The sequence below is a fragment of the Ambystoma mexicanum genome, chromosome 2p, assembly GCF_040938575.1.
Source record: "Ambystoma mexicanum isolate Mex_15411 chromosome 2p, UKY_AmexF1_1, whole genome shotgun sequence".
Classification (NCBI taxonomy): Eukaryota; Metazoa; Chordata; class Amphibia; order Caudata; family Ambystomatidae; genus Ambystoma; species Ambystoma mexicanum.
Genome location: NC_090923.1, coordinates 1,043,032,456 through 1,043,104,544, shown reverse-complemented (window position 1 = coordinate 1,043,104,544; position 72,089 = coordinate 1,043,032,456). Strand labels below are relative to the sequence as shown.

At 48.1% G+C, this 72,089-nt stretch overlaps 1 protein-coding gene across 2 annotated transcripts; it reads left to right on the top strand.

Annotated features, from left to right (window-relative positions):
• The first annotated feature begins 28,241 nt into the window (after nt 1-28,241).
• LOC138565992 (uncharacterized) lies at nt 28,242-56,122 on the top strand. Of its 2 annotated transcripts, XM_069643067.1 has the most exons (3): nt 28,242-30,085; nt 30,439-30,768; nt 30,902-31,338. In XM_069643067.1, the coding sequence occupies exon 1, from the start codon at nt 28,334-28,336 to the stop codon at nt 29,453-29,455; it is 1,122 nt and encodes a 373-aa protein (XP_069499168.1). In that variant the 5' UTR covers nt 28,242-28,333; the 3' UTR covers nt 29,456-30,085; nt 30,439-30,768; nt 30,902-31,338. The 2 variants fall into 2 exon arrangements, with proteins under 2 accessions (XP_069499168.1, XP_069499169.1); XM_069643068.1 differs by lacking the exons at nt 30,439-30,768; nt 30,902-31,338 and adding an exon at nt 55,691-56,122.
• Nucleotides 56,123-72,089: the final 15,967 nt, after the last annotated feature.

The following is a 72,089-nucleotide window of genomic DNA, read 5'->3' as shown; positions in this document are numbered from 1 at the left end:
AGGTGACCATTAACAAGGCCCCATTGTTCCAGCCATGCAGGTGATGCTGGCTATCCCCTGAAGAGTTGGCTCCTTACCCCTCTACGGAACCCACAGAACAGGCACAAAGAGGAATAGAACCTTGCACAGAATCGTACCCGCGTCGTGATTGAGCAGGCATTTGGCCTTCTGAAGACACGGCTCTGGTGCCTAAGCTGGCAGGTGAGGCTCTCCTGTACGGCCATGACAAAGTGCCGAAGATAACCATGGCATGTGTCATGCAGCACAATATGTGTATCAGACGGAATGTGCCTATGCCCCCTGACATTGACATGCAACCACCTCATGAAGATGATTTTGATGGGGGTGAGGATGGGGGAAATGGGCCTGCAGGACATGCAAGAGGTGATAGCCAGGAGGGACACGATGTGCGTCAGCATCTGATATATCAAATATTCTGAGAGACAAGGGTCAACTCTTTTGGATGGAGATGGGTATTGTTGCCCTGCTGTATGTGATGAGGCGCACAATGGGCCCTGTCCCCAATAAAGTACACATACACAATGATGAAGACCAAGCCTGTGTTTCAACTTGTCAACAGTGTATTATGATTAATTCGTGAACAAAAAGTGCATGGCCCCATGGCCCCAACTGTGCAAACGCCCTTTCCCCCCTCCCCCCACAACACTCCCAAAAACACCCTTTCCCCTCTCCTCCCGCAACACTCCCAAATACACCCCAAAAACACCCTTTCCCTCTCCCCCACAACACTCCCAAAAACACCCTTTCCCCTTTCCCCCACAACACCCCCATGTGTGGCTTGTAGTGCGTAGGTGTCCTGCTGCACATGTGGCAGCTAGTTCTTGCTGGCCTTACTTCTCATGGCCTCCACCGCCATTGGGAGGTTGGGATGGCGTACGCCTCATGGTGCGCAAGGAGCGGCGGCGGGGTCTTGTCTGACGTGAACTCGCAGAGGAGGAGGTGCCCGGTTGAGCCTGTGGTGGGGGGGGGTATTGTCGCTCCATAGCGTCCGCTATGCGTGTGAGGACCTGCCTCAGTTGGGCCATCTCCTCGCACAGCCTGTTTGTGCAGGCCTCCATGCCCTCTCTTGTCTGCATTCGACCTAACCTCCTCCCTCAGACGGGCTGCCTCTTCCACATGCTGGCCAACCAGCGCTGTAACTTCCACCTGCCTCTGGCTGATGGTTGACAGGTCATGGCGACTGCGTCCAGCTCTTGGGGTGGCTGCTGCGCCCTGGTCCATGCCTCGGCCATCAGGTGAGGACACCTGAGGGCTCCAGCGCCCTTCCACAGTGTCGTTGGCAGATTGTCCATGGCTACTTGATTGCGATGGTGGCCGTGGGCTCGGCTCAATGGATTGTAGGGGGCTGAGAGTCTGCCTTTGCGTTTCAAGGTCAATGGTCTCCTCCACATCTGACAGCGGTGCGGTGGCTGCTGCCTCACCAGTGGAACTGGTAGCAGCAGAGAGCGGGCCCTCCGTGCTTGTTTCCAATGACAGGGGAACACTGCCGTGGGTGCAGCAATTGTAGCAGCCGTGGCTTCAGGCCGTGTGGACTAGCGCTCTTGCTGCTTTTACCCCTCTGCTGGTGCTCACTCCTCCCTGTGCCCCTTGAGGTGGTGGCGGTGTCCCCTGTCTCCTGTGTCCTGGCCTTTTTCTTGGCTGGGGGAGCATGTGTCACAGTGCCCTGTTCACTGTCTGTCTGTGATCTGTGGGGGACAAAAATAGGGAATATCATCGGTGATGGTTCTACGTGCCTTATGCAGAATGATTACGTCATGCCGCTCTATGCATTGGGACCACTTTAGTTGGGAATCCGGTAATGGGGATGTCGGGTGGGTCATGCATGAATGGGTCTGTGTTGCACGTGTATGTGGTGATGCGTGCATGTGTGTGTGTTGGGGTGTGACACATTGGCAGGGTTGTGTGCATGTATGTTTGTGGCTGGATCCATGGGCTGATTCTGGACTCAGATTTGGGGGCCCCTCAACCTTCACAGTGCATTGTTTAATGTGTACACTCGCCTCCATCTGATGAAGTGGGCGCACCACGCTCCATGTCTCCGACTCCCTCGATGGATTCCACGCCAATTGTGCTGGCGCAGGTCTCCTCCCACTCCCGGAGTTTGATTGGTGAATCGGCGCCACCTCCTGTGGCCATAGCCAGGTTGCGATTTGCAGCAAGTATGCTGCGGATCCGGAGCCGTAGATCGTCCCACCGCTTTCTGCAGTCCTTGACAGTGCGGGTGGTGGTGCCCATCGCACTGACTTTGTGGGCCATCTCTGCCCAGATGGCCTTTTTCTTCACGAGGGTGTAACACTCACCTGATTCCCACAGAGGCGCAGATCTTGACTGGGTTGTTACCGTGTCTTCAATTGTAAAGCGCAGGACTCGGCTGGTTCCCTGGGCTGGACCTCTTCTCACGGTATGCCTGACTTGAAGAGTGAGGTGTCTGCAGGCAGAAGAACAAGAGGTTAATGAACGGTGGTTGGACGGACTTCTCTTCCTCACTCTCTCTTTCCTTGAGGCCCAAAGGATAGGTGTGCTCACCTTAAGTAGGTGAATGCTGGGCTCTCCATCCTGCGACTGGCGCAGGGGCACGGGTACCAGTTACTCCACTGGTGATATTGTAAACCTCTTACTTGCAGAGGACAACTTTGAGCGCGAGGCCATCGTTAACTGCACGATCGGTTCCTTATATGTATCTGAACACCTTTAATGAAGTCCTTTTCTCTTACAGGCTTTGGATGCGGTAGGCGTTGTTTAATGGACACCAAAGTTCGTGCAAGCGCGTAAGTAGGAAGATGGCACGCGTGAAGGCACGTAAGTAGAATGGCGGCTGATGGTTTTAAAAGCGCTCCTTACTGTCTTTCTTTATTTGCAGGTGCGGGTATGCAGCGCTTGTTGGAATCCGGAGCGTGCGTCGCACAGGTAAGCAGATCAAAATATGCAAAATGACTGATCAATGTTCTTTGCCTTTACAGGGATCGATGGACTGCCAAGGAATGCGGCGTGAGGATTGGAAGATGCCGATGGATCGGGTTAGTAAAAATGCTGGCTTTTGGCTTTAAGTTGGCTTTTGCTAACTTGTTGTTTTTTTTGTGCTGGCAGGTGCGGCTGAAGACAGGATCCCAGGAAGGTAAGAGTTTGTTCCCACAGGTGCTGGAGCTGGAGTTTTCACTGGAAGACTGGAACTGGCTCGGTGAGCGCCCTGCTGCTGATGCAGAATAACGCAAAGCACGTTGCATCAATCGTGCGTGGTTTAAATAGTGTGCAGGAGTGCTTAGGCGTCTTCTTCCACTGCCTCGCCTAGGTAAGGAAAGAGTTCCAGTTTCCAGAAGAGTCCCAGTGTTCCTGATCCAAGGAGTGGAGCCTGCCCCACCCAGGTAAGAAAGTAGTCCCTGTCAGAAGAGGATGTGGACGTCATCTTGTTGGTGAGTATGCAGCATGGTCTGCTGTAGGTAGGTCCACCCAAGCACTTTTACACATCTTATGAGCTCGACGCTTCCAGTGCCGGGACCGATGATCTTTATGAGCCTGGCGCCACCGGCGCCAGGACAAGGTCCAAAAGGTCCCAATAGGGGCCGGCTGGTGCCCGGAATGAAGGTTATGAGCCTGCTTCCAAGGATGTTGGGCAGGTCCTGCATTCTTGGAAGTAGTGATCATGACAGCACCCCCCCCTCAAGGCCCCTCCCAAGCTTGTCTTCTCCGGGGGTTTTGGTTTGTTGGGGAAAGTTCGATGAAACCTTTTGATCAGCCGAGGTGCGTGGACATGTTCTGAAGGTTCCCAAGACCTTTCCTGGGGACCGTAACCTTTCCAGTCTATCAGATAGTATAGCTTCGAGTTGGAAATCTTGGAGTCCAGGATATTTTTAACTTTGTATTCAAGTTCCCCATTAACTTGAATAGGTTCTGGAGATCTGGTCAGTCGGGTCTCAGGTTGCATAGGTTTTAGGAGGGATACATGGAAAACTGGATGTATCTTCATGTGGGAAGGTAGGCCCAATTTAACTGCCACTGGATTTATTATGGCTGTGATAGGATAGGGTCCCAGGTATTTCGGGTTGAAGGTGCGTGGTCCTTTTAATGGTAAATGTTTAGTGGACAACCAGTCTTGGTCTCCCACTAGATATTGGGGGGCCTCTTTTCGATGTTGGTCTGCTCCTTTTTTGTATTGCTCCTTAGCCCGTTGAAGATGAGTAGTGGCTTCCTTAAAGGCTTGAGTGATAGCAGAATGTAGATGGTCTACGGCGGGCGTTCCAATATCCTGGGGTGGATCAAGGTTGGAGGTTCGAGGATGGATTCCATATAAGAGGAAAAAAGGGGTCTTTCCGGTTCCAGAATGGATTGAATTATTATAAGCGTACTCGGCGATCCAAAGGATGTCCTTCCAAGTGCCTTCTGACTGCTGAAGCATGCAGCGTAAATACTGTTCCAGAGTTTGGTTAGTCCTCTCGGTCTGTCCGTCGGTCTGTGGGTGGTGGCTGGTTGAAAGCCTTACGTCAATTTGAGCTAGTCGACAGCAATTTTGCCAAAAGTGGGAGATAAACTGACTTCCTCTATCAGAGACCAACACTGAGGGGAAGCCGTGCAACCGAACGATGTTTTCGAGGAATTCTTGGGCCAGAACTGAAACTGATGGAAGACCTTTCAGTGGGATGAAGTGAGCCATCTTGGAGAATAGATCCACAACTACTAAAATTGTGTTATATCCGGAGCACAGAGGTAAGTCAGTGATAAAATCCATGGAGAGGGTATGCCAGGGACATGGTGGAATGTCTAATGGATGTAAGAGGCCTGCTGGTCTTTCCTTCAGACTCTTATTTTGGGCGCACACACCACAGGAAATTACGAAGTCTCTAATGTCCTTCCTCCAAGACGGCCACCAGAAGTGTCTTTTGATTTTCTCAGAGGTTTTGGCAATACCGGGATGCCCTTCCATTAAGGAATCATGATAACAAGAGATTACCTGTTTTTGTAACTCTGCACAAGGTAGATATAGTCGTCCTTGGAAGTACAGTAGGTTCTTATTCACTGTGAAGCTTTCTCCCTTAAGTGGCCAGTTCTGTAAATCTGCCGGAGTTACGAGTTGTTTGACTTTTGCTTCAACATCTTCAATGGATTGCGCGACAACCAGACCTAGAATTCTTTGTTCGGGAATTATAGGTACGGGTTCAGGATTGACCATGTGTTCATCAACTCCCATCCGGGAAAGGGCATCAGCTTTGCCGTTCTTGTTGCCTGGTCGATAAGTGATCACAAAGTCAAACTCAGCGAAAAATAGTGCCCAGCGGAGTTGTCTCGAGGATTGAGCTTTGGCGGTCTTTAGATACTGTAAATTGCGGTGATCTGTGATTACTGTGACTGTGTGTTTGGCTCCCAGAAGGTAATGCCGCCAGGCCTTGAAGGCGGACTTAATAGCCAAAAGTTCTTTATCTGTGATGGTGTAGTTGATTTCGGGAGCCGAGAACTTGCGGGACCAAAACGCCACAGGGTGTAACTGGTTAGTTTCTGGATCTCTCTGCGATAGCACTGCCCCCATTGCAAGACTGGAGGCGTCAGTATCAACGATGTAAGGAAGCTCCGGGCGGGGATGTTTTAAAACCGGTGCGGAGGTAAACTTGGCTTTTAGTTCCTGAAAAGCTTGCTCCGCTTCTGCAGACCACTCGAAACGTTTGTTCTTTCTTAAAAGGGCTGTAATGGGCTGGACTACTCGGGAAAAGTCTGGAATAAATCTGCGGTAGAAGTAGGGGAAACCCAACATGCTTTGGACTCCTTTTACAGAAGTTGGTGAAGGCCACTTGATGATTGCGTCAACTTTTCTTGAATCCATGTGGACTCCGTTGGGTGATAGAATAAATCGCAAAAATTCGACCTCGGTAACATGGAAAACGCACTTTTCCAGCTTGGCAAAAAGTTTATGTTGGCGAAGCCTTTCAAGAACTGCTCTGACGTGTTTCCGATGGTCTGCCTCAGAGGATGAGTATACAAGGATGTCGTCAATGTAAACAACTACACACACGTCTATAAGTTCCCTAAAGACGTCATTCATGAAGTACTGAAAGGCGGCCGGTTCGTTGCATAAGCCAAAGGGCATTACTTGATATTCAAACATCCCATACTTGGTGCGAAAGGCCGTCTTCCATTCATCGCCCTCTTTAATTCATACCAAGTGGTAAGCTCCTCTGAGATCTAACTTCGTATAGATACAGGCGCCTTTAACTTGGTCAAGGAGTTCAGGGATCAACGGCAGAGGATATCTGTTCTTTACGGTGATCTGGTTCAGGGCACGGTAATCTATACAGGTTCTAAGGTCCCCTTCCTTTTTCGGGACGAAGAACAGAGCTGAAGAGGCTGGGGACTTTGAAGGACGGATGAACCTGTTAGCCAGGTACTGGTCCAAATACTGTCTCAGGTGAAGATTTTCTGGCTCGGTAAGGGCATAAATTCTACTGCAAGGAGGAGTGGATCCGAGTATCAGATCTATTTGACAGTCGTAAGACCTGTGAGGAGGTAGAGAGTTAGCTTGATCTTTCTGGAAGACGTCTTGGAATTCCCTGTAGTCTGGAGGTAGTTGGGGATCCTCGGAAGTAGTTGCTGCCAGCTTAATGTCGAGCCGAGGATAACAAGTGGGGACACACTCCGGAAACCGAATTGTCTTTGCTCGCCAATCAATTTGGGGATTGTGTTTCTCTAACCAAGGAATTCCCAGGATAACTTGAAACTGAGGGGCCTTGATCACATCAAACACGATCACCTCACGATGTCCATCTTGGCTTAACAACGTCACTTCCGAGGTGGTATGAGTTACTGGTCCGGAAGCTATTTCCGTGCCATCCACTGTGGTAATAACGTCTTTAATTGCCTAGGGACAAAGAGGCAAATTCACCCTGGATGCCATTTCGCGGTCCACATAATTACCGATTGCTCCGCTGTCAATGTATGCTTTAATAGCATGCAAACGATCCGGTCGCTCTGGGCTTATGAGGACCATTGACACTATGAAATGCGAGGTCAAAGAACTGGTTTTTACGCTTGGCAAGCGGACCTCTACACTTGTCGGGCGAGGTCGTTTCCCGGCTCTGGCTTTTCGGTACCTTTATCGGAAGCACCCACTGTCTTCTTCGAAGGTTTCACTGGGCATTCTTGAAGGAAATGTCCTGAGTTTCCGCAATAGAGGCACAATTGCAGTTGTCTTCTTCTGTCTCGTTCCTTTTGGGTTAATGGTCCTTTTACGACCCCTATTTGCATGGGTTCTACGGTATCACCTCCTTTGGTGGAACTCTGTGGTCTTGAAAAAACTCGAGCTTCGAACCTGGTACGATCTGCTTTCCTATTCTGCAATCTGTGGTCCAGTTGAACCACCAAGTCAATATATTCAGAACAGTCTTGTGGAGGATTCACTACCTGGGCTAGAACATCTTTGAGTTCTCCACGCAAACCTCTGTAGAAAAGCGTAATCCTCTTATCCTCGGGCCATCTGGTTTCAACTACTAGTCTGTTGAATGACGCAATATAAGCCAGGAGATCCTGATTACCCTGTCGTAATGAAAGGAGTTCATTATCCAAGGCCTGCCCCTGTGAGTGTCTTGCAAACAGTCTCTCCATACTGGTCTGGAAGGCCTAGAAATTACGGAGAATTGGGTCATCCTGTGTTACCAGGGGAATTGACCAGTCTGCAGCACTGCCACTAAGATATGAAAGCACGAAAGCTACCTTAGTCTGGTCTGTTGGAAAAGCAGCTGGTCTACACAGAAAGTGCAAGCGGCACTGATTGATGAACACTGCAAACTTTTTTGGATCACCTGAGAAGCGTTCGGGCGGAGCCAAAGGCACATTTCCGTGTAGATTAATTTGTACCGGATTAGGTGAGGTTGCTGAAGTATAACTGCCCCCCGAAGCAGGCAGGGGTGTTTGACCCGCTTGCGTTTGTAACAGCTGTCTAGCGAGATCATCTGTTCGCTCTTTGGATATAATTAACTCTCTCCTCAGAGCATTTGTTTCCTGACGGGCTGCCTGTACTTCTGCTCTTAATTCCCCTAATAACTGGGCTAGTTGGTCAGTGTCTGAGGTTCCCATTGCGCCCGGGTGGGAGATTTGCGGTGGGCTTCGCATTCTGTAACGCTCACCTGATTCCCACGGAGGCGCAGATCTTGACTGGGTTGTTACCGTGTCTTCAATTGTAAAGCGCAGGACTCGGCTGGTTCCCTGGGCTGGACCTCTTCTCACGGTATGCCTGACTTGAAGAGTGAGGTGTCTGCAGGCAGAAGAACAAGGGGTTAATGAACGGTGGTTGGACGGACTTCTCTTCCTCACTCTCTCTTTCCTTGAGGCCCAAAGGATAGGTGTGCTCACCTTAAGTAGGTGAATGCTGGGCTCTCCATCCTGCGACTGGTGCAGGGGCGCGGGTACCAGTTACTCCACTGGTGATATTGTAAACCTCTTACTTGCAGAGGACAACTTTGAGCGCAAGGCCGTCGTTAACTGAACGATCGGTTCCTTATATGTATCTGAACACCTTTAATGAAGTCCTTTTCTCTTACAGGCTTTGGATGCGGTAGGCGTTGTTTAATGGACGCCAAAGTACGTGCAAGCGCGTAAGTAGGTGGATGGCGCGCGTGAAGGCACGTAAGTTGAATGGCTGCTGATGGTTTTAAATGCACTCTTTAATGTCTCTTTTTCTCTTGCAGGTTTTGGATGCGGTAGGTGTTGGTTCATGGACGCCAAAGTTCGTGCAAGCGCGTAAGTAGGAAGATGGCACGCGTGAAGGCACATAAGTAGAATGGCGGCTGATGGTTTTAAAAGCGCTCCTTACTGTCTTTCTTTATTTGCAGGTGCGGGTATGCAGCGCTTGTTGGAATCCGGAGCGTGTGTCGCACAGGTAAGCAGATCAAAATATGCAAAATGACTGATCAATGTTCTTTGCCTTTACAGGGATCGATGGACTGCCAAGGAATGCGGCGTGAGGATTGGAAGATGCCGATGGATCGGGTTAGTAAAAATGCTGGCTTTTGGCTTTAAGTTGGCTTTTGCTAACCTGTTGTTTTTTTTGTGCTGGCAGGTGCGGCTATAGACAGGATCCCAGGAAGGTAAGAGTTTGTTCCCACAGGTGCTGGAGCTGGAGTTTTCACTGGAAGACTGGAGCTGACTCGGTGAGCGTCCTGCTGCTGATGCAGAATAACGCGAAGCACGTTGCATCAATCGGGCGTGGTTTAAATAGTGTGCAGGAGTGCTTAGGCGTCTTCTTCCACTGCCTCGCCTAGGTAAGGAAAGAGTTCCAGTTTCCAGAAGAGTCCCAGTGTTCCTGATCCAAGGAGTGGAGCCTGCCCCACCCAGGTAAGAAAGTAGTCCCTGTCAGAAGAGGATGTGGACGTCATCTTGTTGGTGAGTATGCAGCATGGTCTGCTGTAGGAAGGTCCACCCAAGCACTTTTACACATCTTATGAGCCCGACGCTTCCAGTGCCGGGACCGATGATCTTTATGAGCCTGGCGCCACAGGTGCCAGGGCAAGGTCCAAAAGGTCCCAATAGGGGCCGGCTGGTGCCCGGAATGAAGGTTATGAGCCTGCTTCCAAGGATGTTGGGCAGGTCCTGCATTCTTGGAAGTAGTGATCATGACAGCGGGTCTCACGCCGCATGTCATTGGCGAATACAACATTGGCATTTGCGGCAAGGGTCTCGGTTAATATGATCAGCTCCTCGCTGGTGAATTTTTCTTTGCGCTGCCGATCCGCGCCTTTCTTGATGGCCTTTGGCATCGTCAGGGTATCCGGAATGATTTGGTGTTGGAGTCGTGTGGAAACAGGTCCTGGGTGCTGAGGATGGCAATGGATTGTGTTTTTAAAGATGGCCGCCGTGCTCTTTCCCGTTCCTGTGTGATGACGCTATTTCCGGTTCCGCATGTAGCAGGAGGTCGGAAGTGCTATCAGCGCTTTCGTCGATGCCGGTAAGGGACTTTTTGGGGTCTTTTGCGGCATGGCAGTAGGGTCATTACCGGCATGGTGCTGTGCTCGTGTCCGCGTACTCGTAATGCCACGCTATTAGCGGCATCATGCCAAGCCAGACACGTTAATAGCGCCATGCCAGTAATGGCGGGATTTTACTGGATAACGTGTAATGATGTCCTTAGTCAACTTGCGTTGCTGCATCTGTACAATTATAAAACGGCTTGCATTTTCTGCAGTGCTCTTGACACATGCAATCTTCATTCCGCATATGAAAGTTTACTCGATTCTTGACTTCGTCATCAGATTCTATAAGTTCTATACATCTTCTTCTTTGACCACTCTTCTCAGTGCCTCACGCTCATTTCTTGTGACATCACCAGTTTCCTTTTCTCTCATCTTCATATTCCTTTGGGGATCTCCTTCAAGAGATTGTCATCTTTACGGTGCTACATCACATAGGGTCTTCTCAATGGATACCTTTTCTCGAAGACTCTTCATGGAATAGGCACAATCACTGGTGTCGTGCATGTCACGATTTCCGGTTTCCAACATATAGGCAGAATGGGGGCGGGACTTCCTGCAGAGGTAGTCAGCTGCTCCTCTACACTATGCATGATGTGACTAACAGAAGAAAGAGGAGACATAAGGGTGGGGTGCTTAAGCCCCATCATGGTTGTTGGGTGAGCAATGCATGGCGGCATGGTGGTTAATATACCACATTCTCCCTTGATAGTCTTCCCTTCTCCCGCGGAGGGGGTCTCCCCTCATGGGATCTTCCCGCTGAGTACCACCCCCAGGGGGACTATCAGGTAGCAGCCCCCACCTCCCTAGCGCCATGGGAAAAGTCCTCCTCCCAGGGAAAAGTCTTGACCCCTAGGGGTTCATCACATACCTTTCCCCTAAAGTTAAAGGATCCCTCGTCGGTTCTGGCTCTGGTAGAATATAGATTCTTCGGGCAAGTTTTGGCCATTTGACCCCTTCTGATGGTGGCTTCCCCTTCTAAACTAAGTAAAGGGTGGGGCTTCTGGTGGTTCCAGGGGGAATGACTTTATTGGTGTTGAAACATTTCTTCCCTGCACCCTACAATTTGGGCCATCCATTGTTGCAAATACGGCACAGTGCTGCCTAAAACCAATTGAGTTGGTATATTGGCTTTGCTCCCCGGCTCGATGCTCCCGGGGAGAAGTGATGACCCCAAGAGATTTGTCACACTAGGGAATTTATGACGCTACCAATGATAATGGGGCCAGTAACACTGTATATAAAGAAATTCCCTAACAGAAATCTCTGTAGGATGTACATGGTTAACTTGATGCACACAAGAGGAGTAATAGACCCTGGACAAATAGAGGGTGCAAGATGTTGCAAATCTAGGCTTTGCATGAAGTCTAGGTCGCTTGAGACAACCACTCACTAGGTTCTAGATTGTATGGCCCTAGTAAAGAAACAACAAGACTAATTTTCAAAATGTGTACATAAATCAAAATTTATTTTGACAGAGGCCTTTTGGGAAAGATGTTTGAGAGGCGACCAGATCTCATTAATGTTGGCACTATGCACTTTCTTAAGTCTAATTTTTAAGGGATTAAAGAGTAAATGACTTATGACATCAAAGTATTCTAATATACATTATGCTAGTTATAGACTGTGTTCCGACTCCCTCGATGGATTCCACGCCAATTGTGCTGGCGCAGGTCTCCTCCCACTCCCGGAGTTTGATTGGTGAATCGGCGCCACCTCCTGTGGCCATAGCCAGGTTGCGATTTGCAGCAAGTATGCTGCGGATCCGGAGCCGTAGATCGTCCCACCGCTTTCTGCAGTCCTTGACAGTGCGGGTGGTGGTGCCCACCGCACTGACTTTGTGGGCCATCTCTGCCCAGATGGCCTTTTTCTTCACGAGGGTGTAACGCTCACCTGATTCCCACAGAGGCGCAGATCTTGACTGGGTTGTTACCGTGTCTTCAATTGTAAAGCGCAGGACTCGGCTGGTTCCCTGGGCTGGACCTCTTCTCACGGTATGCCTGACTTGAAGAGTGAGGTGTCTGCAGGCAGAAGAACAAGAGGTTAATGAACGGTGGTTGGACGGACTTCTCTTCCTCACTCTCTCTTTCCTTGAGGCCCAAAGGATAGGTGTGCTCACCTTAAGTAGGTGAATGCTGGGCTCTCCATCCTGCGACTGGCGCAGGGGCGCGGGTACCAGTTACTCCACTGGTGATATTGTAAACCTCTTACTTGCAGAGGACAACTTTGAGCGCGAGGCCGTCGTTAACTGCACGATCGGTTCCTTATATGTATCTGAACACCTTTAATGAAGTCCTTTTCTCTTACAGGCTTTGGATGCGGTAGGCGTTGTTTAATGGACGCCAAAGTACGTGCAAGCGCGTAAGTAGGTGGATGGCGCGCGTGAAGGCACGTAAGTTGAATGGCTGCTGATGGTTTTAAATGCACTCTTTAATGTCTCTTTTTCTCTTGCAGGTTTTGGATGCGGTAGGCGTTGGTTCATGGACGCCAAAGTTCGTGCAAGCACGTAAGTAGGAAGATGGCACGCGTGAAGGCACGTAAGTAGAATGGCGGCTGATGGTTTTAAAAGCGCTCCTTACTGTCTTTCTTTATTTGCAGGTGCGGGTATGCAGCGCTTGTTGGAATCCGGAGCGTGCGTCGCACAGGTAAGCAGATCAAAATATGCAAAATGACTGATCAATGTTCTTTGCCTTTACAGGGATCGATGGACTGCCAAGGAATGCGGCGTGAGGATTGGAAGTTGCCGATCGATCGGGTTAGTAAAAATGCTGGCTTTTGGCTTTAAGTTGGCTTTTGCTAACCTGTTGTTTTTTTTGTGCTGGCAGGTGCGGCTGAAGACAGGATCCCAGGAAGGTAAGAGTTTGTTCCCACAGGTGCTGGAGCTGGAGTTTTCACTGGAAGACTGGAGCTGGCTCGGTGAGCGTCCTGCTGCTGATGCAGAATAACGCGAAGCACGTTGCATCAATCGGGCGTGGTTTAAATAGTGTGCAGGAGTGCTTAGGCGTCTTCTTCCACTGCCTCGCCTAGGTAAGGAAAGAGTTCCAGTTTCCAGAAGAGTCCCAGTGTTCCTGATCCAAGGAGTGGAGCCTGCCCCACCCAGGTAAGAAAGTAGTCCCTGTCAGAAGAGGATGTGGACGTCATCTTGTTGGTGAGTATGCAGCATGGTCTGCTGTAGGTAGGTCCACCCAAGCACTTTTACACATCTTATGAGCCCGACGCTTCCAGTGCCGGGACCGATGATCTTTATGAGCCTGGCGCCACCGGCGCCAGGACAAGGTCCAAAAGGTCCCAATAGGGGCCGGCTGGTGCCCGGAATGAAGGTTATGAGCCTGCTTCCAAGGATGTTGGGCAGGTCCTGCATTCTTGGAAGTAGTGATCATGACAGCACCCCCCCCTCAAGGCCCCTCCCAAGCTTGTCTTCTCGGGGGTTTTGGTTTGTTGGGGAAAGTTCGATGAAACCTTTTGATCAGCCGAGGTGCGTGGACATGTTCTGAAGGTTCCCAAGACCTTTCCTGGGGACGTAACCTTTCCAGTCTATCAGATAGTATAGCTTCGAGTTGGAAATCTTGGAGTCCAGGATATTTTTAACTTCGTATTCAAGTTTCCCATTAACTTGAATAGGTTCTGGAGATCTGGTTAGTCGGGTCTCAGGTTGCATAGGTTTTAGGAGGGATACATGGAAAACTGGATGTATCTTCATGTGGGAAGGTAGGCCCAATTTAACTGCCACTGGATTTATTATGGCTGTGATAGGATAGGGTCCCAGGTATTTCGGGTTGAAGGTGCGTGGTGCTTTTAATGGTAAATGTTTAGTGGACAACCAGACTTGGTCTCCCACTAGATATTGGGGGCCTTTTTTCGATGTTGGTCTGCTCCTTTTTTGTATTGCTCCTTAGCCCGTTGAAGATGAGTAGTGGCTTCCTTAAAGGCTTGAGTGATAGCAGAATGTAGATGGTCTACGGCGGGCGTTCCGAGATCCTGGGGTGGATCAAGGTTGGAGGTTCGAGGATGGATTCCATATAAGAGGAAAAAAGGGGTCTTTCCGGTTCCAGAATGGATTGAATTATTATAAGCGTACTCGGCGATCCAAAGGATGTCCTTCCAAGTGCCTTCTGACTGCTGCAGCATGCAGCGTAAATACTGTTCCAGAGTTTGGTTAGTCCTCTCGGTCTGTCCGTCGGTCTGGGGGTGGTGGCTGGTTTAAAGCCTTACGTCAATTTGAGCTAGTCGACAGCAATTTCGCCAAAAGTGGGAGATAAACTGACTTCCTCTATCAGAGACCAACACTGAGGGGAAGCCGTGCAACCGAACGATGTTTTCGAGGAATTCTCGGGCCAGAACTGAAACTGATGGAAGACCTTTCAGTGGGATGAAGTGAGCCATCTTGGAGAATAGATCCACAACTACTAAAATTGTGTTATATCCGGAGCACAGAGGTAAGTCAGTGATAAAATCCATGGAGAGGGTATGCCAGGGACATGGTGGAATGTCTAATGGATGTAAGAGGCCTGCTGGTCTTTCCTTCAGACTCTTATTTTGGGCGCACACACCACAGGAAATTACGAAGTCTCTAATGTCCTTCCTCCAAGACGGCCACCAGAAGTGTCTTTTGATTTTCTCTGAGGTTTTGGCAATACCGGGATGCCCTTCCATTAAGGAATCATGATAACAAGAGATTACCTGTTTTTGTAACTCTGCACAAGGTAGATATAGTCGTCCTTGGAAGTACAGTAGGTTCTTATTCACCGTGAAGCTTTCTCCTTTAAGTGGCCGGTTCTGTAAATCTGCCGGAGTTACGAGTTGTTTGACTTTTGCTTCAACATCTTCAATGGATTGCGCGACAACCAGACCTAGAATTCTTTGTTCGGGAATTATAGGTACGGGTTCAGGATTGACCATGTGTTCATCAACTCCCATCCGGGAAAGGGCATCAGCTTTGCCGTTCTTGTTGCCTGGTCGATAAGTGATCACAAAGTCAAACTCAGCGAAAAATAGTGCCCAGCGGAGTTGTCTCGAGGATTGAGCTTTGGCGGTCTTTAGATACTGTAAATTGCAGTGATCTGTGATTACTGTGACTGTGTGTTTGGCTCCCAGAAGGTAATGCCGCCAGGCCTTGAAGGCGGACTTAATAGCCAAAAGTTCTTTATCTGTGATGGTGTAGTTGATTTCGGGAGCCGAGAACTTGCGGGACCAAAACGCCACAGGGTGTAACTGGTTAGTTTCTGGATCTCTCTGCGATAGCACTGCCCCCATTGCAAGACTGGAGGCGTCAGTATCAACGATGTAAGGAAGCTCCGGGCGGGGATGTTTTAAGACCGGTGCGGAGGTAAACTTGGCTTTTAGTTCCTGAAAAGCTTGCTCCGCTTCTGCAGACCACTCGAAACGTTTGTTCTTTCTAAAAAGGGCTGTAATGGGCTGGACTACTCAGGAAAAGTCTGGAATAAATCTGCGGTAGAAGTTGGCGAAACCCAACATGCTTTGGACTCCTTTTACAGAAGTTGGTGAAGGCCACTTGATGATTGCGTCAACTTTTCTTGAATCCATGTGGACTCCGTTGGGTGATAGAATAAATCGCAAAAATTCGACCTCGGTAACATGGAAAACGCACTTTTCCAGCTTGGCAAAAAGTTTATGTTGGCGAAGCCTTTCAAGAACTGCTCTGATGTGTTTCCGATGGTCTGCCTCAGAGGATGAGTATACAAGGATGTCGTCAATGTAAACAACTACACACACGTCTATAAGTTCCCTAAAGACGTCATTCATGAAGTACTGAAAGGCGGCCGGTGCGTTGCATAAGCCAAAGGGCATTACTTGATATTCAAACAGCCCATACTTGGTGCGAAAGGCCGTCTTCCATTCATCGCCCTCTTTAATTCGTACCAAGTGGTAAACTCCTCTGAGATCTAACTTCGTATAGATACAGGCGCCTTTAACTTGGTCAAGGAGTTCAGGGATCAACGGCAGAGGATATCTGTTCTTTACGGTGATCTGGTTCAGGGCACGGTAATCTATACAGGTTCTAAGGTCCCCTTCCTTTTTCGAGACGAAGAACAGAGCTGAAGAGGCTGGGGACTTTGAAGGACGGATGAACCCGTTAGCCAGGTACTGGTCCAAATACTGTCTCAGGTGAAGATTTTCTGGCTCGCTAAGGGCATAAATTCTACTGCAAGGAGGAGTGGATCCGGGTATCAGATCTATTTGACAGTCGTAAGACCTGTGAGGAGGTAGAGAGTTAGCTTGATCTTTCTGGAAGACGTCTTGGAATTCCCTGTAGTCTGGAGGTAGTTGGGGATCCTCGGAAGTAGTTGCTGCCAGCTTAATGTCGAGCCGAGGATAACAAGTGGGGACACACTCCGGAAACCAAATTGTCTTTGCTCGCCAATCAATTTGGGGATTGTGTTTCTCTAACCAAGGAATTCCCAGGATAACTTGAAACTGAGGGGCCTTGATCACATCAAACACGATCACCTCACGATGTCCATCTTGGCTTAACAACGTCACTTCCGAGGTGGTATGAGTTACTGGTCTGAAAGCTATTTCCGTGCCATCCACTGTGGTAATAACGTCTTTAATTGCCTAGGGACAAAGCGGCAAATTCATCCTGGATGCCATTTCGCGGTCCACATAATTACCGATTGCTCCGCTGTCAATGTATGCTTTAATAGCATGCAAACGATTTGGTCGCTCTGGGCTTATGAGGACCATTGACACTATGAAATGCGAGGTCAAAGAACTGGTTTTTACGCTCGGCAAGCGGACCTCTACACTTGTCGGGCGAGGTCGTTTCCCGGCTCTGGCTTTTCGGTACCTTTATTGGAAGCACCCACTGTCTTCTTCGAAGGTTTCACTGGGCATTCTCGAAGGAAATGTCCTGAGTTTCCGCAATAGAGGCACAATTGCAGTTGTCTTCTTCTGTCTTGTTCCTTTTGGGTTAATGGTCCTTTTACGACCCCTATTTGCATAGGTTCTACGGTATCAACTCTTTTGGTGGAACTCTGTGGTCTTGAAAAAACTCGAGCTTCGAACCTGGTACGATCTGCTTTCCTATTCTGTAATCTGTGGTCCAGTTGAACCACCAAGTCAATATATTCAGAACAGTCTTGTGGAGGATTCACTACCTGGGCTAGAACATCTTTGAGTTCTCCACGCAAACCTCTGTAGAAAAGCGTAATCCTCTTATCCTCGGGCCATCTGGTTTCAACTACTAGTCTGTTGAATGACGCAATTTAAGCCAGGAGATCCTGATTACCCTGTCGTAATGAAAGGAGTTCATTATCCAAGGCCTGCCCCTGTGAGTGTCTTGCAAACAGTCTCTCCATACTGGTCTGGAAGGCCTAGAAATTACGGAGAATTGGGTCGTCCTGTGTTACCAGAGGAATTGACCAGTCTGCAGCACTGCCACTAAGATATGAAAGCACGAAAGCTACCTTAGTCTGGTCTGTTGGAAAAGCAGCTGGTCTACACAGAAAGTGCAAGCGGCACTGATTGATGAACACTGCAAACTTTTTTGGATCACCTGAGAAGCGTTCGGGCGGAGCCAAAGGCACATTTCCGGGTAGATTAATTTGTACCGGATTAGGTGAGGTTGCTGAAGTATAACTTCCCACCGAAGCAGGCAGGGGTGTTTGACCCGCTTGCGTTTGTAACAGCTGTGTAGCGAGATCATCTGTTCGCTCTTTGGATATAATCTCTCCTCAGAGCATTTGTTTCCTGACGGGCTGCCTGTACTTCTGCTCTTAATTCCCCTAATAACTGGGCTAGTTGGTCAGTGTCTGAGGTTCCCATTGCGCCCGGGTGGGAGATTTGCGGTGGGCTTCGCGTTCTGTAACGCTCACCTGATTCCCACGGAGGCGCAGATCTTGACTGGGTTGTTACCGTGTCTTCAATTGTAAAGCGCAGGACTCGGCTGGTTCCCTGGGCTAGACCTCTTCTCACGGTATGCCTGACTTGAAGAGTGAGGTGTCTGCAGGCAGAAGAACAAGAGGTTAATGAACGGTGGTTGGACGGACTTCTCTTCCTCACTCTCTCTTTCCTTGAGGCCCAAAGGATAGGTGTGCTCACCTTAAGTAGGTGAATGCTGGGCTCTCCATCCTGCGACTGGTGCAGGGGCGCGGGTACCAGTTACTCCACTGGTGATATTGTAAACCTCTTACTTGCAGAGGACAACTTTGAGCGCAAGGCCGTCGGTAACTGCACGATCGGTTCCTTATATGTATCTAAACACGTTTAATGAAGTCCTTTTCTCTTACAGGCTTTGGATGCGGTAGGCGTTGTTAAATGGACGCCAAAGTACGTGCAAGCGCGTAAGTAGGTGGATGGCGCGCGTGAAGGCACGTAAGTTGAATGGCTGCTGATGGTTTTAAATGCACTCTTTAATGTCTCTTTTTCTCTTGCAGGTTTTGGATGCGGTAGGCGTTGGTTCATGGACGCCAAAGTTCGTGCAAGCGCGTAAGTAGGAAGATGGCACGCGTGAAGGTACGTAAGTAGAATGGCGGCTGATGGTTTTAAAAGCGCTCCTTACTGTCTTTCTTTATTTGCAGGTGCGGGTATGCAGCGCTTGTTGGAATCCGGAGCATGCGTCGCACAGGTAAGCAGATCAAAATATGCAAAATGACTGATCAATGTTCTTTGCCTTTACAGGGATCGATGGACTGCCAAGGAATGCGGCGTGAGGATTGGAAGATGCCGATCGATCGGGTTAGTAAAAATGCTGGCTTTTGGCTTTAAGTTGGCTTTTGCTAACCTGTTGTTTTTTTTGTGCTGGCAGGTGCGGCTGAAGACAGGATCCCAGGAAGGTAAGAGTTTGTTCCCACAGGTGCTGGAGCTGGAGTTTTCACTGGAAGACTGGAGCTGACTCGGTGAGCGTCCTGCTGCTGATGCAGAATAACGCGAAGCACGTTGCATCAATCGGGCGTGGTTTAAATAGTGTGCAGGAGTGCTTAGGCGTCTTCTTCCACTGCCTCGCCTAGGTAAGGAAAGAGTTCCAGTTTCCAGAAGAGTCCCAGTGTTCCTGATCCAAGGAGTGGAGCCTGCCCCACCCAGGTAAGAAAGTAGTCCCTGTCAGAAGAGGATGTGGACGTCATCTTGTTGGTGAGTATGCAGCATGTTCTGCTGTAGGTAGGTCCACCCAAGCACTTTTACACATCTTATGAGCCTGACGCTTCCAGTGCTGGGACCGATGATCTTTATGAGCCTGGCGCCACAGGCGCCAGGACAAGGTCCAAAAGGTCCCAATAGGGCCCGGCTGGTGCCCGGAATGAAGGTTATGAGCCTGCTTCCAAGGATGTTGGGCAGGTCCTGCATTCTTGGAAGTAGTGATCATGACAGCGGGTCTCACGCTGCATGTCATTGGGGAATACAACATTGGCATTTGCGGCAAGGGTCTCGGTTAATATGATCAGCTCCTCGCTGGTGAATTTTTCTTTGCGCTGCCGATCCGCGCCTTTCTTGATGGCCTTTGGCATCGTCAGGGTATCCGGAATGATTTGGTGTTGGAGTCGTGTGGAAACAGGTCCTGGGTGCTGAGGATGGCAATGGATTGTGTTTTTAAAGATGGCCGCCGTGCTCTTTCCCGTTCCTGTGTGATGACGCTATTTCCGGTTCCGCATGTAGCGGGAGGTCGGAAGTGCTATCAGCGCTTTCGTCGATGCCGGTAAGGGACTTTTTGGGGTCTTTTGCGGCATGGCAGTAGGGTCATTACCGGCATGGCGCTGTGCTCGTGTCCGCGTACTCGTAATGCCACGCTATTAGCGGCATCATGCCAAGCCAGACACGTTAATAGCACCATGCCAGTAATGGCCGGATTTTACCGGATAACGTGTAATGAGGCCCTTAGTCAACTTGCGTTGCTGCATCTGTACAATTATAAAACGGCTTGCATTTTCTGCAGTGCTCTTGACACATGCAATCTTCATTCCGCATATGAAAGTTTACTCGATTCTTGACTTCGTCATCAGATTCTATAAGGTCTATACATCTTCTTCTTTGACCACTCTTCTCAATGCCTCACGCTCATTTCTTGTGACATCACCAGTTTCCTTTTCTCTCATCTTCATATTCCTTTGGGGATCTCCTCCAAGAGATTGTCATCTTTACGGTGATACATCACATAGGGTCTTCTCAATGGATACCTTTTCTCGAAGACTCTTCATGGAATAGGCACAATCACTGGTGTCGTGCATGTCACGATTTCCGGTTTCCAACATATAGGCAGAATGGGGGCGGGACTTCCTGCAGAGGTAGTCAGCTGCTCCTCTACACTATGCATGATGTGACTAACAGAAGAAAGAAGAGACATAAGTGTGGGGTGCTTGAGCCCTATCATGGTTGTTGGGTGAGCAATGCATGGCGGCATGGTGGTTAATATACCACATTCTCCCTTGATAGTTTTCCCTTCTCCCGCGGAGGGGGTCTCCCCTCATGGGATCTTCCCGCTGAGTACCACCCCCAGGGGGACTATCAGGTAGCAGCCCCACCTCCCTAGCGCCATGGGAAAAGTCCTCCTCCCAGGGAAAAGTCTTGACCCCTAGGGGTTCATCACATACCTTTCCCCTAAAGTTAAAGGATCCCTCGTCGGTTCTGGCTCTGGTAGAAAATTGATTCTTCGGGCAAGTTTTGGCCATTTGACCCCTTCTGATGGTGGCTTCCCCTTCTAAACTAAGTAAAGGGTGGGGCTTCTGGTGGTTCCAGGGGGAATGACTTTATTGGTGTTGAAACATTTCTTCCCTGCACCCTACAATTTGGGCCATCCATTGTTGCAAATACGGCACAGTGCTGCCTAAAACCAATTGAGTTGGTATATTGGCTTTGCTCCCCGGCTCGATGCTCCCGGGGAGAAGTGATGACCCCAAGAGATTTGTCACACTAGGGAATTTATGACGCTACCAATGATAATGGGGCCAGTAACACTGTATATAAAGAAATTCCCTAACAGAAATCTCTGTAGGATGTACATGGTTAACTTGATGCACACAAGAGGAGTAATAGACCCTGGACAAATAGAGGGTGCAAGATGTTGCAAATCTAGGCTTTGCATGAAGTCTAGGTCGCTTGAGACAACCACTCACTAGGTTCTAGATTGTATGGCCCTAGAAAAGAAACAACAAGACTAATTTTCAAAATGTGTACATAAATCAAAATTTATTTTGACAGAGGCCTTTTGGGAAAGATGTTTGAGAGGCGACCAGATCTCATTAGTGTTGGCACTATGCACTTTCTTAAGTCTAATTTTTAAGGGATTAAAGAGTAAATGAGTTATGACATCAAAGTATTCTAATATACATTATGCTAGTTATAGACTGTGTTCTTAACATATGAATTTGATTTTAAGTGATTGTAATTGTATTAGTAGAAACTGAATTGTATATTGTACTATATGAATTTATTTTACTACACTGTATGTATGAGCTTGTTTTTATATTTTGTATAATTGCTGACCGTTACATGTTAACCAAATAGCACACAAAAAACAAATGCATAAAATACTGTGCTGTCCTTTCTTTCAGTTCCAAATGACAGGATAAGTAACTCTCTCTCTTTCCTCTCTTACAGTTGTCATGAGATCAACCTTAGATGAATGTGCTCCCCTCTATGACTGGAATACATAGAAATAGAATGCAGCGTTATGTGCAAGAACCTCTCAAGCATTACCCATCATACACACAACCCGCAGCTACATCTAAATATCGGTAACTCTAACCCTCAGCCCTTCACCCAGGCTGTACTCTGTTGATTGGGCATCAACGACCCAACTTAGAAAAATACGAAGAACTCGATACCAGAGACCTACCTCACGAAACACAGCTCTTTGCATACACTACTCACCTCAGAGCCTACCTCAGTCTAATTGTGCTGCAATGATAAGCTTGCAGTGCCAGTTCAGAGCCTCCTTCCACACCCACTTTACATCTGCAAGTCCCCACATCCAGGCAATTTGCATGCAAGGAACCATGACAAAAGGCCCAATTCATATCTCAAGCTTACTATTGGCGCACTACTCAGCAGCCGCAAGGCCTTCATCCAGATCTTGCCCTCCATTCGGTCCCAATTCAAAACTTGAGACTGTGGGACTGTATCCAGACCATATAACAATGTTGGAATCACCTTCAATGTATAGTACCGTATTAATGGGCACAGTGAGAATTTGCAGTATGTGCTCTAGATCTTTCTCATTTGGGCTACCAGACGGGTCAATTTGAATTCCATGTCTGACTCCAAGGCTTCAAGGTGCTATTTGAACGCACCTTGAAGCCATCCTTTACCAATGGAACTGTCTGATCTCGGAGTGACCACTTAAAACTAGGCGTGATCTTTCTTGTTTTTTTTAACAAAAGTATTTGGGATTTAAACAGGTTTACCTGTAGGTCATTTACCTCTGCATAATCCCCAAAAGCAGTCAATAAGCGCTGCAAAGCCACAGGTGTATAGTCCAGCATGACGACATCGTCTGCATGGGTTGACGGCCAATCTTCGGACTAGCCAAGGAGTGCTTGATTAAGGTGTCCGCAAAGTAAAGATTAAAGAGGCATAGGGCAGCGATAACTCCCTGTTGAACTCCTCTTTTAGTAGCCACTTCTCTCAACAAATCACCTTGGCCGTTTAATCTTACCCTCAGATTTGTTCCCTCATGCAGGCTGACTAATATCACTAACATGGCTAGCAGGTTTTTTGGAATGCCCCACGAGGCAAGTTTAGTCCACAATCTCCTCCTGTTGATGGTGACGAAAGCCCTAGAGAGGTCCAGCCAAGCCCCATAAAGTACAGGGCCCAACTTCTCTCAGACACAATCGACATCACTAGCCCATTTAGTGATGTTGATAATCCTCTCCTAAAACCTAATCACAACCTAGATAAGATGTTTTTTCTTCTTTCTGAATTCTCCAGACCCCTCAAGACCGCTGCAGTAAATATTTTTCTGTCCAAATCCAGAAGGGCGATCGGGCGGTAATTGGCAGGATCCGCCCGATCTCCCCTCTTGGACCTGTTCTCTTTTGGGGATTTTTTTCCTGAGAGATTTCTATTCCCAAATTGTTCAATTCTGCAGACACTGCCATTAAAGCATCTTCACCAGTGGTCGAAGTGTACGAAAAGAAGTAGTGAAACTATGTTCCCTGCTGGCCCGCCTACAATCTCCACAAACCCCATTGCTGTGCCCCCTCCCACAGACGATCCAAACCCCCAAACAAATACACCGGCAATTTAAAGGAATGTTCCGTGCATTGCACTGAAGTGCAAGCTCCAACTTCTTCTTACACTTTTATTTAAAACGAAACCATTCCAGAACGGTTTCTTTTTAAAATAAAAGTATAGGAACAGTGAAACTTAAAAATAAAAAGTATAGGAGCACCGCACCCGACCACTCCGACCTCTGATCTGCACCCACTCTGGCTTTCAGCCCCAACTCCGCAATATAGGTGCAGCTCTGATGGGGTAAGCAAACGTATTCAATATCGTCTTTTGAGAAGAGATCCAAATCCGGGATCTTCTTTAATGTGAGCAAAATTGTACTCCGATTTAGGGCTTCACGTCTCTGCTTCTTCCTACTTTCTGCCTCCAGACCGTCGGAATCGCAAACGGTTGTAGAACCACTGGGGCCCGAGGCCCCTTGCCTTTCACTGCACACGCCCCATCTGTTGGTCCATTTTCCCCCGGGACTTGTGTTTTTTTCTCCCCCTCTTTCATTTCCAACTGATATGCTGGGCCCTTTATTTTACTCACTCGGGCACTATCGCGAGTGGGCTTCACAACACCTCTCCTCTCTCCAGATCTCGGGGCTTCTATTCCTTCAGTTATTATCTCCGGTGTACCTCCCAACAACAATGTCTCTCCTTGACAGAAGATCGGTGCCCATTTTACTCCATCTGTCTCATTTGATGTTTGCATTCCGCTTGTCACTTTACCAGGTCTTTCGCATGAAATTTACACACCCCCATCTTGATATTTTTTACATTTATAAAAGATTGGTTCCCACAGCGCTCTTTCACTATTTTCCGTCTGGGTACCAATAGATGTTATGCGTAGCGACTGGGGATCACTCGCGGGCACCACTCCCCCCTGTACTTCTTCAACCTCAACTGGCCCTTTTTTTTGGCCCCGGACTCTGTTATTATACCTACCAGTCTTAAATAAACTTCTTAATACTTTTGCCGGTTTTTGCCCCCTTTTTTGCTGGAAGTGTAAGGTCCGATATCAATCTTGACATGGCTGAATTTTCTGTATTTTTGGGCCTCTTTGATTTTTTGATTTCCGCTGCTGTTTTGGAGCACATTGAATATTTTCCTCATTCTTCAACTTCTTTTTCCTTATTTGCTTTCTGCGCTCCTTTTAACAGGGTTTTGCACTTGCCACCTCTTCCGGGGCCTCTATTTCGAGCATCTCTGTCAGATGTACAGTCAAGGGGCATTGCTCCTCCAAATCATTGGCCACTTGCGCCAAATTTCTTCTGAATTCCTCCAGGATGGATTATAATAATGGCGTGTCATCCAGTGCCTCCAAGTAACCCCCCTGAATGAGGTTGATGAGGTGGCTATTGGCCCCCGCCTCAGAGTCATCATCTTGTTAGCTGACAATCCCTTGATTTTTTCCATCCCTTCGCCAAGCTTCATTCTGACCCAAGGATTCAGTCACTAGATTCCCAATATCTGTATCTTGTTTTATTAGGTCTCTCTTCAACTCCTTAATCGAGTCCAGCACCACAGTATTTATTACCGATTTTAGCCCCACCAAGATTGATTCACATTCTCCCATATCCTTTGATAGTTCCAATAAAATCCCGTAATGTGTCTGGACTTCACTTTTCAAAAGTTCAAAGACATTCAATAAAGATGCTAATACAAAATGTAGTGCTGACAATGGTGCTTCCGAGTGCGGCTTAGTGGGACTGAGATTATCTGTCTGAAAACAGTCCACACTTTTTTCCTGTTGGAAATATTGGGGCGGCATTGCCGGGGGATTGGGACTCTACTTTTGAGTCTCCCCCGTCGTCTACTCAGAGCCTCCACACTGGGTCCGCAATGCATTTCCCGGGGGATTCTCCCACTTCCAACCCTCCACCTGGATTTGCACATTGTTTTCAAGCACTCCACATCTCCCGTACTCCACCGTTTCCTAGTCTGTAGGCAATCGTTTATTTTTCTCCTTATATTTGTTGTCGTTACTGTGAAGTCTAAATCCCTTGCCCACACCGCTTTGACCCCTGCTATTACATGCAGTGAATTAAACACCTCCAATGAGCCATTTTGCTGGTATGAGCCCTAAACTCTTGACTGAGACTGATTTCCTTGGAGGAGTATTATCCTGTGCTCTGAACCTTCTAGCGACTCTGTCACGCTGTATTGCCGTGACCAATCTGTTTCCTCCCCCACTATAGGGTCAAATTCCGGGGCTCTCAGGTCATCCACCAATGCCCCACTTCAAAGTTAATATACTTTTGGAGTGCTGTGAGTACTCTGCAAGCTGCAACATCTTTCCTAACTCCACAGCTGCACTATACTTAAGATGCTACCACTATGCTCATCTCATAGGAGAAAAAGGATTTGAATCTTACTTGACAAAAGAGTTTTATGACGTTTACCACCACAGGAGAGCAAATAAAATTTCCTTTTCGTACTGAGTTGCAGAGGGCGCTGAGGACCACCGCATGCTCTGCGCTAGGACTGGCCTTTTGTGTAAGTCTTCTGTGTGTTGGCCCCTCCTCCACAATAAACAGCAAAGAGTTTCTGAAAAAGTTCAACATAACGCCACAGCCACCGCAGACCAGTCTGTCTCGACCACTCTGCAGATACATTTTAAGCACTTATTTATGCAAGTGCTCAACAAAACATAGTATTAGGATGTTTACCAAAAGTACCCCTAAGGTTGTCAGGATAAAGTCTTGTGCGAAGTAAATTATTGGTTTGTATCCCCAAGTGTCTGATTCTAAGTGGGAGTATGTTCCAAAGGGGGTTTCTAACAAATGGATTAAAACGAATATGGCATTCCCCTCTTGAACCAACAGTGAACCTCGGTATAGTTTTACAGTTCCCAAAGTTAAATGGAATGGCCCACAGCCCATGGTAACAAAAGTACAATGTTTTTCCCAGGGTTCTACAACCATTCTTGTTTCCTCGGGGGCAGTGTCTCTTCCCTGCCATGTGTCCCTGAGTGGAGGGTGATCTGGTTTCTCAGCCTTTATTTCCTTTCTTGGGAGGAAAACCTGCTGAAGATCCCATGGCTCTCAGGCAGATTGATGTTTAAGGGGTTTGCCAGATCTCAGTCTCCTATTTCTCTTGTCAGTGGTTCTCCCTGGATCGTGGAGCTGGATCTTCCTATCCGTTGGGCCATTAGGGCATCCTTTGCCATGGTGCGTGGTTGACTTTGGTAGGGATCCATGTTGGCACATGTCCCTAGTCGCACTTTCCCCCCCACTACTCCTAAATTCTCTTTCCTGCTCCTGCTAACTAGAGGGGAGTTGCTCTCTCGCCTTCAGATGGTTTTGGTCTATCCCCTTCTTTAACTGTTTACCTTTCTTACTCTCCTGATGGTATTTCACATTTTTTGTTAATTAATGGTTAACTCTCTTTTGATGATGTTTCAGTCTTCTCTTCCCAACAACTCTTTCCCTCTCAATGGTATCTCCTGTTCTCAATGTAATTCTCTCCAATGATTTTTCCGTCCTCTTTCTTGTCATCCAACTCTACACTATTCTCCTATGACACTTTTCCAGTACTCTCTCTTGTCTATACATTTTCTCTCTTCTGTGTAAGGTCTCTTTCCCTACTTAGCTGGCGATGCCTCTCCCTTCCCTCTCCTGGGGGGTGGTTACCCTTTTCAATCTGTAATAATTCCATATCTTCTTCCTCTCCAAATTCCCATCTGTTTTTCTCTCGATACTCTCCTGGTCTGCACGCTTATATTCTCCAGTCCAATCCCTCTTTCTCTCATTTCCCATTGGTACCCCGGGCTTCACTCTCCAAGATACTGATTCTGCTCCCAGATAGTCACTTCCTTTCTTGCTTCATAGTTTCCTCCTGTTCCACTTTCCCTCTCTCTTCCCAGTTGTCACCACTGGCTTCACTTTCCAAGATTGTACTATTCTCATTTGCACTGCCACTATTCCACCATATGTCCTCTCTAAACAAGATGTCCCCTTCCTTAAAGTTCCACGTTTCTCTTAACTCACCACACAACAGAGCTTACTGCTCCTTCCTGCACTCGATTGTGGCCCTTCATTCTGCTGATGGACTGATGGACCCTCTCTTGTCCATGTCTCCACAGGTAAGCTGCTCTCCTATGATCAGCTCTCAGGGTTATCGTCTTCTGACCAGGTCTCCTTCCTTGGGCTCTCCCAAGATCTGCTTCCATCTCGAAGCTCCTCCCGGGGATGACAATGGTTGGCTGAACTGGCTGTTTTACAGCCTGATTGCTCTAGGGTTATGGACTTCACCTGTGTGGTGTGGGATGGGCTGCTCCTTGATCGATGCATGCGATTGGGGCCAGGTGATCTATTAGGGGGCTAGCCGTCATTTTGGATTTGAAACTGTGTTCAATGATGTGTTGGTTCTTGCACCCCACTCCCGAAGCTGCCTTCTTTTCTTAGTGTCCCACGGTAAGTCCCACGGTAAGTACAGCATGTGTGTTTTCTATTGAAGAATCCCCTGGTAAGACTGGGGAAATAGTTCTTGCTTTATTTTGTTTTGCTGATTTTTTACGATAAAGAAGTTCCAAAAATGTATCTCCTGCAAGGGCTGCCAGAGCAGGAAAACACATTTTGATACAATGTTCCCTTGTGTGGGAGATGTGCGTTTGTTTTCTTTTGTTCACTACAAGGGGAAGGTGGTAAGTTGTATTTCTGTGGGTCGTGCAGGGGTATTCTAGGGAGGAACTGTGAAGAAAGTTAAACATTTCTGTGATGAATCACCCACAGTGATCGATACATTTAGCTTTTACTCAATTGAAGACAGACCAGAATGTGTGTCTCTGTAACAACCATTAAAGATAGAGCAAGGCGAGTATGGACGGAAGTAGGAACTGTGACGAATCTGGGCAATTCATCCCTTCTTCCCAGGGGATAGCCATTCCTTTTGAGGCTAGGGAGGTGAGCCCGCTAAGCAAGACCCTCGCTACGGGTCTGGGAAAGTGGGACCTCAGTGAGAGTGACTCACCTCTACGGGACAAGGACTGCCATTCCTACCAGGAACTCCCTACAAAGAACACTGTCTACCTACATGGGAATAGAAAATTCCGATATTGCTGTGGCTTGGCATACCCAACATGCTAACATTACTCCCAGATATTTGGCAATGCTGTGTTCTTTGTGATGTCAACAGCTGATGCAGAGCAGCACGCCAGTGGAAATACGGCAGCGAGAATAAAGCAACAAGTAAATTGGAATGGAGGAAGAAGAATCCTACGCAGAGCTGAGCCTCGGGCATGAAAACGTCCTGGAGGGGCAGAGCTGCATTACACTGCACATTGCCCTGACTAAAAATTTTTTTCAATTCCAGGGTTCTTTCTTTCAACAGATTGAGGGTACAGCCATGGGTGCTGCCATGGCCCCGAATTTAGCCAATCTTTATGTCGAGTATTTTGAAAAGGCAGTAATATACCCAGCCACCAACCCTTTCAGCAATCATTTGAGGAAGTGGCTGAGGTATATAGATGATATACTGATCATATGGGATGGCTCAAGAGAAGAGGCAGATTGTTTTGTGACATGGCTTAACCAACAAAATCGGTTTCTGAAATTCACTGGGTCTATATGTGATTGTGAGACTCATTTTCTAGACATCACCATTTTCCATCACAATGGTTCTTTAAAAGTGAAGCCTTATAACAAGACTACTGATAAGAACTCTTTATTGCACTTCAATAGCCACCATGCTAAACATTTAAAGAACAATTTGCCATTTGGACAATTTTTGAGGCTGAAGCGCAATAGTAGTCTTAAAGATGATTTTGCCCGAAGTGCGGATGTATTGACCAACAAGTTGTTGGCCAAAGGCTATCCGCCTAGAGTTATAAGAAATGCCTCAAAAAGAGCTTACAATAACAATCGTGAGGCACTTTTGGAGAAAAGTAGTAGGCCAATTAAAAAGATTGGCACTGTATTTGTTAATACTTTCTCAAATTTGTCCTACAAAATCAAAAATATTGTGATGAAAACTTGGAAGAAAATATATCGTGGTAAAGAAGTGTTGCCTCCCCTAGTGGCTTTTAGAAAAAGCCAGAATTTACGAAATATTTTGATCAGAAATGATGTGACAGAAATGCAGATACCACAAGTTAGGCAAACTAGACTGTGGGGTTTGCCTGAAGTAAAAGGACATTTTCCATGTGGGAATTGCAGCATGTGTGGACAAACAAAAGAAACTAGATTATTGCAAATTCTACCTGATGTTAAGTGGGTCTTCACTGAAATGACGAATTTTAACACAGCTAATGTTGTATATTTGATCACCTGTCCATGTGGCCTACATTATGTGGGAAAAACAAATAGGCAATGTAAAGTTTGAATGGTGGAACATTGCAGCTGTATCAAGAATCAAGTGATAACTGCCCCTCTTGTGAAACATTTTATTGAAAAGAAACATGGTTTCAATGACTTCACATGGCTGATTTTGAAAAAGGTGCATGGAAATACCAAAATTGAAACAGATCGAAAATTATTGTATTTAGAGCAAAAAATAATTTTCAAATTACAAAGCAATGTGCTAGGGCTCAATGAAAGCATTGATTGGCATTTGGTTAGCCAAATATAATTTTGGACATTGTGTGATGCATATACCATGTGGGCACCCAATTTTGGTAAACAATTTGGTTTTTAGTTCAATTGATGAAGCTAGTGCAATTTACATCTTTTTGATGCGCTGAGTGTCCACTAAACTCCTCTACACCAGTTGATCCTGGGTCTGTTCCAATATGGCCCCCTTGGTTATTGTACTCCTGATTAACTTCGAGAAGTTGAGTCCTTTTTTTGTGTTGCTGCACAACCATAGACGCTTTAACAGAGTCCTTTCTTTGTGTTGCTGCGCAACCATAGATGCTTTGAGATTGTGCAGCAGCCATGGCTCCTCTGAATCGAGTGCTGGCCGAGTATGTTTGAATGCTGCAAGTGGAGTGAATAAACCCCTCTGGGTGTATAGGTGAGCACGCTACCAGCTTTTCGCCTTTGGATGTGACTCTGTGCATGATATTGTCTCCATGTCGGGACACCTTTTGCATTATTTGGTGGTTGGGGCATTTTATTTTACACTTATTTTACACATGTTGTGTGGCTATCCATTTTCCGCGTTTCTTTGACGTTGTGGAGGTTGGACAGCATGGACGCTGAGTAGTTGTCTTTACACATTAGATAATGCATGGTCTCCTCACATGTGTGAAATATAAGCACCCCCTTCTGTTTGCCCTCTAGTGCATGTTGACGGCATGTTGTTAGCTGAGGTTTTGGTAATGCCAGATAAATGGTGTTTACTGTTATGTTTCCATTGCTTTCCAGATTGACTCTGTACTTTATTGCTTGATCGTATGGATGTTTCCATTTCAACTTGTTCATTACTGAATTGTGAATTGCAGTCTTGATCCCTACATTTGTGGAGGTAATTTACTTTGTTATTTGGAGCCTTGATTTTATGTGCAATGGTATTGAAGCCAGTGTGATTTCTGGATATAACAGAGCATGTGGTCTCTGTTTATTGGTTTTGTCTTACTTAGGTGTGGCGATACTCTAGCGGACTGTGACGCTTTGTTGAAGTATTGATTTCTCATTTGGAGGGAAACCAGCAAATTTGTCATTCTGTGACGTGCTTTGAAGTTTCACCATTTAAAGGTAAATCTGCGGGTACCCTTTGGGACCCTTGTGAGTGTGGCATAATCCCTGTGCCATGCCACCATTTACATTTTGTAGTACTTCCTTCCCTTTTTGGAACTCATTAGGTTTCTCCTTTCCTTTATTTTTACAGGCTTGGAGTTTGTTTTCCTTTTACCCTCTTGGGTGCCTGAATCTACCCTTTCAACACGGTGTGGAAGAGATTAGTGGATGCTTTTAAATTTATCCCCTGAAGAATGTTCGCCTGAACTGGGCAGTTAAGAACAGAAACATGTTGGGATGCTTGTTGTTTTAGTGACACATTGAGATTTTTTTGTGTGTTATGTGATATCTTTTGTGTCGTATAAATAAGTTATTTGATGTTTTACATTTGTTTTATATTTGTTTTTTAATGTTTAGTACACTGTGTTAGGTGAGGGTAGTGTTTTTTGTTTAAATTCAGTTTAAATTATTTGAATAATAAACTTGTTATACATTTGTGTAAATCAGTTATAGCAGACGGTCCATTTTTTCAGGACTAGTGATGCTGGAAAACCTTATAGAGTTTTTGTGTGAGGGGGTTGGAGGCAAGTAAACAACACGTATCATCTTGCTCTTTTTTGTATTACATATTACACTGCAAAGCCAGCAGTAGCGGGAAGAAAGAGCAGACCGAGAGAGATGCTGGAAGGCTGACATTGCAAAGGGTAACAACACTGAAATGGAGATAGGGAAGGGGACGATAGAGAGACCATCTCACCTTGTGGGACGACCACACAGCAGCCCTGGTGGGCCTGGGTCCCGGTAACCGACAAAGAGACCAGACCGCAATGGAGAAACGAAATCCCTGATCTCCATAGGAGAAGTGTAACAATTGACGGGCAGGCAAAGGGAAGCAAGTGCTCCTGAGAAGGAAAAGCCTGGGAGAGGGACGGCCGGCTACGTCCCTGAGTTAAGCAAATCCAAAAGCCAAAAGGGCTTAACTAAAGGGAGCGAGACAATAAGCTGGAGAAGCCGAAAGGGTTATGTGAGCCCGATTAACTTGATTGATGGACATGGGCAGATGCCCAAGAGCGACCATGCTGAGTGAGCAAATCAGTGGTCTAGAAGGCTCTGGGGAGCCCTAGAAAAATAAGTAACACCTTTTAACACTTGGAAAATAGGGAGCATGGACGGTTCAATTACTCAATTGGAAATCAAGAACAATTGGAAAGACAATGGGCCTCATTACAATTGTGGCGGTCCGGAAACAACGGTGCTGCTAGTTCCGTACCAGCACCTTTTTCTGGACCGGCACAGTGTGAGTCAGGATGCCAGTATCACCTGCACCATAAGTGATCCGCCGCAGGCGGCAACACTGCTGCCAGTATATGCAGAGTGCCGCTGCTGCCGTGCCTGTCATACCAGCATGGCGTAACAAAGTGTACATTACGAGCAGCACGGACACGCAATTACCAGCATGTACATGCCAGTATGAACGTGAAATCGATTTCCCGGAAACACTGGCGTCACGGACCAGGCGCTTAGTAGACTCCTGCATGTAGAAACATGCCACAGGTGCAAATAATCAGCACAGGTGGTACAAAGGAGTAGCGCTACAGCAGAAAAGGACCACTCCCACACTCCACACCCCTTACAACACCACAATGCTAGCAGTAGCAGTACTGGAGCTGGAGACCATGCTTGCAGGACTATTACTTGAAGAGGCGGGCAGGCAGAGGATCAGTGGAGGCATATGAGGAGGAATGAGGGCCATCATAGCCCAGCAAAACCCCATTGCCCAGCCTGTTTCACCACACCGACATCCACCAATCCCTCGTTTAAGGGCCACTCCATTAAACCTGAGCGAAATGCAGATCCACACCCTGTACCAGCTAGACCGGGACACTATCATCTTTCAACTTGAATTTGATTGATTTTGACTTTAGAAATGAACATACAAGTGGGTGTCTATTATGCATTCATAGTTACATCAGAACACTATTCCGACCCACTCTAACAATGCTTTAACAACATCAACGTGTTCTGTTCCAATGAAAGGAAATTTAATGTCCTGCCCCCTCCCCTTTCCCCAGCTTGTGAGTCTTCCTTGTCCGTGGCATTGTTGTGGTGAACCACGGTAGGTTGCGTGACGTTCATTGGTGGTCATCCTTAGATTTGTGAAGCTCTAGTTAGGTCTGTGACAGGCATGGGAAATTGGCAATGAATCATATGGTGCTCAACTCCTGATAGCGCAGACTGGGTGCTACTTTCTTTGTTGTGTCGAGTCATCTGTGACTGAGCCTGTGATGTAGTGCTCGGTAAAGTCGCACCAAGCTTCTTCATGTCGTGCGGCCTTGTCATGAAGTGCTGCCGTTATTTTCTCCATTGTGTAGATGTTTGTGGCAATCTGTATCCAGTCCTTTTTATCCGGAAGGCATGGGGATTTCCATTTTATAACCAGGCCCGCCCTTGCCGCCAGTAGCAGGGGAGAGACTAGTCCTTTTACCCTACTCAGTTCGTCATCCTCTTCTTCGAGGCCAAAAAGGATCATGAGAGGGGATAATTCTCTCTCTATGCCGCCAATTTGCTTAATCCATCCCAGAACTTCTTGCCAATAGATGCGGACCTTGGGGCATGTCCACCACATGTGCCAGTAATCGGCATCGTTACTGCATTGTCGCCAGCATCTCGGGCTGGAGGTTTGAAACATTTTAGACAGCCTGTGTGGGTCATATTGCCTCCTATGGAGTAATTTTATTGCGTGTATTTTATACTGGGCTGCGATTGATATTCTGGAGGGTGTTTCACAAATTTTGTTCCAGGCCTGCTGATGAAATTCTCTGCCAATATCTCTTTCCCATCTACCCGCGAGGCAGAGACTTGGAGTTTCATCTTTAGTGATTAAGGCCCTGTACATTCGTGCTATTAAGTCTTTAGAAGTGCTGGTCGTGTCCAGGATCGTCTCAAAATGTGTGAGTTCTCTTTGTGTGGTGGTTTTCCATTCTTTCCTGGATAGTACTCCTTTCAGCCGTAAATACAAGAAAACCAGGATCGTATGTAGTTGGAGAGCCTCCTCTAGTTCCGTAATTGAAATGAATTTCCCTTTTCTCCACAGCTGGCTGACTCTCTCCAAGCCGGCATCAAACCAGGTCTGGTATCTGGCGTGTTCTGGGATTTCCTCTCTGATCCCTGGGGACCAGAGATGGCTCAGAGGTGAAGGCCACGTAGTGACCCCAGACATTGCTTTCCCTTTGTTCCATATGTTCCACATCGTTCCCAAAATTGGGTGTTCACGTAGCCTTCTTATGAGCTTCGGTCTGGGGACCCATAACCATTCTGCTAGTGTTGCAGGGGCTAAATTGTTGTTGTCTAGCTGGATCCATTGAAGGTCCTTTCTATCTCGCAGGTGCGGGATCAGGACTCTGAGTTGTGTGGCCTGGTAATAGCGTTCTATGTCCAGAAGGCCTACTCCGCCTAGCTCCTTTGGTAGTATTAAAATGTTGTAGGGAATCCTGGGTTTCTTTCCATTCCGTAGGAATTCCAAAATGACCTTCTTAACTTGTCTGAAGAAGTGTTCGGGGATTGTGATGGGCAGAACCTGAAAAGGATACAGAAAACGTGGGAGACTCACCATTTTGATTGCGTTTAGGCATCCCATCCAGGAGATAGTAAGTGGTTTCCATTCTCTAAGGTCAGCCTTAAGGGTTTCAAGAGGTTGAGGGAAGTTTGCTTTGTAAAGGTCGTCGAGGTGTCTCGTTAGGTTGATCCCCAAGTATCTCAGTGTTGGGCCTCCAATGATCAGCCCAAGGCGTTCGAGAGCTATTTGCTGGTCTGGGCATGGGTCCTGGGGTGGGAAGAGAATGGATTTGTTTTGGTTCATTTTGAAGCCTGAGAGTGTGTCATATTCCTCTATCAATTGGATCGCTCGTGGAATTGAAGACGCTGGGTTTATCACATGGAGCAGGATGTCGTCTGCGTACAAGGCCAGTTTATATTCTCTGCCGTTTACCTGCATCCCTTCGACGGTGGCATCTGCTCGAAGCATTTGGGCAAGCAGTTCCAGGGAGAGCGCAAAGAGTATTGCCGAGAGGGGGCAACCTTGTCTCGTTCCCCTACTGAGAGGAAACCAGCGGGAGAATTGGGAGTTTACTGCCACTGATGCTCTTGGGGTAGTATAGACAGCTTTGAGTCCTTGGCAGAGTGTGGGACCCAAGCCTATTTTCTTTTATGTGGCCTCCAGGAAATGCCATTCGACTCTGTCAAACGCCTTCTCAGCATCGATCGAAAATAATGCTGGTGTGTTTGACGATTTATGGGCCTCGTGAATTAGGTGAAGAGTTTTCCGGGTGGAGTCTGCGCCTTGTCTACCTAATATGAAACCTACTTGGTTGTTGTGTATTATTGCTGGCATGTGTGACTCCAGCCTTGCAGTGATGATTCTTGCGTAGATTTTAGCATCAATATTTAGAAGGGATATTGGGCAGTAAGAGGTGCACAGCTTTGGGTCCTTGCCCTCCTTGGGAATGACTGTTATTACTGCTTCCAAGAAGGAATCAGGCGCCACACCGGATTGAAGGATGTTGTTAAAGAGATCGACCATGAAGGGGAGAAGGGCATCTTTAAAGGTCTTATAGAACCCTGCTGTGTAGCCATCGTTTCCGGGGGTTTTCCCTGTAGGAAGTCTCTTGATCGCCTCTTCAATTTCTTCTCCTGTGATGGGAGCCTCCAAGGTTTGTACTGTGTCGGGCGGGAGAGTCGGCAGGGATATTTTATCCATGTAATCTGTTATCTCTTCTGGATGCGGGTCAGCATGCAACGTATATAGTTTCTCATAGAAGTTGGCAAAGGCTTCAGGGACATTGGGAGGATATGGGTTGTGGGAATCACCTTTGTTTTGAATCGTGGGTACCCACCGCTCTTGGCGTTGACCACGGAGTCTCGGGGCAAGTAGGGCACCTGCTTTGTCCCCGTGTTCATAATGCTTTCGCTTCAGGCATTGGAGTTTGCGAGCGATGTTACCTGTCTCCATCTTTCGTAGTTCTCCCCTTTTGTCGTTGGCCAGCTTAATCTTTTGTAGTCTATCATGGTCTGCAGATTGTGCCATGAGGTTGAGTTGAGTGATTTCATTTCAGAGCCTACTTTCTATGAGTTGGCGTTCTCTTTTCTTCGCTGCCCCCTCTTTGATGAGTAATCCCCTCCAGGTTGCCTTGCCAGCTTCGCATACTATGTTCATGGACATTTCGCCTGTGTTGTTCTGCTCAAAGTATTGGTTCATGTCTAGCTCGAGCTGTTCCCGAAAGATCAGATCTTTGAAGAGAGTCTCGTTGCATCGCCATTTAGAGCTCCTCCGGGGGAGGGCCATCTGGTCAATAATGACCGTGACCATGTCGTGGTCCGACCATGTGACGGGAGCTATGGTGGCTTCAGACATCGCCGCAGTGAGATCAGGGGTTAGGTATATATAGTCGATTCTAGAGAACGTTGCATGCGGTGCTGAGAAGAAGGTGAAGCCTGTTCGGTTCTGGTTCCTGTGTCTCCATGCGTTGGTGAAATTGTAGGCATCCATCATATCTGCAGGCGGTGAGGGTCCAGAACCCGATGGGGGGGTCGTAGGAGGATTGCCTGCCTGCCTGTCCTGATTTGGGTCCATCCACTTGTTAAGATCACCTCCCAATATTACTTCACCCTCTGCTTCATTCATGACTTTCGGGATTGTGTGTTGTAGGAATCTAGACTGTCCTGTATTTGGTGCATACACTGACGCAAGGGTGATGACAGTGCCTTGTATCTTGCCAACTAGTACTAGCGCTCTGCCACTCACATCCGTGCAGGACTTCAGGAGCTCGAATTGGATCATTTTATTGACTAAGATGCCAACTCCCGCTTTCTTTAGTGGGCCAGAGCCCCAGTATTCGGAGCCTAGCTTGGCGTATAGGACCTTCCTCTCATCTCCTTTGCTGTATCGGGTTTCTTGTAAAAAGAGTATATCTAGTTTCGCCCTCTTGAACTCCCTGGACACCAGCGACCTTTTGGTGGGGGAATTAAGCCCCTTGACATTCAGCGTGCCAATTTTGAGTATGCCATGCCTGTCACTTGATTCGTCATGACTGTGGGTCGGTGCTATGTTCATTGAAATCGATCATCACGTCGCGCTGACCATTGCAGGAAATCGCCACGGTGGAAGTAGTGTGATAGCTGCCCCTAGCTGATTGAGGCTTTGAGATTTGGTATGTCCCCCCCCTTCAGGGTATTAAACATCATACCCGTTACCCCAAGTTTCCGCTGTCCGCCCCTTTTTTTCCTCATGGGGGTCTGTGTCCCAGTTAGATGGCGTCCGAGTTGGACCAGGTGTGTACAGCCGGTCTACTGTCGGACCACTAGTGAGGGTCGTAACCACACAACCCCGACCACAACTACCATCTCATTAACATTCTGAGCCCCCCCCCCTTTCTTTCTTTAGTGCTTTGGTCTTAACAACAAATTATCAAACAACAGCAACTGCTATTGCGAACTAGTAAATGAAAGGATACATGCAGTTTTAGGGTTCATCTCCAGCAGGCGTTCGTCTCTGCGCTTTGGATGATGGTCTTGTCATGTGACTGATCAGGCCGGACCACTGTCCTGGATTCCAAAGTGCTGGTGGTCACCGAACAATGGTGTCGAGGCGTGCGTCACCACGATGAGGGACCCACTTATGCCGTTTCGTTTGTTGCTCTCTGGTGTATCATTGGGTCGTCTGTACTTTCTAGATCCCTTGACTTTTTTCCTCCTCGGGCCCTGGGGCCCCCATCTCGCTCTGTTTTGTAGTGGTTCCTCTTGCCTTCCATCACTTGGGCCAGTTCCAAGAAGATCTGCGATGCACTCACAGATTTCTTCTTCAGAGCGGAGGATTACCTTCCTACTTCCATGCTCAAACGTGAGGGAGAAGGGGTATCCCCACCTATATCTGGTCCCTTGTTCTTTAAGCCATTTCGTTAGGGGGCTACAGAGACGCCGCAGGGCCAGGGTGAGCGAGGATAAGTCTTGAAAAATTGTTATCTGGGCTCCCCCAAGGGTGAGAGCGTCACAGGACCTGGCCTTCGCGGGTATCCTGGTTGCGTCTTGGTATTTATGAAATCTGGCAAGGACTGATCTCGAGCCGCCTGGGGGACCTCCGGCTCTGTGTATTCTCTCTATTGTAGGTTTGTCGATGTTCTCGTCTGCAGCTAGTATCCTGATGACGTCATGCATAGTTTGCTTGAGGTCCTCCTCTGTTTCTCCTTCACGTTCCGGAATTCCGAAGAATCGTAGGTTATTTCTTCTTTCTCTATTTTCTAAATCGTCAATTTTCAATCGAATTTCGTCCTCCCTCCTCTCTCTGTTTCGCATTCTGAGGTCTAGTTGGGTTTCTAATGTATCTATCGAAGCTTGATTGTTTTGGACGCCCTCCAGTCTCTCTTCAATTTTGTCCCCTCTCTGCATCATCCTATCAATTTTGCTGCCAAGGTTTGCGCCCATGTTTCGGATTTCACTCAGGAAGGCGGAAATGTCTCCCTTCGTGGCTACCGCTCCTGTCTCCGACCTTTCCACTGACATTGTGGCGTTTATATACAGTTCCAGGTGTGGTGGGGTATAGGCGAACCTGGCCAGCTTGCTTTGGATGTTCATATGATGCTTGTATGCGAGGAGGCACACGCCCTTGGAGTGGGGGCCCTACCCTCTGCACTGGCGTGATGTGGAGTTCTCGGAGTGCGTGTTGGAACGCCATTCAGGGAGTCCAGAATGATGGAGGCGCCCTGAGACCAGGGGCCGTACCCTCCCCTTGCGTCGGTTTCAGACTCCGAGACCGCTGCAATGCCAGGGGGGTCCAGTGCATGGACCGGTCTTGTTGGTGGGCTTGAGAGGAGTTGCAATGGATCGGTCCCGCAGCGAAAGGGCTCAAGCTTTGGCGAGGCTCAGAGGGATACCCATACAGATATTCCATTTGTGTTCATTGGTGATCCGCCTGCGTGGCTCTTAGCGGGGGCAGTTGCCTGTGTGTTACGCGGAGGAGGGCACACGCCCTATTGGTGGGGGCCCAACCCTCAGCGTTGCCCTCTGTTTAGGGGCTAACCTCCAGCGTCATGTGGCGTAGCACCTAGGGGTATGTCCAAGGAACGTTCCCCCAGAGACGAGCGTTGGGCCACAGACTGTAGATCATGGCGATGCAGTCAATTGGTGGAGGGCAGGGCCCAACGTAGGGTGATCTTGACTGGGGAGCACTTTATGTGGAGGCTGGGAGGATTCCAGCAGCTGCACTCTTGTTGTTGCCTCCTGGGGAGGGGATGTGGCTGTGGATTCCCTTGTGGGGATTCTGGGGAAGGACAGTTCTTCCGCTTGAGGTGCAGCACTGGGTGTGCTGTGGGGTGGTATATGATAAGAGGCTGGTTACTATAGCCTGTACCGGGGCTATGAAGGGGTGATTGGGCCACTGGTTGGGAACCGGGGCCCCCCCTCTCAGGCCCTCAGGTCACTGTTCATATGGGCCCTCCGGGCCTTTTAGGGTAGGGGGTGTAGCAGGAGCTCCTTGTGGAGGCGTCCCACCTGGAGGGGCCAAGAGTTGAGCGCCGATATCAGCGGGCGCAGGACGAGGCCCGGATCACCCCACGTCCCGCCCGTGTCCACATCCTCGGTCAGGGGTGGAGAGCAGGAGAGGCCCTCCCTCTGCGACCGGGGCCACGGAAGGCACTTCGGGGGGAAGCGAGGCCCTGGCGAAGGCTCGGGCCCGCTGAATGTTCCAAGGGGGGAAGGGGGGCACCTACCCGCTCCACTATGTTGCTCCTCTCAGCGCGGCACTGGACCCAGACACCGCTCGAGCGGGCAGACGGGGGTGCTCACGGACCTCCTTGCCACGCACCCGCCCGCTGCTCTAGAGTCCTCGACAAGGGCAGGGAAACTGAGACTGCCCGGGAGAATCGCAGCGAGGCCCGCATGCCCCACGAGCGGGTGGTGGGAGGGGCCGGATACCTCAGGGCCCGCTCTGGCACCGCCGTCGCCTCACTTGCTGCATGTGTGTTTGGAGAGGGGAGGCTCACGTCGTTGGCCTTTTCTCCTGGCTGGGTCCACCGTTTTCCGCCAGAATTTCGCTCATCTGGTGGAGAACCGGTTCACGCTTCGGGGGGTATCAATATTGCGCACGGGGCGGGGGGGTCAAAAGTGGGGGCTCAGGTCACTTTTGGGGCCCATGTGTCTGGAGCTCGCAAGGAGGTGCCGCCCATCCGTGCGCCCCCTGGTGGCCAATTCGGACCCACTATCATCAATATAGTGGACCTGATCCATGATAACCTGGTCAGCCTCATAAATCTACGCACAGCCATCCCCCCCTTGCTCAAAAGTAGTGTCCGTGTTACACTTTCTTGCCACAGGCACATACCATACACACAGTCAGAGAGCTACGTTGGATATCGCAACCCTGTTTTTCACGTGTCCTGTTCCAGGTCATTGATGCACTCCTGCGGCATGTACGAGACCACATCAGTCTACCCAGAACAGAAGAACATGTGAACCGCACGAAAATAGCCTTCCATGCCCTTGTAGGCATACCGGATCTCATTGGTGCCTTGGACTGCACAAAATGTGGAGCTAGTGGCCAGGCATGATGTGGAGGCTGTGTAGCACAACAGAAAACTATATTATTCGCTGAGCGTGCAGATGGTGTGTGATCCCCGACTCATCATCACCCATTGCTGTGCCAGATTTCCCGGTTCCACCCATGACTCCATGGTGCTGCGCAACTCCACGCTGCCTCGGTACATGGCACGCCAGGGTGGACAGCATACCTGGCTGCTGGGTGAGTCCAATTACTAGGCCAGGAGCACTTTTGAATTGGTGGGGGGCAGGGAACAGGGAACAGGACAGTGTACCTGGCTGCTGGGTGAGTCCAACTACTAGGCCATGAGCACTTTTGAATTGGGGGGGTGCATGAAACAGCATAGTGTACCTGGCTGCTGGGTGAGTCCAACTACTAGGCCATGAGCACTTTTGAATTGGGGGGAGAGCATGAAACAGCATAGTGTACTTGGCTGCTGGGTGAGTCCAACTACTAGGCCATGAGCACTTTTGAGGGCCATGTCTAACACACATCACCGTGGCTGTGCACCTAGAATACTAAATTCGATCCCACATACAACTTACCTGTGTTCCTTAAATGACAAAAACAGCATGAAATGGAACATGTGCAGGATGTGGAGTGTAAAGGAGAATGGTTGCCATGATTAAGAATCTCAGGAATCAAGTCCATAGTACTACACTTGCATTCACTAACTATAAGGGGACACGTATGTAGTTTGTGTTGTGCGTGCATAAAACATGTACAGGTGTGACTGAAGCTGTTACACAGTCATAGCATGCCTGAGTGCAAGCCCTTGCGTGCCTGCAACTTAGATACCTATCCAGTGCATGTATGGCAGCAGCTAATCTGAACAAACATGAACAAGAAAACTACATGTACCATAATGCACCACAACAGATTTGAAACGTAGCAATAGCACGTTTTAGCAGACACACATGTCAACAATCAAGTACACAATAATGGGGGAAGGTGTGTCGACACTCTCCCCCGAACCACAGAAGCTGAATGAAGTTGACCCTCCACCCGTGGTTGGCACAGATACCTGATATACAAACACAGCCAGTGGGGGGAAGAGGGTTAGGGAGAGGTTGTGGACGGGATGGGGGATGTTAGGAACACCGGACAGAGGGTTAGGAAGTGCCTAGTTTGGATAGGAACAGGGAAGAAATCCTACTCTGTCTAATATTTTGTGAAATACCATAGACCATAACACAAACTCAGGACATCAGTAGTGCCCCTTAATACAAGCCACTGATGCACCTTCCTTCAACACATGTACCCCCTATACCCTTTGATACAGGCACAGGTAGTCATACAGTTACATTAACCACATATATACAAGCAGAATGAAACAGACTCCTGGGATGTTTTCCCAACATGAAGAACATAACACATGGCCCTATGGGCAAGCATTAGCAACACTTACAAACATAAAACATATACTGCCATAGACCTGGACCAAACACAAACATTGTGCTGTGTTACTGAACACACTCGGAGTAATCTAGTTAACAACCCTGATACTCGAGTGCAGCCTGAATTTCCTTCCAGTGCCAGTGCCACAGGCATTGAAGCACCAGTACTCTGCAAACCAATATGGCCAGCACCACGTTTTCTCTCCGGACACTATTGTAATCAATGAGTTTTGAGCCCATAAGCAATGCGCATCAAAAGTTACTGCCCCTATGCAATAGAGAATACAATAAACATAGCACCAGCTTGAGCCCATGTAATCATGTGATTTCATAAACCCATCCCGCACTAATCTTTCGTCCGGGAAGCTCGCAAGCCTTCCCGGACGTAATCTTGTGTAGCCCGTAGCAGACACGCGGGTCCTTCTTCCGCCGCTGCAAGGTCCAAGTGATCGCTCAGGGAAAATGAAATACCGGCATGGAAATCGCACGTGTCCTCTTTTCGCTGCTGTCCGCTCGCATTGCCTGCTTAGAAAAGGACATATACAGGCGCGAGCGGCTTCCCTCAATCCTCCAGCATGACTTCGTCTCACAAATCAGAATAAGCCACACCTGCCGTGCGCCGTTGGCCGTTGATAAGCTGTTGCTAATTAGTGTCAGCTGGCCACATGCGCGCACGGCAAGAACTGCCAGATGTCCCAAAGACTGCCGGGAAAGGTAGTTTCTTCGCCTGTATACAGTTTTCTATGCTTTCCGGAGTCCCTGACACCTCTTCCACCTCCTCCACCCCATAGTCCTGACATTACATCCTCTCCCAGGGCCCTTCCCAGGACCTGGTTTATCCGGATGTCGCTGATGAAACTGTTTGACCAACCTTGGAGCATGTACTGCATCTGCTGGTTCCCAAGAGCAGTCCTCCGGCCCATAACCTTTCCATTGAATCAGATACCAGAAATGACGATTCATTTTCTTTACATCCAGAATACGTTGAACTTCATATTCCTTCTGCCCTTCTTTCATGATAGCTGGAGGCCGCTTCGTTGTCATTCCCGGAGCTGCGGGTTTAAGTAAAGATACATGGAACACCGGGTGTATAGGCACAGACTTAGGAAAATGCAATTTCATAGCAGTTGCAGAGATACATTTACTAATCTCATAGGGCCCAATGAACCGAGGCATACATTTTCATGAACCAATTAAAGACAAATTCTGAGTAGACAACCAAACTCTGTCCCCCACTTTATATTGAGGACATTTCTGTCGATGCCTATCAGCCTGATTCTTGTACTGTCTCTTGACTCTCTCCAGATTTTCAAGTTTGATAGGTGTTGTTATAGGTAAATTCTACCAACCATAAGGCTTGCATCCACAAATCCCTGCCATCACCCAAATAACCACGTAACTATTGCTCAAGTGTTTGGTTCACTCTTTCAGTCTGTCCGTCTGTCTGAGGATGATAGCTGGTGGAAAGCGCACAATGGATTCCCAACATTTGACAAAAAGCACGCCAAAATCTGGAGGTAAATTGCAAGCTTCTATCTGAGACAATACTCTTTGGCAACCCATGCAGCCTTACCACATGTTATAAAAATAACTCTGCCAATTTATTTGCCCCAGGCATCCCCTCACACGGAATGAAGTGGGCTTGTTTTGACAGAAAATCCACCACTACCCAAATAGTATCACATTGATTATTGGGCGGCAGATCAGTGATAAAATCCATAGAAATGTGTGTCCATGGCTTCTCAGGAGTTGGTAATGGTTGCAGTAAACCTCTTTTCTTAACATGCTCTGCCTTGTTACGTGCACAATTCTCACATAATTCCACATATCTCTCCATGTCCTGTCTTAATGTGGGCCACCAGAAGTATTTTTCCAGCTTAGTCTGCATTTTTCTCAAACCTGCGTGTCCTGCTAAGGGAGACTTATGACACCAATATAAAGCCTTGTCTTGTAATTCTTTTGTTGGTAAATATAACCAATTCTGATGATATGGCAACCCTTCCCATATAGTTTGTGCCGGATGACTGTTCCGCCACTCTGCCAATTGTCCTGAGTTTAAAGCTTTCTTGACCAGTTCAATGATCTGTGTCGTAATGGCTCAACAATGTTATCTGGCGAGATCATGGTCTTCACTTCTCCTACTGTGTTATCCAAATTTTGTTGCCTGAAAAGCGCATCTGCCTTTCCATTCTGACTACCCAGCCTAAAAGTAACCACAAAATCAAATTCATTGTAGTACTGAGACCATTGTAATTGTCTAGGACTAAGGGTTTGAGCTGTTTTAAAATATTGCAAATTCTTGTGATCAGTTACCACCACCACCTGATGCCTTGCTCCCAGTAAGTAGTGTTGCCACTCAAGGAATGAGGATCGAATCGCCAGTAACTCTTTATCACTTATGGAGTAATTCTGCTCACACCCTGACAATTTTCTTGAACAAAATGCTACAGGGTGCCATACTCCCTTCTCATCTTTCTGCAACAGAATAGCTCCTATAGCCACATTACTTGCATCTGTTTCAACTTGAAATGCCCTCTCAGTGTTGGGATGTTTTAACACGGGAGCAGTAGAGAAGGTTACCTTCAACTCTTGAAAGGCTTTCTCTGCTTCATCACTCCAAGTAAATCTCACCGCCTTCTTTAATAAATGCATGATGGGAGTAACAATTTTAGAGAAATTGCTAATACATTGCCTATAAAAGTTGGCAAATCCTAGAAAAGATTGTATGTCTTTGATGCATTGTGGCGAAGGCCAGTACCTAACCGCCTGCACTTTCTTAGGATCCATCACAATTCCTGTATTAGTCAAAATAAACCCCAAAAACTCCACCTGTGTCACATGGAATGCACATTTCTCCAATTTGACAAACAATTGACAATCCTGTAATCGTTTCAACACAGTCCTGACATGTCTTACATGCTGCTCTGGAGATTCAGAGTAAATCAAAATATCGTCAATATAAATAATGACAAAAATATCAATGAATTCATGCAATACTTCTTGCATAAAAAACTGAAAAGCTGCAGGAGCATTACATAAACCAAAAGGCATAACAAGATATTCAAACAATCCAAACTTAGTTCTAAAAGCTGTTTTCCACTCATCCCCCTCTTTGACCCGTATCAGATGGTAAGCACCCCTTAAATCCAATTTGGTGTAAACTTTGGCGGCCCTCACTTGGTCTAAAAGAACTAAAATCAAGGGCAACAGAAATCTGTTCTTTATAGTTACCTTATTTAAGGCACGATAATCAATGCAGGTAAGTAAGGTTCCTTCGTTCTTGGGAACAAAAAATAAAGGTGAGCAGACTGGGGATGTGGAATGTCTGTCACACACTCCACTCACTCTTCCTTCAGTTCCTCTAGGGTTCCCATTTCCCACCCCCGTACCTCCATTTCCCCCCGTCCTCTTTCCCGGTTCCGGGACTCACATGTGCTTTCCTCGAATCCCCAGGTGCCACAGCGCCAAGTGCCACTGCGCATGGTTCGGCATGCTGCTTGCTTACGGAGATGCCCGCTCCATTGGCGTCTTCCTTGGCGGTTGCGAGACCGGCTTCTTCCGCGTCACATGACCACCGCCTCCCACTCGCGTGTTTCTAAGCTACGCTCACGTGATGCGGTCGCGGCTCATGTGACCGCGAGGAAATAGCAGCGCTAGTATATAAACAGCTGCATCGTAGCGCTTTGGTGCTTCACAGCCGTTTTCTTGGACTCCTGTACGGCGCTATACTTACCTTTTGTCACCTCTGGATTTTGGACTCGGATATCACTATGGACTGTTATCGGATTACCCCTGGCTCTGGTTTTTGCTTCTTGGATTCATTGCTACGATCACGGACTGCCTCTCAGACTTCTATCCACTACGTTCCGCCTTCATTGTGCGGATTCTGGCACCTGGTGGGCCCGGCTCTTGCAACACTGCTGGGATCGCTATACTGCTGAAGGAACAGCCTTGTCGGGTCTCGGAACCTCCCCTATAGGTACAACTGATACTCCACGGACACCTCTTGGTAAGACCGTTCCACTTACTTGTTGATTGGTTGTTGATGCTGTTTTGGCTTGATACTTAACCGGTGTTTCCCTTACAGTGGTTCGGGGTTCCACGAGTTCCGCAGTTCCGAAAGAACATCTCCCACCTGTGGCCTCAAAGGTTGTACAGAGAGTGACTTTGATTCTCTCTGTGCGGCACTTGTGGACAGAGGACTCTTCGACTACACAACAGTGAAGACACAACAGACTGTGAAGCCATCCTGTCGTGTAGCCTATGGAGGGAGCTGCGGATGACCCCTTAACCACTATGGTTCAGGCCATAACCGTGTTACGTGCAGACATGGCCGCAGCGAATATTGCCATTCACCAACGCTTAGATAACATCCAGAGTTCTAGACACCCCTTACCCCCGGACGCTGAGTCTGGGGATTTGCCACCAGCCCCTCCGCCCATCCAGCCTCCTGTTCCACCCACTCCTAACCCCATCCCTGTGGTACTTCCCTCTCCTTTTCCCTTGGCCGCCCCCGAGAGGTATCATGGGGATCCCAGCAAGTTTAGAACCTTCCTGAACCAATGCAAGTTGCATTTTTTGTGTAGGCCCCTGGCCTTTCCGGACTCCACCACCAAGGCAGCCTTTACTCTCTCGCATCTAGCAGGTACGGCCGCTGCCTGGGCTAACCCACTCCTAGAAAACGACAATCCAGCCCTTTACGACTTTGATCTACTGGTTACTGAAATATCCCGAGTGTTCGACACTCGTCATAAAGTTCAGTCCCGAGACCTGGAACTCCTGGATCTGGGGCAGGGTAGGGGGTCCTTAATCGAATACATCACTATGTTCAACCAGCTTGCAGCCGAAACGTCCTGGCCCGAAACCAAAAAGGCTGTTGTATATTATCGAGGCCTAAGCGACGCTATGAAAGACGCCCTTGCGGTTGTTCCCTCCTTACCGACTTCTTACCAGGATTTAGTAGACCTAACCCTGCAACTGGACGCCAGACGTTCTGAACGCAGGGCTGAGGCTGGTTTTGTGCACACAACTGCCCCATCTCCTTCCACCTCTGCCCCCTTTGGCACCAGTCCCGAACCCATGCAGATTGGGGGCATCAGGAGCCCGATCACACCTATAGAAAGGGAACGTATGAGGGTGGACAACGCTTGCTATTATTGCGGCCTAACCGGCCATTATGTAAAGGAGGGTCCCTGTCGCTCAAAGCTTAAACCTTCGGGTTTTCGGAGTGTTCAACCCTAGACTCGGGGACTGGATCGAGCGCTCCTTGTCATACCCCGAACCCTGTGTTTGCTTTTGGTCGCATGAGGCCCATTTATGTACAGGCCGTTCTACAACCCACGCCTGATGTCTCTCACCCAGTTACTATCATCATAGATTCCGGACATCACGCTTGCTCAAACCCTGAACCTACCTCTTCTAGCCAAAACCAGGCCGGAATCAGTGGAGGCAGTCGATGGTACGTCTCTAATATCTGGACCAATCAAACAACAGACCGCCCCAATGCTCCTGACCATACAAGCCATACATAAGGAAACCTTGAGTTTCGATCTCATCTCGATGCCCCAATTCGGTGTAATATTGGGGATACCCTGGCTTCGGGAGCACAATCCCTTAATTGACTGGAAAGTGGGCTTGGTGCATTTTGAATCCGATCCCTGTCAACACTATTGTCTAACAGCAACCACTAGCATCGATACACCCGCTCAAGCGTTGGGAGTCATAGCTCAATTAACCCTAGAAGAGCCCACTATTCCCTCTACAGAACACCACACAGTTGGACTGGTCTCCACACTCATTCCAGCTCAATACCAAGATTTCATGGGAGTGTTTGACCATGGTTCGTCGGAAGTCCTACCGCCACATCGTCCGTACGACTGCCCGATAGATCTGGTTCCGGACAGTGCTATTCCCACAGGCCGTATCTATTCCCTTTCCCCTACTGAAGACCTAACCCTCAAGGAGTACATCCAGAAGTCCCTCCGTTTGGGCCAGATACGTCCTTCTACTTCCCCGGCGGCTAGCCCCATCTTCTTTGTTCCCAAGAAGGAGGGTGATTTACGGCCTTGTGTGGACTATCACCGACTCAATGCCATCACTAAGAAAGACCGCTACCCCATTCCACTAATCACGCCCCTGTTGTCCGTCTCACGCACGCCACTGTTTTCACTAAATTGGACCTCCGCGGTGCCTACAATCTAGTCCGTGTGCGTCCCGGAGACGAATGGAAGATCGCTTTTTTTACCCGCTATAGCTTGTACGAGCATACGGTCATGCCGTTCGGTTTGTGCAACGCTCCGGCCACGTTCCAGAGGTTCATGAACGACATCTTCTCTGACATCCTGGACGTGTTCGTAGTGGTCTATTTAGATGACATCTTGATATTCTCCCAGACCATGAAGGAACACGTACAACACGTTAGGGAAGAGCTTTCTCGCCTACGGAGCCACTCCTTGTTTGCCAAACCCGAGAAGTGCCAGTTCCTTGCCGACTCCGTAGAGTTCCTTGGTTTTCACATCTCGTCTGGAGGGCTAGCCATGAATACCTCCAAATTTCGAGCAGTGTTGGACTGGCCGGTCCCCAATTCCCTGAAGGCGCTCCAGTCTTTCCTTGGCTTCGCTAACTTTTACAGGCGGTTTATCTCTGGGTTCTCATCTCTGGTGGCTCCTCTTACCTCCCTGACTAGCCCTCGCTCTCCTTTCTTGTGGACGGAGGCACATCAACGAGCCTTTGAGGCCTTAAAGACGCCGTTCACTACCGCCCCTATCCTACAGCACCCAGACCCCGAACTGCCGTTCATAGTGGAGGCTGATGCCTCATCCTTTGCCCTAGGTGCTGTATTGTCACAGACTTGCTCTACCTCTGGTCGTCTTCACCCCGTGGCCTTCCATTCCCGTAAGTTCACAGATGCTGAGTCCCACTATACCGTGACCGAAAAAGAACTACTGGCGGTCATGGACGCATTCCGCTTTTGGCGACATCATCTCTTGGGTGCTAAGCACCGTGTCACGGTTTATTCCGATCACCAGAATTTACAGGACCTAGCATCCCTGAAATGTATCAACAGCAGACAGGTCAGGTGGCATCTCTTCTTTGCGGCCTTTGATTTTGTTATCAAACATCGCCTAGGTTCTACGCATGGCAAAGCCGATGCCTTATCGCGTTCCCCTGGGGGGGGTGGCCTTACCAACGTTTCCAGATACCCTTCTAGATGTCGGTAAGGTGGTTTGTTTGTGTACTCCAACCTTGCCCTTGCTTGACGCAATACGGAACTGGGTTACCTTACACCCAGGTCAGTTGTCCGATTGGGATTTGGTGGTTCACGACGGTCTTCCCTTTGTTTCTGATCGGCTATTCCTGCCCACGGTAGACTCCCGCAACATGGCCTTGGAGTGGTCCCACGACGCTCCGGTTCATGGACATCCCGGTCAGAAACGCACTTTGGCGTTGTTGAGAAGGTGGTGCTGGTGGCCGTCTATGAGAAGGGATGTTGAATCATACGTCAACGCATGTGCTGTTTGAGCGCAGTGTAAGCATCGTAGGGGTCGCCCTGTGGGTCTCTTGCTTCCTTTACCTGTCCCTCCCAAACCATGGCACACCTTGACCATGGACTTTGTTACTGACCTACCCCGGATCCGGGGCTTTGATACCTTGTGGGTAGTCATCGACTCCTTTTCTAAGATGGCTTGCTTTATCCCTTGTAAGGGCATCCCCTCTGCACCTACACTGGCCCGACAGTTCTTCGAGAATGTCTTCTGTCTTTTCGGGCTTCCTTCGGTTCTCATCTCGGATAGAGGTTCCCAGTTTACGTCACGCTTTTGGTGGGCCCTGACCAAGCTACTCGGTATGGACATCCACTTCTCCTCAGCATACCATCCCGAAAAGGACAGCCAGACCGAAAGACTTAACCAGACGCTGGAGCAGTACCTGCGTTGCCTGACCTTACAGATGCAGTCTTCTTGGTTAAACGTGTTGCATCTCGTGGAATTCGCGTACAACAACGCCGTGCATTCCTCCACTGGTTTCTCCCCGTTCTATGTGCTGTATGGTCAGCATCCTCGTGTTTTGCCCTTCACGGATCTGCCTCCCTCAGTGAACCCGGCTGCCCTTGTATGTGTCAGGGACCTGACCTCCATCCACGCTCAGGTGTCGACTCATCTTGTCGAGGCTCAGGTGTCCATGAAGGCGCAGGCGGATAGGAAACGGGTGATGGCCCCGTTGTATTCTGTGGAGTCCCATGTTTGGTTGTCCACTCGTCACCTGCGGTTGGCGGGTTGCTGCAAGCTTCTGCCTCGTTTTTGTGGGTCCCTATGTTGTCACCCGTGTTATCAACCCTGTGTCCTATCGTCTTGCATTTCCAGGGTCCTGGCGGCTTCACCCCGTTTTCCATGTTTCCCTGCTCAAGCCCTGTCACGCTCCCACGCGGCTTCGCTCCCCTGTGGCTCCGGTGTCTCTGTCCACCCCGGATGTGTTTGAGGTCTCTGCCATTCTGGGTTCCCGTGTCTCTAGGGGGTGCCTCCAGTACCTTGTGGATTGGTCAGGCTATGGCCCCGAGGAGAGGTCCTGGGTCCCTGCTGCTGATGTCCAGGCTCCCCGTCTGGTGGTGCGGTTCCATAGGGAAAATCCTTCGTGCCCACGGGGTCGTGGGCCTTTGGGGGGGGCTCTGTCACGCACTCCACTCACTCTCCCTTCAGTTCCTCTGGGGTTCCCATTTCCCGCCCCCGTACCTCCATTTCCCCCGTCCTCTTGCCCGGTTCTGGGACTCACATGTGCTTTCCACGAATCCCCAGGTGCCACGGCGCCAAGTGCCACAGCGCATTGTTCGGCATGCTGCTTGCTCACGGAGACGCCCGCTCCATTGGCGTCTTCCCTGGCGGTTGCGAGACCGGCTTCTTCCGCGTCACATGACCACCGCCTCCCGCTCGCGTGTTTCTAAGCTACGCTCACGTGATGCGGTCGCGGCTCATGTGACCGGGAGGAAATAGCAGCGCTAGTATTTAAATGGCTGCATCGTAGTGCTTCGGTGCTTCACAGCTGTTTTCTTGGACTCCTGTACAGCGCTATACTTGCCTTTTGTCACCTCTGGATTTTGGACTCGGATATCACTATGGACTGTTATCGGATTACCCCTGGCTCTGGTTTCTGCTTCTTGGATTCATTGCTACGATCACGGACTGCCTCTCGGACTTCTATCCACTACGTTCCGCCTTCATTGTGCGGATTCTGGCACCTGGTGGGCCCGGCTCTTGCAACACTGCTGGGATCGCTACACTGCTGAAGGAACAGCCTTGTTGGGTCTCGGAACCTCCCCTATAGGTACAACTGATACTCCACGGACACCTCTTGGTAAGACCATTCCACTTACTTGTTGATTGGTTGTTGATGCTGTTTTGGCTTGATACTTAACCGGTGTTTCCCTTACAGTGGTTCGGGGTTCCACGAGTTCCGCAGTTCCGGAAGAACATCTCCCACCTGTGGCCTCAAAGGTTGTACAGAGAGTGACTTTGATTCTCTCTGTGCGGCACTTGTGGACAGAGGACTCTTCGACTACACAACAGTCAAGACACAATAATGTCGAATAAAGCCATTAGCCAACATCTCATCTAAATATTCCTGTAAGTACTGATTTTCCTTTTCTGTGAGAGCATAAATTCTACTGCAATTTTGCACCTTCCTCCAAGTCAATAACACAATCATAGGGTCTATGCGGAGGTAATTGCTCAGCAATTCTCTTGTCAAACACTTCAGTAAACTCCATGTACTGTGAAGGAAGTCCCTCTCACTGCTCCCAAAATCTGATGATCTGGCCTTTTTTCAACTAACCATGTTGCTGGTCCTGCTTCCGAAAATATATGTTTCTGACATCTCTGCTCCTCAAACCACACTGTCTGCCTTTCCCAATCAATCCTCAGATTATGAAGAACTAACCAGGGCATTCCCAAAATTAATCCAAATTGAGGTGCTGCAATTAAATCAAATGTGATTTCCTCTTTATGACCATGTTCACAGATCATTTCCAATTTTTCAGTCTGCTTTCTTATAGGGCCTGATACCAAAGTGGAACCATCCACTGATTGCACTCCTTCCACCTTGGTTTTGTCCAACAAAGGCAATCCTAACTGCTCTGCCAAAGTAATATCCACAAAATTACCGGTAGCCCCTGAATCCACCATTGCCAGGCCCTCCTGTTTAGTTAAAGCAAAACATAAGGTCACCAAAATGTATAAATGAGAGGTTTTACCCCCCACTGTGTTTGCAACCCACCTGGGGAACCTTATCTCCATCGGGCCTGTCACCTGTGTTCCCCTTAAGGTCGGCCCATCTCTTTTCCTGCTTCCTTCGTACTCCTCTCCCCACTTTTCTGAGATGTATTGGGACTTGTACGTATAAAATGTCCTGCTTGTCCACAATAGAGACATAATTTATTGGCCTTCCGCTGTTCCTTCTCTGCTGCTGACAAGGGTCCTCGTATACTACCAATTTGCATTGGTTCCACTTCACTTGTCCGTCCTACTCTACTCCTGTCTAAACGCACAAAAGGCCCTGCTTCCGGTCTCTTTTTATCTCCTTTTCTCTCATTCATGCGATGATCCAACCTTAAAGCTAAGTCAATCATGGCTGTGCAAGTGCTTGGTTGCGGCTCCACTTGAGCAATTGCATCCTTCAGTTCCTCGCGTAATCCCTGATAGAATAACACTGTTTAGCCACTGGCCACTCAGTCTCAATTACCAACCTGTTCAACTGGGTAACATATGTTACTAAATCCCAACCTCCATGTCTTAATCCCAACAACTCCTTTTCTTGTGCTAATGAAACCTATCAGCGATCAAATAACCTGCCAATTTCCCCTAGAAAACCATCCCAATTGTATAATAAAGGGTCATCTTTCTGTACCAACGGCATCGCCCATGCAGCTGCATCCCCTGTCAAATATTCAAATATGAAATTACAAAAGCCGTCCTGGCCTGAGTAGGTTTACACAAAAAATGAAGTCTGCGTTGAGTAAGGAATGTCATGTGTTTCCTAGGATCCCCTGAAAAGCGCTCTGGAGCTGCCAACGGTACGTTACTAGGAGGTTGGACAATTACTGTGGGATTCTGACTCGGGGAACCTCTCGTGGCACTAGCCCCCTCCAACGGGGTTCGCTGAGCTACCAAACTCTGTACTTGAGTCTTTAAATGATCAGATTCCTGTCTTGCTTGCACTAACTCTACCTGTATATCCTGAAGCGCCTTTAGCACATCCGCCAAGGCGGGAGTGGTCACCTCCATTTGGCTCGGGTGGTTGTAAGTATCCCAATTTGGGGGTGGCTTATTATGTCAACAATCAAGTACACAATAATGGGGGAAGGTGTGTCGACACTCTCCCCCGAACCACAGAAGCCAAATGAAGTCGACCCTCCACCCGTGATTGGCACAGATACCTGATATACAAACACAGGATACCATGTGGCAGCCAGTGGGGGCAAGAGGGTTAGGGAGAGGTTGTGGACGGGATGGGGGATGTTAGGAACACAGGATAGAGGGTTAGGAAGTGCCTAGTTTGGATAGGACCTGGGAAGGAACAGGGAAGAAACCCTACTCTGTCTAATATTTTGTGAAATACCATAGCCCAAAACACAAACTCAGGACATCAGTAGTGCCCCTTAATACAGGCCACTGATGCACCTTCCTTGAACATATGTACCCACTATACCCCTTGATACAGGCACAGGTAGTCATACAGTTACATTAACCACATATATGCAAGCAGAATGAAACAGACTCCTTGGATGTTTTCCCAGCATGAAGAACATAACACATGGCCCTATGGACAAGCATTAGCAACACTTACAAACATAAAACATATAATGCCATAGACCTGGACCAAACACAAACATTGTGCTGTGTTACTGAACACACTCGGAGTAATCTAGTTAACAGCACTGATACTCGAGTGCAGCCTGAATTTCCTTCCAGTGCTAGTGCCACAGGCATTGAAGCACCAGTACTTTGCAAACCAATATGGCCAGCACCACGTTTTCTCTCCGGACACTACTGTAATCAATAAGTTCTGAGCCCATAAGCAATGCGCATCAAAAGTTACTGCCCCTATGCGATAGAGAATACAATAAACATAGCACCAGCTTGAGCCCGTGTAATCATGTGAATTCATAAACCCATCCCGCACTTATCTTTCGTCCGGGAAGCTCGCAAGCTTTCCCGGACGTAATCTTGCATAGCCCGTAGCAGATGCTGTATTGCTCGCCAAATGCACGGACAGTAATTTATCACCAGTACAGCCGCAGAGCCAAAACATGTATTGCTCGCCAATAATGCACGGACAGTAATTCATCACCAGTGCAGCCGCAGAGCCAATACTTTGAACGCAGGTAGACAACGCAATGACTTACAACCACACGCACGCTTAGAGAGTAAGTAGCACTTATACGGCTATTTATTCGTAGTTAGGCATATATACAATACAAGCATAAATCAGATAAATCATAGGAAATTAGCAGGAATACATCACCATGGGCGTAACTTGACGAAACCTCATCTCGCCAGAAGCGGCTGAAAGACCCCGATAACAGCCAGGCCAAGAGCACAACAGCCCACAGGTATATCAGACCAGGGCGTCCCCCCTCCGACTGAGGTCTTTGTGCTTATCCCGTCTGACCGTTGAGGGTTTCCGCATATATGCCCTCCTCAACAAGGGGTGGCAACTTCTCGAACCTTCTGGCAAATGCGCTTGCGCATTGATGGGTGACCGTTGATTGCCAGCTGGGTCAACCGACAGTAACCTCAAGGAGCACAGCGCTTCCCTCTCCTAAGCGCCCTGGAAAACAATTCCATAACTCATCTCAAAACCTTGGCGCAAGCATAGCAAACCAAAACAAACTTCGTTATCAGGTACCAGCCGGCACCTGCGGATCTTAGCTTTCCAGGCGCCGTGTCCTTGGCTGAGAAGGCCTGCATTCCAAACCCATCAGCGAATAACGTTGAAAACATGTTGTTTCGCAAAGCAAGTGCAGCTTTCCACTGAGGCATGGATAAATATCCATCATGGCTCTGAGTTCCCCCAGAATGCACTGCGCACCAGCGCCATGTTTTTTAGCTCGAACACCACAGATGCGCGGGTCCTTCTTCCGCCGCTGCAAGCTCCAAGTGATCCCTCAGGGAAAATGAAGTACCGGCATGGAAACTGCACGTGTCCTCTTTTCGCTGCTGTCCGCTCACATGGCCTGCTTAGAAAAGGACAAATACAGGCGCGAGCGGCTTCCCTCAATCCTACGGCATGACTTTGTCTCACAAATCAGAATAAGCCACACCTGCCATGCGCCGTTGGCCCTTGATAAGATGTTGCTAATTAGTGACAGCTGGCCACACGCGCACACGGCAAGAACTACCAGATGTACCAAAGACTGCTGGGAAAGGTAGTTTATTCGCCTGTATACAGTTTCTAAGCTTTCCGGAGTCCTGACACCTCTTCCACCTCCTCCACCCCATAGCCCTGACAGCACACCACCTGAAGGACAGACAGAGAACAACACAGCACCCACCCACATAGCAGTGTCAGCCAGCACACCAAATTTCCATGTCCCCTGCCTCATTGAAAAACACGAAATCACACATGCTACTCGTGTGAATTGCAAAAGTGCACTCACACATGGACATGTTGTTCAATTTCCCTTCATAACACAAGAATAATAGATGCATCTTTTCATGTTCTGTTTTTGGTATAGCAAAGGTCGGAGGTCATGGTGAATGCAAATGACCCAAGTGAATGCCACTGCCTACCACACCACAAGAAACACATATTTACATAGTGCATATCAGGTACCTGAAACAGGACATATGTTAGCTTAAATGAATACTGCATGTGCATGTGTGTCCACTGAAATCATCACCATATAGCCTGTGCCAACATGACATGGACAGAGGAATGACAATGTACACTTTCTGTTGGCCCCCTGTAGGTGATGCTGGTTACCCCCTGCTGCCATGGTTGATGACGCCTGTGAGGCAACCACACAACATCCACGAGCAGGCATACAATCGCCCATGTATGTACTCGAGGCACAATTGAACAGCCATTTGGCCTGTTGAAGGCAAGGTTCCACTGCCTGAACAGATCGGGGGGAGCACTGATGTACAGTCCAGAAAAGGTGGGTAAGATAGTGCTTGCCTGTGCCATGTTGCACAACATGTGCATCAGACGCAACGTCCACCTGCTCCCGACATGGACATGCTGCACCCACCTGAGGCAGAGGATGACAGTGATGATGATTAGGAAATTGCCAGCGTCGTGACAGAATGGATGGACGTGTTGCACGGGATGAACTTATACAGCACTTCGTCTAATCACCTGTCTGACACGTAGCGTAGGCCACCTTGCACACTGGGCACTGGGCACTGCACGTAAATAAATTCTATCACACAGAATAATAATTGTCTAGTCATGAATTCAATTTGCCACACCAATTATATTTTGTGATTACAAACAATGTACACATGTGAATTTGGTATACTAGTTATACTGTGTACCCCAACTATCCTCCCACCCCCTCCCCAACTGTCCCTCCCCACACCCACTCCCCAACTATCCCCTCAACCCCACACCCTCCCCAACTGTCCCTCCCCAAACCCACTCCCCAACTATTCCCACCCCCTCACCAACTGTCCCTCCACACACCCACTCCCCAACTATCCCCACACCTTCACCCCCTCAACAAACTGTCTATGTGCATATCATGGCCTGTATAACTATGTACATTTGCAGAGTACTCGGACAGGGCACCCATGTATCCATGCCCTATTTCCGGCCCCTTTTATGTTCCGGGGTGCAGCTTTGTGCAGGCTGAGACAGCCGCACAGAGCAACGCCTTGGGCTGCTCTGTAAAGAACTCCCTGGTGTGGTACTAGTGGTGGTAGCCGCCTTTGGTCCAGGAAGGCCTGGAGCAACTTGGACATTGTTTGAGCTATTGAGGAAATAACACTGTGGCCCTCCCTCACCCGGGGTGACATTTGCATAGTGGCACGTGTGCATCTGTCCAGTGCCCGTGCATTCCTCCTTGAACTGGCCTGCACACTCTCCCGCATTAGTTGTGCCTCATGAAGGTGCTGTTGCACAAGTGATGTCAGGGAATCCTGCCGTTGCTCCATCCGTGACAGGCGCCCTTCAATGCCCCTGACACTACGTTAGGGTGGAGGTTGGGGGCTCATTGGGCCCACGGGACTGAAGGCCATGGCTGTGGTCCGTGTCAACACTTTCTGCTCCAGCCTCGTCACCAGTGTTTTCATCTTTCATGTGGACGTCCTTGCGGCTGTGGTGCAGGTGCCACCGGGATGTTGGGCGGCTGGGGTGCAGGTGCCACCGGGATGGTGGGGGCAGGGGTGCAGGTGCCATCAGGATGATGGGCGGCAGGGGTGCAAGTGCCACCTGGATGGTGGGCAGAAGGGGTACAGGTGCCACCGGGATGGTAGGCGGGTGGGGTGCAGGTGCCACCGGAATGGTGGGCGGCTGGGGTACAAGTGCCACCGGGATGGTGGGTGGCAGGGGTGCAGGTGCCTCCGGGATGGTGGGCGGCTGGTGGGAAGCGGATGTGGATGCAATCTCACATCTGCCGGAGGATGCTGTGGAGTCCTGTGTAGACGTGGTTGTGGTCCGTCTGCGGCGAGGCCTGGGGGCCCTGGATGTATTTGGCTGGCCAGCTTCATTGCCAGATATTATGCCTGAGGGAGTCAGAAAGGCAGGGCATCATTGATGGGTGTGGATTGATGAGACACGCATGAATGCTAGTACTTTTTGATGACAATGCTGTGTCAGGGACATGGTGGTGGCCATGAAATGGTGCACACATGCTTGTATCAGGGACACTGTGCGGGTGCATGTGTAGTGTGCCTACATGGTGTGTGGAGTGGCCCTTCCGTGGTGTACTAGTGTTTCCCGGTTAGGGTGTTATGGGTGTGGCACACAAGCTGTATGATATTGTGTTGTGGCTGGTTGTGCCAGGGATGTGTTCTGCATGTGACTGCTGCCTATGGCACTTACTGCGTCAGTGATGATTTTGCAACATGGGTTGTGGTGAATGGGACGAGGGGGCTGTGTGGGGCAGGTCATTTGCTGGTGGTGTATGTGCTTGGCACTGACGTGACTTTGGGCCTGTGCTAGCACGGCAGTAACAACACAAGTTAGGCTGCGTCAGGGGGATGTGTGTCTGAGTGCCAGCAGGGGCATCTTGTGAGGGCGATAGAGGGGGCCTGTGTTATGTTCACTGTGTGAGTGGGGTATGAATGAGGTTTGGGTGCAAGGTGTATGTGGATATGTGCAACCAGGTTGCAGGGGGGGGTGGCTAGCAGGGCTGTACTGGCGTTGTGAACAACATAATTGACATGTTTGCCAACTCTATTGTAAGCAGTGTGGACAAGGTGGATGATGTGACATTGGGCTTACGGGTACTCACCAGCCTCCTCCGATGTCACGGCTCAGGCCTCTGCTGAACCAACTACTTCCATTGATTCTAAGTGCACAAGTGCACGATACTACTGCAGGTCTCCTCCCATGGCTGCAGGTGGATGGGGATGTAGTGCCGCCTCCTGTGGCCATGCTCTGGTTGGGCTCGGCGGACAGCAGGTTTCGCACCCTCAAACGAAGGTCGTCCCACCTTTTTTGGCAGTCCCGGACAGTTCGAGGTGTTGTTCCAACTGCTGTGACCTTCTGGGCCACCTCCTCCCAGATTGCCCTTTTGCCTAACTGGGCCTGCCTTCTGAGGTCGGTGCTGAATAGTTGGTCAGCATGCTCAACTATAGTATCTGCAAGCATGTTCAATTCAGCCTCGCTGAAGTGCAGCTTGTGCCTCTGGGTTGCAGGTACCCTTGCTGACATGTCTCTTGATCTCCTTCTGTAAAATAGCTCGGGATGTGGGTATCACTTCTGTGGTCAGAGGATTGCAATGGATTGTGTTTTCTTAATGGCCGCTGGTCCATTCCTTTTCCAGCAAACGTGTTATTTCCGATCATGGTAATAACAGCACTGTTGTTACCGGTGCCGGTGAGTCCGGTAGCGTGGAGCCAGAATCGGAATCAGCAGCACTGAGGGTGGCGGTGTGGGGATTTTGGGGGGGTTTGATGGTATTACCAGCGTGCCTGTGCAGCCGTTTCCAGCATGCTGGAATGCGCATGCACGATAACACAGAATCAACCGTTGATTCTGGCAGCAGTGCTTCATGCTTCATGGACACAGTAGCACCGGCATGCCAGTAATTATGATGTTTTTACCACCGGACCCGTAATGTGGCCCAATGTCTACGTTGGTGGAATCACATTAAGAGAATCATTTCTCCTTTAACAAACTAGAACCATAAAATGTGTGTAAAGACTTAAAACTTGTTTTAATGCATCTGAGGAGAGGACTCAAAACCTTACTTTAATAAACTATTGAAAACCCATGTTAGACTGTTGAATAGTACTTGGCAGCAGCTCAAGTAGATTTGGCAAGATGAAGTGAAAAAGCTACTGCTCTGGCTAATTTTTATCTTACGTTTTTCTAAAAGTGGTAGGGCCAGATGGGATTTAGGTCTCGGACTGAGGACTATTTTTGATTCAGACAATTGATGAGCACCCTTAGTTTAGTTTTTAGGTAAGGAAAATTCCTTGAGCAATAGAGACAGGTAGGCATTTTCTCTTTATGTGAAATAAACACCTTTGAAATGTTAAACTCTAGTACGACTCCTTCTTTTGTTTCACCACAGAAGTCAGAAAATAGCCAGCGTGGAATGCGTGCGTTGGAACCACAGTTGCATTTGTTGTCTGAGGCCTTGGAACCATTTGGGTCACCAAGGAGGACAATGATGTCATTGGTCCTGGGAGAGGGAGGAAGCAAAACACAAATGCAGCTGGCTAGAGAAATGAAAGTTTGCAGCTTTGGTCCACATCCAGGGTCTAAAAGAACCATGGGCAAGAGAAGAACTTGCCCATCATGACTGCAAAGATTGGATGGGAGGAAGCCCTTAATACGGGAACGGTGCATTCGCTCTAAACAGAGTAGAGTCAACCCACAAAATAAACTGGAATAGTGCAAAATGGGAACTAATTGGTAAGCACCGAGCTGCATTCCAAGGAGTAATACTGCACGTTAGGATAACTCAGGCCATGCCAAAACGACTAAAGCTGGGAGATAAACAATCCAATAAAGGACAGTTCCTGAGAGTTAGAGTCCTAGTGAGAACTCCAGACCGCAAGCAGCATTCCAAGGCACAACAGTGCTTCTTGAAAAATAAAGCTCATGCAAAGCAGCCCTGAATATGGGGAAAGTAAACAATTCATGCACGATCTGCAGAGTTAAGTGAAAAAGTCAGCTTTGCCTTGGTTTCCTTAGAATGTTTTTAACTTTATGAGGCAGAGCATTCCTTTCATCTCTGGAACTCTCACAGCGATCTTTTGTTCTCAATGAGAAACAGCAATAACCCTGGACTAAAGAGAAGGGAGATTTGTTCAGGCTGCCACAGAAATGATTGCTCAGCAGCAGCAAACTGTGTGGCGTTTCCAATGAAAATATAGATATTATAGACTCAAATGTCCTGCTTACTTTTCTCAATGAGATGATGAGCACAACTCTTTAAACTGCCCTTTAGTTACGGCAGACAATCTGTTTGACTGTTTTCAACTTAATTGGACTAATTCTGCCCTCCAAAGAAGCCCCTTTCCTTCAATATACTCCAATGGGGTCGCCCTTACATTAAAAAATCATCACAATCCAAAAGCTTTTTCTTCACAAGTGACCTCAATAGACTAATTCGCCAAAACATCTAACACTACCCACCTAAGAGGATAAAACGTTGAGAAATCTGTGTGGGTTTGTCGACTATACATGTCTCTTTGGTGAGATGAGGCAGAACAAGCGTTAAGGGTGCATGTTTGGTCAGCGGAGAAGCAGGATGACTGGTGTGGGCATGTATACCTCTCAAGTGTTGAGCCTCTAGGGAGAGTTAAGTCAGATGTTTCTCTAGGGTGATCCCATTAAATAAAATTAAGAATGGTGTTGGACTTTTTTCTAGCTGTGGTCCCCAAACCTTCTTATGCTGCGCCCCCCTTGGTTAAAAATATGTTAAGCAGGGGGCTTGCTGGATGGATACAAGTTAATCCTAAACAGAAGCCTACTTACAAATTGGGTTATTTATTTATTGTTGGTGTTTTTTATGCTTTAGGACACAAAAGTGTGAGAGGTATCGATATGCTTAGGAGGTGGGGCCAGCAGGCCGCTAGGTATTAATTGTGTTCGATGGAAGCAGAGAGGTGGGGTGCATAACAGGACTATGAGCGTGCTTGAATGAATGGGGAGGCACGCCGGTGCATTAGTGTTCGGTGGGAGGGCATTCATACTGGTGTGTGCCTGGGAAAACGTAAACATTATTAAAGTTTCATGGAAATAAATACCAGTTCCAAATTGCAGTTGCCTTTTCAGATTTTCTTTTCTTTTTTGGACTGAAAAATGCAAATGTGATATATCTAAAAATAAAAAGGTCACTGGGAGACACTTTATGGTGTAATGTGATTGTTTGGTTCCCCTTTCTATCCCTCCCCCTGCACTCTCCTCACCTGAACTGCTGGAATCGTTGTCTGTAGACTGTAGATTTCGCCTGGTCAGATAATCCTTCTCCCTTTTTGGTTGATTGTGCTTGCCACGGAAGGAAGCCACAGTACCGCTAGAAAACAGAAGTTCCATGGCCCCCTTTCCGGAATCAAGCCGTAGGAAGGGAAAAACCCAGTCGGGAAGAAAAAACCCTTTGGAACACCTGGACTTTCTTCTCTTTCTTTTCCGTAGGTGTCGGAGGATACGGTGCAGGAGATGAAGGTACAGGATGTCGTGCAGATCGAGCAAAGCCTTGGAGAGAAGTGCTGCGAAGAACAACGCTGGCTGAGGAGATTTCCGGAAGGTAAGCCGGAAAAGGGTGAGTCCGCCCAGTAGCTTTGAGGGAGACCCGGACCGGTAGGTAAAGGTAAGGGAAGGCAGATGTAGGGATCCGGGAAGCCCAGCAGGGAAGGCAGGAGAAAGGGAAGCCAGACACGGATAAGAAGGAGAAAGGCAGGTCCTTAGAAAAAAGAGCCGAACCTGACAAAAGCATGGGAGAGAGAAAAAGACTTTGCGAGAGCTGCGAAGCGGAGGACAGGGGATCGAGGTAACGCCGCCACAGAAACAAGGGGCACCCAGCCTAAGGAGCAATAAACCCAGAAGGGAGACTTCCGATACGGGTTGCAAGGCAGAGTCTGCCGGGGGAAAGGAAGTTTTAAAACTCCCAGCAGGCACCGCCCCAGGACTGGTCGAGAATCATGACCATAGAAAGAGGACTAAGACACACCGCCCCTGTGCCGCCACCTGTAACGCGGAAGAATCCACCAATCGCGGCGGCGGCGGATGACAGTATGCCCCCCCTTAGAGCGCGGAACACCAGGTTTCCCTGGGTGCAAGTGGTGGAATCTGGCAAGCAACCGCGGGGCGTGCACCTGAGAAGCTGGTTCCCAAGAGTCCTCCAACTCAGGGTAACCCTTCCAGGAAATGAGGTATTCCAAACGACCCCGATAAAACCTGGAATCCTGAATGGTAGAGACCTCATATTCTCTCATATCCTGTTTGGGGAAGGAGGGAAGACGGGGGACAGATTTTTGGTGCAGATCCGGGAAGAATGGTTTGAGAAAAGAGGAATGGAAGACAGGGTGAATGCGACTGAGAGTGAGGGGGAGTCACAGACGATAAGCCACCGGATTGACCTTAGATAGAATGGGAAAAGGTCCCAGAAAACGAGGAGACAGTTTGGAAGGACGGACCCACTTGGGCAAGAACTTTGTAGACAACCACACCTTGTCGCCTGGCCCCCAATCCGGACAATCCCTGCGATGCTTGTCAGCTTCCTTCTTTGTTGGTCTCCTGTTAGCTTCCAGGCTGCATACGGTGTTGGAATGAGCCTCTGTGATATTCCGCAACACTTCTTCTACAGCTGGGGAGTTGGCCAAACTGGGCAGTAAAGGCAGGATGGATCTAGGATGAACTCCATACGTGCAAAAGAAAGGTGAGTAACCAGTAGCAGAATGTTTGGTGTTGTTATACGAAAACTCTGCCATAGGGAGCAGAGAGACCCAATTCTCCTGATGAGATGTGACACAAAACCTCAAGTATAGTTCCAGTGTGGCATTCAGCCTCTCAGTCTGTCCGTTAGTTTGTGGATGGTAACCAGAGGAAAGAGCTCGTTCGATACCCAATCGGTGGCATAGCGCTGACCAAAACTTAGACATACTGACTTCCGCGATTGGAAATGATCTTATCCGGCAGGCCGTGCAGACGAGAGATATCCCACTCAAAAACCTCTGCCATTTTCAATGCAGTTGGGAGACCTGGAAGAGGGGAGAAGTGTGCCATTTTGGAAAAAGAGTCCACAGTAACCGTGATGCACGTACAGGAATCAGATGGGGGGAGATCCCCAATGAAATCAGTGGAAATGAGTCCCCATGGGCAAGTAGGTACATCCGTCTGCGTCAATAAGCCCAAAGGCCTGCCCGACTGGTATTTAGCCCTGCACAGATCGGACACGACTTGACATACTTCCGAGTCTCTTCTCTCAAAGAGGGCCAGTAAAAAACTCTCGAGATGAGTTCCAAGGTGCTATTCCATCCTCTATGTCCCGCTGTGCGTGAGTCATGACACCAGACTAAGATCTTTTCGCGCCAAGGACCCTCTGGAACATACAAGCGTTTCTTATAAAAGACCCAGCCATCCTTCTCTTGATAGGGAGAGTTAGGAAGTAGAGATAATCGTGGTAGTTCTTGCATCACTGCTGTCCGAACTTCTTGGAGGAAAGAACCGGCCAGGGTTAGAATCCGATCCTTGTGAAACATAGGTTCGGTGCTGGTTAAAGCTCTTTCCTTGCTTGAGTCCTTGCGGGACAATGCATCCGCCAACCTAGTTGATGTTCCAGGGATGTAGGTGATCTGAAAATCGTATTGCGAGAAGAGGTATGCCCATCTTGCCTGCCTGGAATTAGCGCACTCCATCTCCTGTAGAACTCTTAGGTTCTTATGATCAGTTTGAATCAGAAACCAGTGTCGAGCCCCCATGAGTAAGTGGCGCTACTCCTCAAAGGCGAGTTTCATAGCCTTTTCTAGAACTGAATGATTTAGTTGACTGGGAGTGAGAGTCTTGGATAAATACGTGACAGGATGTTCCACTCCTTGACGGCCTGAAGTAACACTATCCCAATGGCAATAGTGGACGCGTCGGTTTCCAATATGAAAGGTTGTGTCTGATCCGGATGTTGCAATATTGGTGCAGAACAGAAGAGACTTTTGAGATGAAGGAAACTCTTCTCTGCTATGGTTGACCATTGAAATGGGGAAGCGTCCTTCTTCAACAGTCTGGTAATAGGATAGACCACTTCTGAGAAATTGGGAATGAATCTCCTGTAATAGAAAGCACAAGGAATCTTTGTACCTCTCTGACGGTAATGGGAGCCGGCCAATCAAGAATGACCTTTACCTTGTCATGGTCCATACTAATCCCACTTCAGATAGCACATATCCGAGGTATTGCACAGATGGAACTGCAAACTTGCACTTTTCAGCTTTGACCAATAGTTTATTCTCCTGAAGACGCTTCAAAACTTGCATAACATGCAGAACATGGTCTTTCATGTTCGAAGAGAAAATCAATATATCATCCAGGTAGATGATGACAGAGATTGACAACAGGTCCGAAAACATTCTGTCCATGAATCTTTGAAATGCAGCCGGTGCGTTCACTAGCCCGAAAGGCATCACTCTATACTCGTATAAGCCAAATGGGGTGCGGAAGGCTGTTTTCCACTCGTCTCCCTCTGCTATTCTGAGCAAATGGTAGGCGTTTCTGAGATCGAGCTTGGTGAATATCTTCGCCCCCTGGACTGTCTCTATAATGTCGGTGATGAGGGGCATCGGGTACCGGTCCATATGGTGACTTTGTAAAGACCCCGATAGTCAATACAGGGCCTAAGTTCACTAGAGTCTCTCTTTTTAATGAAGAATAAGGGGGCTCCTGCCGGGGACTTCGAGGGCTGGATGAGTCCATTCTCCATATTGGTGTCCAAATATCTACGCTGCACCTGTTTCTCCATCTGCGTGAGGGAAAACATTCTTCCAAACGGAACCAAGGCATTGGATTCCAGATCGATAACATAGTCCTCGGGCTCGTGTGGTGGCAGCTTGGCATGCAGACATTCCTGGAACACTTCTGAAAAGGTGGAGCAATAACTGGGAAGAGCATGGACACCTATGTGGTGATTGGTAAAAATCTTCACCGGTTGGAGATCTTCCCGGCTTTCCACTGGAAGACAGTTTGTGGCACAGAACGAGGAACTAAAGTTCAACTAGTTTTCGGTCCAGTTAACCCAGGGATTTTGTTTACGAAGCCACGTGATGCCCAGGATGATAGGGAAGTGTGCCGCCCGGATGATGTCAAAATGCAAGATTTCAGCGTGTTGGTAGATTCTCATGGAAAGATCTTCTGTGGTATGCATCAAAGGGACAGAGGACAAGGGGGACCCGTCTACTCCTTCAATGTTCTGTCCCTCCTTGCGGGCAATCCGGTGTAATCCCTCCTTATCAGCCCACAAAGTGTTGATAAAGTTGCCCGCGGCGCCACAATCCAGCAGGGCTAAGGTTTCAACTTGTTTACCCTTCAAATTTAGGATCCCTGGAAGTACCATAAGTCTGGAATTTTCTCGGAAGTTGGGGGAGGCGATGGACAGGGAAACATAGGGACGTTGGAAAGAGCTTGTTAACCCTCGGACACTAGTCCCTATTTGTGCCGAAGGAGTTTGTTTCCCGACCTCCTACTTGGTAGTTCAGTGCAATCCTTGAGAAGGTGTTCATCGGACCCACAGTATGCGCACAGACCCTTCTCTCGTCTGCGCCTTCTCTCTGCCGCGGATAGAGGGGCTCTGGTGGCACCAATCTGCTTTGGCTCATCTGAGGTTGTCGCTGAGGAATGACCAGAGAGAGAGTGCAAAAAGGAGTCCGAGGAGGAACCGGAACCTCTTTGCTTGCGACGCTCTGCTTTTCTTTCTTGGAGCCGATATTCTATGTGAAGGGCGGCAGCTAATAAGTCCGAAAAAGTGGGTGAGCGAGGGGATCTGTCCAGTTCATTCTTGATCTCTTCCTTCAAACCCCTCCGGTCTTGAACGAGGAGATATAGGACAGGACGTCCATGTTGCCCTGTCTAACATCCAGCAAGTCTTCACAGGCCGTAAAAGACAGTTCAGGGCGTTCAAAGTCTGTTTGAGCAGGTTCTGAAACCCTGCATAGTCCTGAAGAATGGCATTGCCGCTTGTCACCAACGGAGTAGCCCAAGTTAGTGCATTTCCAGTCATGTTGGAAATTAGAAATCCAACCTTGGCCTGATCCGTCATGAAAGTACGGGGCCTGAGAGCGAAGTATACCGTGCATGCTTCCAAAAATTCTTTAACCTTCTTTGGGGAGCCATCGAATTTGCCTGAGGAAAGTGCCATGGGTGGTAGTTCCGTAGGGGGGCGGTTCTCTTGCTGTAACCATTTGTTTGAGGAGCGTATTCTCTGTCTTCACCCCCTGCAATTCTTGGGATATAGCTTGAAAGGCTTTCCATAGTTCCTGGACCTGTCCTTCCGCTGACGGGTTGCAACGCGGAGTCTGCCGGGGGAAAGGAAGTTTTTAACTCCCGGCAGGCACCGCCCCAGGACTGGTCGAGAATCATGACCATAGAAAGAGGACTAAGACACACCGCCCCTGTGCTGCCACCTGTAATGCGGAAGAATCCGCCAATCGCGGCGGCGGCGGATGACATGTAATTGGAAGTTTTAGAATTATCCTAATGAGAATTATCAGTGCAATAAAAAAAGTCCTGACCTACATAATATTCTTTGAAACCCACCAATGATTGGTTCCTCTTATATCTCATCGGTACCACCCCACAAAGAACGCAGTGCGATGGGCACCCTGACGTGGGTGTCTTTTTATTGTATGTTATTACAATTTGCCAAATAATTTATCACTTCATAATGGCGGTCGCCCCTTTCACATCCTGGTGTTCATTATGTGACGTTGCACGTACATTATTACCCCTAGTAAACACATGCCTGGTAAGCAACACGGAACGCTGTACATGGTGAAAGGCAGGAGTAGGATGGATTATAGACGCTCCTGGTGCTACGCGGAACTCTGTAAATGCCGTAAAGTGGGAGCAGGACGGATTACAATCTCGCCAGGTAAAACACAGTTCAATTTCTTGCACTCATATTAGAATTCCAATCCCTTCATTTGAGATACATAACTTATCCTATTCACATTATCTCACCACAGATAACATTCGACAATCCTTACTAGGCTAAAATATTGCAGCGCTGAATCAGGTGTTTTACCTTTATTGCTAACTCATCGGTGGAAACCATTTCCTTTCCACTAGGTCAGTATCCTTTTGCCTACTCTTCATTCAAAGATATTTACATGGACTTTCATGGATTCTCATGATTGATGTGTGTTTTTCCCATATAGATCTTTGTCAATGCACTCACTGATGTATATGATCCTCATTCCACTATATCGGACATACTGACATAAGGCTCTCATGCCTAAGTTTCTTTACCAACTTGTTTTGTGAAACTGTAATAAGTTACAGTGTAACATTACTAACGGCCTTCCTCTTTTTTCTCTTTTGCCACCTTTCTCCCTGGATTTCTCCTTTTTCTTTTCAAAATAATATGTGATTTCCAATGCAATTGTTAATATCAATCCATTATCAACAATGGTTTCATACCTTCAACTATTTATCAAATTGGCTTAACATGTCACTTGGGTTGCACATAATGAGTTAATTATGATGTATTACATTGACGTAAATTTTTAATTGGGGTGCATGCAATTTTACATTTGTTTTACAGCCTTGCAAAAGACACTGGAGGGGTCAAACCATATGTTGACTGATTCGATTCTAAGATATTAACACACAATTGGGAATTAATGCTGTCTAGCTTCATTATTGTTAATCATTGCGTCCTATTCACACTAGAACCAGCGTGATCTCTTCCAGGCCCTCTTGCTATTACAGTTTCATTCATAAGGCATTGCCCAATGCCTCCCCCTGCCTGTGCTCTCTCTGCAGGTTTCTTTTGAGATTGATAACATTTGATAGCTTCCACCCTTATCAGACCAATGCAGCACAAGGTTGATTCTTATTTTATTTATTGCTTGATTTTTTTAAAAGGATAAAAATCCTGTCTCCAATTCCATCTTTTTACATTGAGAAAAGGGATTCACTTCCATTCCACCTTAAATTCACCAATTACATTCCATTAATAATAATTTACAATCCAAATAATAAAAGAAGATATTAGCTAATCGGGCACTTGCCAATCCAAATTCATAATTCATATGCCTCAAAATTAGAATTAAAACATAATCAAGAACCAATTAAGCCGTACACGTTCCGACGAACATGTTTTACGCCAACGACTTCCCCTTAGTGCCACACTCCTTTTCAGGATTTACGGTCTCTCGGATAATTTAGCTATGTTCAACACTGTTCTTTCACCAACAGTTTTAGCTTCCTGGTGGAAAAACCTTATGTATGAATAAAACTGCAGCGATAACCCAGGGTGTATTATTGCCATTGATCAGTGCCGACCATCGTCACTCGTCGTCCATTGTGATGAACTTTTGCATTAAAGGCTTGAGAAATAGTTGACACTCTGCCATCAACCCCGAGCAAGTCATCAACACATGCTTAATTTGCTCTGGGATAAGGGAGAATCTGCAGACATTATTCGAACTGAGGCCACAAATAGCCTTGATCTCATTTGTTTGGATCATATTGAATTGCATTCTCATAAATGTTTCCCTGCATGTTCTGTTTGGGAACTTTAGGAAGTAGGCACGAGGTTGGTTTAATTTCAAGCTTACAAGCCCCCGCATTCTCTTCTGTTGTGATCCAATCGAGTTCAAAGAGTTTCCTCTTCACTCTCATCAGATTCATCTTCAGGTCTTCTTCTGTACAGCCAAGGTCCTCTAGTTTTTTGCTGTTAACATTTGCCCATTTAGTCAACAGCAAAGACAAACCTTTCTCCATCTTTTGATTTAATAACTTCAGGACCATAGGTATCACAAGTCTCTCTCCTTCTCAACTGTTTTTCCTTGCTTGCAAACTTCTTGGATAATTTCTTTCGCACGGTCTGGGATTTGTACAGGCCCGTGTGCTGGTCTTCGGATTCCAGCATGAGGATAGCAGTCCTGCACTAGGAGGCGTTCAGATGTCCAGGACCGGGAACCAGGAAGGAAACAATGTCCGAGCTCGGAGGCACGGAACGCCTTGACCCGAGCACAGGCGAGGATCCAGGAAGAAGATTGATGGTAAGTTCGAGGAAGGAAAAGGGAAGGAAGTTAATTCAAGGAATCGGGAAACAGGACTCGGAAGGTAGCCCCGAGCAAACTCCGGCGACACATGTCAGATTACACAGAGCGGTAGCGTTGAGACGCGCAGAGCCGCGGGGGCGTGACTGTTTTGTAGGAAGTTGAACGTAGTGCGTAAAGGCTGGCAAGCAGCGTTCCGCACCAAACGGCCATGTTGGAAGGATCACGGAATTCAGTCCTCTATGGGTCAGGGACCACGAAGTCCAGAATGGACGCAGTCGGCGGTTCATGACAATAGGACTAGATGGAAGTATAACCTTGCGAAACAACGCTAACCCTTTCCATTCTACTGTTGCATAGAGTGATGGAAGACCCAATTCTCTACGGATTATAGAGATTGGTGTAGAATTTGGTAGGTTTAAGATTTTTTTCCACACTACTTCTTCCAATCTAGTCCATAGCCTCTTCGGAATGTCAGGAGTTGCATCTGCGCCGTATGCGAGTGTGGGTACCACTTTGCCTTTATAGAATTGTATTGCCGCCATCAAGGAAAAGCAACCATATTTTTTATCCGTGAGTTTTGTTCGGGTGGCCATCGTTTTTTCTTTCCCCAATAGGGCTTCTTGTTGCGGGGTCTGCACAGAGCTATTATTCACAATGACACCCAAGTATTTGAATGTCTCAACCTTTTCTACCTTTTTTGTCCCCAAAGTCCATGTGAAAGGTTTGCTCTTCGCGTTTCCTTGTCGAAAGGACATTATTTTGGTCTTATCTTGGTTTATCTCTGGCAAATTCAGGTTTACGTATCTCTGTAGACTGTCCAGCTGCCTTTGACGACCTATTTTGGTTTGGTCTATCAATACGAGATCGTTTGCATTAATCAAACTCTTATCTTTGTATCCATGTGGAGGGCGATCAGAGGCTCCATGATGTCTCCCGGACACTTCTTTTCCTCTAGTTTTGTCCACAGCAGATTTCGATCCACCCAGTCGAAAGCATGTACAAGGTCAACAAATGCAATAAAGATGTTTCCTTTGCCTTGATGAAATTTATCTTTCAAGAGGTTTAGAAGCAGTATATTTACTGATGTTCCCACTGCTTCTTTCACGAATCCTGTTTGAAATGGGTCGACTGAGTCAGACGCCTTAGTCAATCAAGGAATTTCCTCAGTAAAAAGGACCCATAAATCTTGCCTATCACGTCCAATAACGCGATAGGCCTGTAATTTCTGGGATTCTCCCTCTCCCCCTTCTTGAAAATAGGGACTATTATCGCCGATTTCCATGACTCTGGTATCGACCTTTGTTGGGAGACGTTCTTGAATAGTACATGGATAAAGAGTGACCATTCTTCTGGATGTTCTTTCAACATTGTATTTGTGAGACCATCGGGTCCCGGTGCTCTAGATGGATTTAATTTAAGTATCTTTGCCAAGATTGCGTCAACCTCATTTTCGAACAACCAAGCCTTCCCCATGTTTGATATTATTACAGGTTGGGTTGAACCCTGTTACAGTTTTGAAAAATGGTCATGCCAAACTACTTTGCTCACAGAGTTTTGTTGTGAGTCTGGGACCACCGTTGATGTTTGTTTTATTAGGGACCAAAAGTCCTTTGACTTTTTGCCACTTAATGTCCTTAGCATTAGCTCTGCGTCCTGTTGGAGCAACTGATGTCTCCGGTTGGTGATCCAGGATTCATATTCCTTGCATGCTCTTGCTGCTTGATCTTTAAGGTCTTCCTTGTTTGAAGTTGCGGCGGTGGTTGATGGGCCTGCTCCTCAGACACTTTAGAGGGACAAGATTTCTTGGTTTCCACATCAAATGTGACATTTATGGTAGTTCTAGGGCCTTTGGGATCCTGCCCACATCCAAAGGATCTTCAAATTTTGTAAAATTGCTGCAGTTTGGACAGTGCCTCGGCCGTAAGGGGTCGACGATTCTCAGGCTCCCGATGCTCTCTCGGCTTTATGAGCCCCTGCTTGTGTCTTTTATTTTCCTCGCAAGGTTGATTCTTCATCTAGTGCCCTTCTTCCCACAATTTCTGTAGCCATTCTAGTTTAGAATCCCCGCACCTCGGCACATCACCTGGCAATATTGCTGAATATTTACTCTCATGTGATCAGGCTACCCAAGTATTACTTTCACCATGAGGCTCTACCTCTAACACTGTTAGGATTTCTGACGGCCTTGAACACGTGGTGTAGACGTGGAAATCCTCAAGACAATATAATTCTTGGGTGAAGCAAAACCAGAACACACCAAGTAAAGTATTAACCAGAAGATGGAGACCAGAGGACGTCGTGGAGCTCAGGGAGGGAACTGTCTCAAAGCCTCTATTCAGTTGCAGTAAGATGATAACTCTGTGGCAATAGGACTAAGGTGCGGAGTAAATCAGATGTGGACAAGAGAGAGGCAGAACCCCTAAAAATACAGAAAAAATATGAACCAATCTTTCAGAACGAAACAAGAACAGTAATTGAATAGAATCAGAAAATAGAAAAAAACTTACCACTTGGCAAGGCGGAGGCTGATAGCACCTCTGGTCACCAGGATCCTAACCCGACGCCACTCAGAACGCCGAGCCCTGGGGTGACAGGTCTCTAGTTCAAAATGCCACCGGGCCCGATGGAACAAGGACACCTATACCTGAAGTGGCGAGTCCCAAGTCCCGAATGCCACCAGACACGACGGAACGAGGACGCCTAGAAAGTATGTACACTGGGACCAGAGGAATCAATGAGTCCTGGGGGATACCAAAGATGTCGATATGGAACTCCACTAATGTTCTTCAGCCAAAGGTAGTTACAGAGAGTCCCAAGAGTTGATCTGTGCTCCAGGTGAGTAGCAAGGTCTGCAGATGAGTATAGATACTGTGCTTCAGGAGTAGCAGTGTGCACCGGTAATCAAAGGAACAGAGATGTTAGAAACAGGATGAGGTCGGAAGGAAGTAGAAAAGGAAACAGAGAAAACAAGGC

Bases quoted from the DNA above. Each gene is read 5' to 3' on its own strand.
- LOC138565992 (XM_069643068.1), top strand. From the start codon at position 28,334: ATGGAGGAAGAAGAATCCTACGCAGAGCTGAGCCTCGGGCATGAAAAC.